Raw genomic sequence first — 71,882 nt, forward strand, 5'->3', positions numbered from 1 at the left:
GATATCGATAAATGTTTGACAAATAATCGAGATGCCATTGCTTCTTTGGTTGATGATATATGATGTGTCTCCTTCTATTCCACAATACATTGGTGGTTACCTAGAACAATAATACACCTTTATATAATTATATCCAAAGTACGTGAGTGCATAATTTATGGCTGGAACTCTGAATTGAAGAGGGGATGTTTTTCGATGGCCTCTGCAAAAATTATTTGTATTGCAATGCTTCTTGTTGAATCAAGTGAAAGGTCTTGTGTTCATAACAAAAATGCTTTTGCTTGCTTGCTTGTTTGTTTGTTTGTTTGTTTGGCTATGTGTGATTGTTCTATAAAAAGATTAGAATTAGACCAAGGGTAAGCTAAAGTGGAATTTGATCCAGGATTAAGCAATACACAAAAGGAATTGGTGCCACTTGAGTGCAAAAAAAATTTATTATTTTTTTAATAAAAAATTATGGAAACGTAGTCGTTTTAAATGTATATATAAATCTATAGCGCACTCAAACATGTCCTACTCTGTAATTTCTTAATAAAAAAATAATATATATTTTTTTTTTGCCAATTCCTAAGTCCCAAACCTGGGGTGCCTAATGACAAGGGCCGAAGAGTTGTTGAGCTTCAAAGCATGACAGTGAGGGATAATCTAAAACAGTGTAGCATAATTTGAGGTTAAGAAAAGGCCTTCTATATATACTTTTTCTGGTATGGGATCATGTAAGACTATCATTTCAATATCATCTTGTGCATTCAGTTTTATGATTTTTGTCTTTATTTCCTATTCCGAAATTCTTTTTGACACAAGACATAATAATGGTAAGGTTATTTCTGTGATGAATTGTAAAACATTTGTTGTTTGCTGGATATATTTGGTGTATTCTGAGATTTAACGTTCTTATTAAGGATCATAGTTGGCTACATGATCGACTTGAGTTTATATAGCCGCTGGGGTTACCGTCTTCAATTCTTCGGTCTATCAAATGGGGACGTAATTCACTTGGGGTTTTTTTTATCAAAAGAAGATAATGTGAAATGAACCAAGGCAGCTTATCCATTCGATCGTTAACTAAAACAAGCAGGGACACACACAACCTTTCATGAAAAATATTGAGGTTTCAATATTTTGTAATTAAATTTTTTACAAATTAAATTAGATGGCAAGTATTCAGTTTGATCTTGGTGTAGTTCTCTGAGACGAATTACGTCAGTTAGTCATTGGTTCAATTTGTCCGAATTTTTTAGCACTTATCGCTCTATAAATTTTTTTCTCCCCTGTTGTTTTATCTATCCAATTCATTTCTTAACACCTTCAGAAAATAATTTAAGCCGTCTATTTTAACCCCCTTTTTTTTTAATAAAACACTTTAATTTTTTAGTTCCATGATGGTGAAACATTTCGGATCGTGGGAACATATTGCTACAATTTATTTATCATTGAGACACATATTTCGTATTTTTGTAGAGCATTTTATAATATTTCGTTGGTTTCACTGGGTTTTAGGTGCAGTAGTTTTTCCAAAATAAACAGAAAGAGTCATGGGCTGAAGATGCTTGTCCCCGACTCGCTGAAACTATTTGTTGATCTTTCAGATACATCTAGTTTATGAAATGGACATAAAAGCTCTCCAACCATCAAAAGGTTGTTCTTTTTTTCCCTTAGATTTTATTGTGGCTATAAATTTCGAAATGGAAAAAAAATTCCCTGTATGGTGTTTCCCGTGGTTTAAACTTTTTATTTTATATAACTAAACCGTTGGAATACATTCTCAATTAAGGAGTCTCAGCCTTAATTAGAGGTCTTAAGTTCGAGTCCTAGGAATAGAAAAAAAAAAGATTTAGAAGAGCTGCCCTACCCCAGAAGGGTACAAGAGTACTCAATGGAGATTAGTCTTCGGTTACAGTTGGAGATTAGTCCTCGGTTACAGTTGGAGATACTCTTGATATTACTCAAAAAAAAAAAAAAAATTAAACCATTAGAATACGTTCTCATTTAAATTCACCATTATCTTAAAGTCATTCGCTTGTAGCTTACAAAGTTTTATCGTGTTGCTATTTCCTTAGGTGTGTTTGGTTGGAGGATTTTGATGAGATAGATAGAAAAATGGAGAAGTGGGATTGTATGATCACCTTGTTTGATTGAAGGGTTTCACAAATTTGTCTACCTAAATGATTGTTCCAGCTAACCCATTTGCATGTGATTCTGATTGATATAGCAGGCCAAATAATCCCAATTGAGAGGTGGTATTGCAAGTTATCTACATAAGTGGTATTGCAAGATGACGAGCGTACCCTCCAAAAAGAGCGCGCGAAAGTGAAAATGTTGATGCATCTATTGGCATCAGGATATCGAGATGAATAACAGAAAGGTTAAAGTGCATCGTGGAGAAGGTGTTTTTGACTATTCTAAATGGAAAGATTTGAAAGTTGGAGACACAGTAAAGGTTGAAAAAGATGAATTTTTCCCTGCTGATCTCTTCTTACTTTCATCAAGCTATGACGATGCAATTTGCTACGTTGAGACCTTGAATCTTGTTGGAGAAACAAATCTTAAGCTGAAACAAGCACCGGAAGAAACTTCAAAGTTGCAAGAAGACTCAAGCTTCCAAAATTTTGAGGCTATCATCAAATGTGAAGATCCAAATGCAAATTTGTACTCATTTATAAGCAGCCTTGATCTCCAAGATCAACTGTATCCTCTTGCACCTCAGCAGCTACTGCTTAGGGACTCAAAGCTGAGGAACACAGATTTTATCTATGCTGTGGTAATCTTTACAGGCCATGATACAAAGGTTATGCAGAATTCTACTGAGCCTCCATCAAAGAGAAGCAAAGTTGAGAAACGGATGGATAAGATCATCTACTTTCTGTTCTCTGTCTTATTTTTTATTTCTTTTATTGGTTCTATTTTCTTTGGGATTGCAACAAGGGAGGACCTTGAAAATGGTGTAATGAAGAGATGGTACCTTAGACCAGATGATACCACAATTTACTTTGATCCAAAGAAAGCACCAGTTGCAGCAATTCTGCATTTCTTGACTGCACTTATGTTGTATAGTTACTTGATTCCGATATCATTGTATGTCTCCATTGAAATTGTGAAAGTTCTTCCAAGCATTTTCATCAACCAGGATGTTCACATGTATTATGAGGAAACTGACCAGCCATCACATGCTCGTACCTCAAATTTGAATGAAGAACTTGGCCAAGTTGATACTATACATTCAGATAAAACAGGAACTTTGACTTGCAATTCTATGGAATTTGTCAAGTGTTCGCTGAGTGTCTGGAACACGGTCTCGACGTCCTTCTTGTGATGGTTGCTGAGCCAAAAACCTCGACAGCTCAATTCCAAAGACGCAGATTTTTTCATTTTTTGAAAATATGCTCGTTGCCAACACTAACTTTTTTACGTATGGACGTTGGGGCTGACAACCCGATTTAATTAGTAAAGGGTAGAATGTTTGTATCATTTCAACTTTTAAAACAGGGTTATTTTTGTAATATCAACTTTTTTTTCCATCTATATTTTACCTACAGTCAAACATAAACTTTATAAATGTTACCTAATTTCTCCGGTAATTTTTTTTCCAACCAAACAACTTTTTTTTTACATTTTCCTACCAAACTCACTTCCTCCCATTTTCCTATCAATAACATTTCCCTATTATTCATAAAATTTCTCCTCAACCAAACGCCCCCTTAAAGAATAAAAGTTTTATCGTGTTGCTATTTCCTTAGGGAATAAAAGGTTCACCTAATTTGGGTTAAATGCTCTTACCTCCAATAACAGTAGCTTAATATTAGGAACAAAATGCTGCTATTCTCATGTGGCATGCTGAGTTACTGCAATCAGATAGAAATAGGTTATCTATTTGTTATCTTATCCAAATTTTAGTTATTTTATCTTATCTAGGCTTTAGTCATCTTATCTAGGTTATCTTTCCAGAATACTTATCCAAGTTTATCTTATCCAGCATTTGAATTACTTCAGCATTATATTAGATTATTATAGATTCTACCCTTATCAGTGTTAATAACAACATTCATACTTTGCTGAAAGATTTTCCATTTCTTTTGATATCAATAAGGGCATAGATGGATATGAGTGTGTGCCTAGTCTAGTGGAAGGGAAAATTATATTTATATAGAAGGAATGCAATCCCAATCAGTTTGAAACTGTCATGCTGTAATCTCCAGCTCGCCACGTACTTTCCTTTCTCCAATCAAAGTTATAACTCACAAGGATTAGACTTGTGAAAGATCAAGCTTTTAGACTTGGAGAGCTTTTATGTGCATTTCTTAACTAGGTGTATGTATCTGAAAGATCAGCAAATAGTTTCAACGGGTCAGGAATGAAACATCTTTAGCCCGTTACTCTTTCTGTTTATTTTGGAAGTACAACTGCACCTAAAATCCAGTGAACCAAAGCAGCATTATAACATACTCTCTGCATAAATACTAAAAATGCGTCTAAGTGATAAAGGAATTGTAGCAACCTGTTCCCATGATCCGAAAGTTTTACCAGCATGGATTGATGAGGAACTATAAAATTAAGTGTTTTTTTTAAATAAAAAAAAAAAAAAAAAAAGAGTAAAGTGGACGACTTAACTTATTTTTTAACAGTGTTAAAGTGGTCGATGAAATTGAAAAAACCACATGGAAATGGAAACTAATTCATTAAAAAAAATGGAGGTTGAAATCTCTATTCTGTGATCAAACTCCATCATAAATTATCTGCATTCCGCAAAGGATGGAGGTCGTTGTGGTTGGCTGTTTGTTCTATCGTTGAAAATAGGGACAACTGTCCTAAACCGAAATATAGTAGCAACCTTAAGCGCACAACATTGAAAAGTGGCTAAGGGTGAGGTATCAAAATTGGAATCCCAACTTATTCCCCGTATTGGGAACAGACCATGACGAAAGCTACATTTTGCACTTTGCAGACAGCACAAGTATAGAACCAATATCACGCTGTTTTGATGTGGCAAATTTGTATAAGAATATAGTGTTGTGTAATGCAAGATCAAGAGTAGAACAGGAGGCGTTAAAGTGATACCAGAATAATCCATATTTTACCACCAAACATGTGAATCAACTAATAAGAGGTTATTTCAACTTATCCAGTGACTTCGAGTTTTGAGTCCCCGAAACGTAATTGTGTTTAAACTTAATAGAAAAAACTGTCACCCATGGGATCCTACTGGCTCAAAAAGACTAATTGAATAATCGATGAACCAATGGATATAAAAAAAACATATTTGTAGATTCCTGTCTTTAAGGGAGAGGCCTGGTTAACAATGTTTAAGACTCTTGCTATGCCTCTACCTTGGTTCAAGCGGCCTAAATTTTGAATGAATTTCGGCTCAAGTCTAAATTCTTGTTGGTAACTCGAACCCAGTTAGGACCATCCTGCTTGAAAACATCAATGGAAAGAAAAATGAAAACCATACCTATTTTCTGTCTTCATATACAAAGAAAACGTCTTGAAATGCTTGAGAGCATGAAAAACATAAATCACTACAAACCCATATCATTTCCCATCTGATTTGTTAAACCAGAAATGAACATTGTCGTTACTACATCAACACCTAAGGCCAGCAGATTCCCAGGCCATTGCTGTACCATACAAGCAAAATCAAGCAATTGCAGTCGGGCATGGATGAAATGCAGTACCATACCATTGCCATTTTCTTCTAAGTAGCACCACGCACCCAGGAACCTTGACCCATTCCTTACTTGCTATGTTGTAAGTAACCCACGAATTCATTTGTCTTGACATCAAGGACAACATGAGTAAACCTTTGTTTCCCAGACAAGTCATTCTAACGTGCTTCCCATAGAAGTCCAAGCACCATACATTTGGCATTCTGTCAACCTCCTTCCACAAAAGCGTCATCTTCTGCAGCTCCCATATGCATACACACGTGGCAGCATTGTTTGTGAGCAACCCCACAAGCATAATCCGGCCATCACACTCGGCCAATGTGTGATCGGTCAGATGCAATGGCGCTGGGATTATGTACTGTTTCCAAACCCCAGTTTCCATATCATAGGAAACAATCCCTTCTGCATCTGAATGCATAAAATAAAGGGTACTGTCAATAGAAACAGCTTGTGACCTAAAGTTGAGTGGAAACGGAAGCTTAATACCTGCAGGCATGTTTTTTGGACAGCTCCAAGATTTTCTTACTGAGTCAAAAAATTTATATTCTCCATCACAATCCACCCATAGGATCTTGTAGCCTGCACCAGCTGAGTTCCCATTTAGTGTCATCCCTACAGCAACACAAGGATTAACTGATGCAGCTGGCAACTCCTTGAAGGATTTTGTCAGTGGGTTACAGACATAGAAGTTTCGATGACCTATGTCAAGGAAGCAAACTAGACCCCCAGCAGAAGCCACTGGTAAAACAGTCCGCTTTGTGGGCAGTGTTGATCCAATGGGATGATACCATTTTTTCATAGAAGGGTCGTACATGGCTCCTGAATTCACTTCTTCATCAGTTATGGTGTAAAACCATGGTTTTGCTTGAGGGACTTGCGCACAATGCCAAGAGAAACTTTGAGAAGTCAGCAAGGAATTCCATTGCCGGCATACAGAGCGGAAGCGGAAAAATGTGGCAATGGGAAGTCGTACAATCACAGCTTCAAATAGATCTTCAGGAAAATCTTTCCAAATTTGTCGCTCCATAACTTCAGTCATAGAGGAATTTCCAGATGATTTTGACATGCTCCTATCTCCTCGAGACTTCTTAGTACACGGATGCTTTAGAGGCTCCATCATCCTGAAACTTCCAGACTTTCTAGCTGCCATTACAAGGCCACAGAAGTCATCCGCGGAGTTATCATCAGTGTCAAAAAAGGACCATCTGTGAGAAGGATGACCAAAGAAATTCATATACTTCCTACCGTGAAGTAATAGAACATACATGCATACAAAGACCAGCATGATTCACAGGAAAAATGTATAATCAGACCATAAAATTAATACACAAATTGATATTCCAGTTAGACCGAGCCCACCACATATTTCAAGGATCAAGAAGATATTCAATTATATCAACTTGAACACATAAGGAATGTAAGTAAGGTGCTAAGTTGTTACTTGTTAATACAAACATCTTCCTTTGCATAACAACTATGACACAGAAACAATGCACCAAATCCAGAAAAAGTGTTGTTTATCCAAAAGCGACTGTCAGGACACACTTCAAAACACAAATGTTTAAATATGAATATATGTGATAGCAAAACCAAACAATTATAAGCTAGAGATTCTGAGTAGCCAGTAAATAATAAACGGACATATCACATATTGGACTGTGATCTTAGCAAGGATTGCTAAGTGCCATGTTTGATGTACAGTCCATAATGTCACTGTTCCTAGCTCTTACAGTGCAAGAGCAAGCATAATTTGTAACAAATAGAGAACCAAGGTGAATCATCCTTTCTTAACAATTATCCTTCAGAAAGCTTAAGAGTCAATCCAGTATTATCAACATTTTACCCTGTGATTAACATACATGCCCTGGCAGCTTTGAAAGTGGACCTAGTGATGATCTGACTGGCCTCTTTGTTGTTATTAAAGCAAAGAAAGCACCCTTAACCGCAAGAGAAGATGGTTGTAATGTTCTTATTTGCGTGTTTCTCTACATGTTTCTAAATCATTGTACGTGAAATTTTTTAATTTGTATCTGAGCCCATGTCAAACTCTTCATGTTTCTCTTTTTTATGCGAACATTTGCTTTAAACCCACTCAAGCTACCCTGAGAACATTGAGACTTACAAGTTCAAACTAACAGAAGACAAGGAACAAAGTATAACAAAATTAAAAATAAACAAAACAAAAAGAACAAAGAGAGAATGGGATTATACAGGGGAAAAAAGCCACGTGCACCAATTGCTACAGTGGAGAGAAGAAGTACATGGCAATCAAGGGCTAAGTCATTCACATAAGTTTCACAATATATGCTCTAATTACAGAGAATTATGCAGCAACAAAACACACTCAAGACAAACAACAGAAAATCTAACAGAGTCTGCGATTTTTTTTATTTTTATTTTTTGCATTTTAGGTTATGCTTCCTGGAAGCATGTTTTTATTGATTACATATTACAGGGCCGAAAGAAGCAAACTAACCGAACTCGTTTTAATAATAATAATAAAAAAAACCTTATTTAGGATTTATGAACGAATGGTACGAGAAAAAGGTTCACAAAAACATAAAAGAAAACAAATATGAAGCGTAGATAAAAAAGGAACAGTAACCTGACCAAAAACAGAAGGGAAAGTGATTAACATATATAAACTGCATTGAAAATAGATCTAGGAGAAAGAAGGGGACCTGGGGCGTTGCTGCAAGGGTAGAGGATGATGAGTGTGATTTGGTGGAAGAGAAGACTGAAGGATGGAAGAAGGAGAAAGGTCCAACAGAAACTGAAGCTGAGCGATGAGGTTCCTCAGCATTCGAACCCCTTCTTCCATGCCACTATTTCGATTCTTCACTGTGTAAAAACATGTCCCCTTCTCACCCCGAAAACCCCAACCTCAACCTCTCTCTGTGTCTTCTCTTATGTTTCTCCCTTTAAATGTCTCTCTCACTCACTCACAGTGGATAGAACTGGGTTGTACTCACTAACCCGATATCGCTCCTTAACTAACTCCTTTTTGTTTGCATATTACTTTTTTTCATTTCCAAATAAGATCGATTATGTTATTTCCATCTTTTGTATACTTATAAATTATAATTCTCATATTTAATGCGAAAGAAATCATAATCAAATAAATATTAAATATAAAAAATCATAATCATACAAAGATATAAATAAATATAATTATTGGATCAACATAATCAATCTAACGGTAAAATTAATTGGTAGTAACATTGATAATAACACTAATTAATTATTACAATAGCATTTCCTTTCAAATAAATATAGTAACATAAACCAGTATATCGCCGGAGAAAAAAAAAATGGGTTTGTTTGTGTTGTAAAAATTAATTTAAATTTATGAATAAAATTTTGTATAACATAAACATCTAATTGCATCACCTAGGAACAAATAACGATTTTAATATCAATAAAGCCTTGGCGTCAGTAAATAGTTGGGTCTTTTAAGCATGTTAATAAGGATTCGATTCCTGGTCATGTGTTAAAATATACTTTGTTGGTAGAAACAAAATCTACTTCGGTGATCTCTATATTTCGAAGAGATTAGTTTTCGGCTGTTGGTTGAAGAATACCTGAGTTATACTCAATAATAATTTTAATGTCTTTATTCTATTTCAAATTAAATAGTTGATGTTAAACAGTACTTTAAAATAATATATATATATAACCTTTTAAAGTTATATATATAACTTGAGTTATTTATCTGAGCTTTATGTTAATATTTTAGCATGTATGATTATAGGATGAGAAATAAAAGTCTTGATAACTTCTTCAGCTGTTGCAGTAAGTCCCATGAGAAAGGCAGTAAGTTAAATTTGTCGATGTTGGACATTTTTTTTATTAATTTTCGAAAAATAATCTAGAGAGAGACTGTAAGATACTTCTGAGTTTTTTCTTCTCTTAATTTATGTCTTTCTTTCAATATGTAACATAAATTACCTCAGCGTTAACCTTAAATTTAATTTAATGCTTTTACTTTCTATTATTTAATCACCTGTTGTTTATATATATATATGTAGTAGTTCATCTACTTTCGTACTTTCCATTACTGCTCTAACTATTTAATTTTGAACGGGTGAGTGAAAAAAACTTGAAAAATTATTTGTTTACATTTGATAATGTATTTGTTAAATTATTTAATAAATTTGATAGTTTATATAATTATTGATGAGAAAAATATTTCTCCAATCACTGGAGATAAAATTATTTTCAGTGAGCTCAAAACAACGTCGTTTTAGGATTATAAGATTAAAAATTTATAATAATAAATATTAATATAATCTTGCAATATATTAGAATTACAAAAATATCTTGATTTTCGCTCCAAAACGATATTATTTTGGGCTCACTAGAGATAACTTATTTCGATTGACCAGAGAAATCCTTTATCAATTATTAATATAATTTAATTTATTAAATAATGACATAAAAATTATATTGAAAACATTCAAAAATAAGGCTGAATCTTCCGTCACGAAATTGTTTTTAATTTCTTCATAAATTTATTGATTATTTAATTAATTCAATCGGGAAGAACCATAAGTACAATATAATTATTTTTATTAAATTTTTAACATAACTATGTGCTTAAAACTTGAATCCAAAATTATTAATTGAGTTGAAATAACTCGTGTCAGTCGTATATATATGAGGGTCTTCCGATCCATTTCATGGTAACGTCTTCTATACCAAATTATATTTTAATTAACAATGCACCCAAAAGTTTTGCTTAATGAATTTAAATCAATATTAATCTAAGTAAAACAAGTTAAATCGTGCTTGTCACAAGTATCAATAACCTACCCTACCCTATAGGAGTAAATTTTGAGTATTTTGTAGAACATATTCTCTAACTAAGATTAAAAATAAGTGCACTCATGTAGTATTAAAATTAAAAAAGTGAATGGAGTAAAAATAGTTAAATTTCTCATATTTTTAAAAAATTTGTGGGTGCAACACAGTGACTACATGTATTACTGAAAATTTATCCCTATGATATGAATAGGACTTCATGGCGCATGTAACCTGTATGATGATTTTGCTATGCATCCTTGAGTTTTTCGGGTACAAGCATGACACATACCTTGTGCTTGTGGCATGTAATTTGTATGATGATTTTGTTAGATTTACGGAAATAGCCCTCCGAAGGTACTTAATGCTAATCTCCACTTATTCTTCGTAAGTGGCATGCAATGAGTGACATTTTGGCAAGGACTAGTAATTATGCTTCCCCACGCTTTAGAAAATTAATATTCATATAATAACAAAATTTTATTATTAATTTTCTATTTTGAATTATTTCGGTTAGAAAAATTTGAAAATCCTATTATACACAAGGAGAAAATGGACTAAACTATAGTCAAAGTAATGTAAACAGGAGAATGTAGCCAACCGAATATAGGTAAAGTTTTCTGAAATTTTCGCATGTTTTTTCATTCCCATGGGATAATTATATAACAAATTTGTAATGAACAAAAACAGCATAATAAATCAATAATAACAAAAGAAGAAAGCATTAAAAATATAATAATAGTTTGAGAGACATGTGAGGCTATTTCCTGCACAACAGGCCTTCTGAGGGGGAAACTTCATTACACCGAGATCACCAAACTCGATGCTCCTTTTTATTAGTTAATTATGTTTGTAAATTTCTAAGGGAAAAATATAATAATAATTGCATACACTGAAAGAATTCTCAAATATTAGCTAGTTACGTTGAAACAGAAATAATTTTTTCTACACCAATTGATGGACTTACTTAGTGTGCAATTTATGTTATAGCAACAAATTTTACACGAATTATATTAACAGTTAGATGAATTTTATGCAATAATGGTAATATTAGCATGCATGTACAGTAAGCAAGAGTATTATTGCAGTTGGCCAGTCAATTTGGTAACAAAATCGTTACTTAGAAGTAGGGTATTTGTAGGTAGGACACTCTTCACCAAATAATAAGCTCCATCTATAAGCTATAACAAACGCATACAATTGTGAGCCTGCATTTCTGAACCGAATTGAAGCATTTCAACAACCTAGAAAATTGAAAGTTGAAACCTCTCAAAAGTCACAGCAATTGCATTTCCTACCATTTTTTTAAATTTTAATTGATAGGCGAAAATTTAGGGATGACTTTAAGTTTTATCTTTTACATGAAAAATAAAAAAAGAGAACGAATTATAGGGTATGCAATTTAAGAGAAAAAGAGAGTTAGGAGACTTTGATAAGGAGTGTCATGATGAAAGAGAGACTTATAAGTTATAAAGGAGGAGGTAATGATAGAGAATAATAGAGTGGAGTTTTTTGAAATTTGAATAGAATGATTAGGTTTGGGAAAACCAAAGGGATAATTGTTGTAGGTAATGATTTCATTTGCCATAGGGAAACCCTTTGGTGGGTTGGAATATAATGTGTGATAGCTCATGATGACAATCATAATGAATTCCATTCTTTTACGTGTGCTTAAAGTGCTGATCCATTCCCTCTCCGTGTGGGTTTCAGATTGCTTTTTCTTCTTATCCCATAATCGCACCGCGTTGCTGTTGGACCAACTCTCTTTCTTGTCTTCACACTGTTTTCCCTTCCTTCTAATGATTCTATGGACTTGATAGTCCACAACTTTTTTAGATAATAAATTTTTGGGTGCGAGTGTGTGTGAGAGAGAGATAGTTTCATTTGAATAAATTTGCTTTTTTTTATTTGACAAACATATCGAAATTGCATTTTATTAAAGGGGAAGAATATTGTAACAACCAATTAGTATTACTACCAATCAATTTTACCTTTAGATCAATTATGTTGATCTAACAATTATATTTATTTTCATCTTTGTATGATTATGATTTCTCATATTTAATATTTTATATTTATTTTTACCTTTGTATGATTACGATTTCTCATATTTAATGCTTTCACATTAAATATGGGGAATCATAACCATACAAAGATAGAAATAAATATAACCGTTGGATCAACATAATCGATCTAACAGTGAAATTAATTAGTAGTAATATTGATAATTGTTACAATATCCTACCTTTTTATTAAATTATGTGACACAGCGAAACTTATGGACTCTATTCTTTCCTTTGCTTTTGGGTCATCTTCTTAATTCAGGAAGGCCTACAGTACCACTCTCAATTCTCATGCGCCCTTCCTAGCAGTAAGAATGGGCTCAACAGTTTATAACGGGCCGCAAATGAAGCTTATTACAAAAACAAATGCGTTATACGGTTATAGCAAATAATAATAAAGGGGGAAAAATGACACACCTTACATATTTTTACTTTCATAAAAAGGTAGGACTCTAATCTTTAAAACTTTTTCTCCCCACTCTTTCTTCCATGATTTATTTTTTTCTCTTACTTAAAATGACACAACTTTATATCCTTTAAAATGATACATATTTTTTTTAAATAAAAAACAAAAAATCTTTGTCGATCACTGTTTCCCGCCTTTTAATGTGGAGTTGGGTTATTCCTTGAATATAATAAATGGCCAATTTCCCACCCAATGTGAGAATTGTGAGTATGTAAGCATTCTAAAATTTAGAAATGATTCCGTGGCCATCTTATAATTATTCTTAGAGGATATAAATCACGGTGATCGAACCAAAAAATCAAAAATAGAATAAATCAAAAATAAAAAAATCAAAAATCAAAATTTCAAATTTTAATTGGATTTGATCGATTTTTGATTTGGTTGGTGAAAACTAATTTAATATATTAATTTTTCACTACCTACTTGAGCATTTCCCCAATTATAGCCTTAAAAATTCTAAATCCAAGACTCATTAATTAAACCCAAGAGAAACCTAATCATACCCATTAGCAAAATTTTATTTGTGTAGAGCTTTATATCTTATTGCCAAAAAAAAAAAAATAGATTATCGTTTACCGATGTTTCTGTATTTCAAAAAAAAAATATTTACAAAGGCAATACATACAAAAGATGTGTTATTTGCACAATAATCATACAATAAATTTTAGGCTTTTAAAAAAATCAAAAATGGTTCCAATCCAAATCGAAAAAATTGGATTGAATTGGATCGGATTTGAAAAAAATTCCAAATCGAATAGATATTACATGATCAAACTGAAGGGATTGGATCGGATGATTTTTGCTTCCAAAATCGATCCAATCCAAACCACGAACACCCATAATCCTTATCAAGAATGTGATAAAAAAATTTAAGAAAAACTTTAAGGATAAAAGTTGTTACATTCTAAAATTAAAAAAGTATAAATCAATGTTATTAAATCTGAACTAGTCATTGACTCGATCGGGATATCAGATCACTATTGAACTAGAGAGGATTATAGTAACTTTGATTATATTTTATACTAAAAATTCCTTTGTAGTAACTTTTTTATTGTCTAGTAAAATGCAAAATTATATTTATTCAGAATTATCCAAAGTTATGTCTAGCAACAAATGCAAATATTAGATTGCGAAATAAGGTCTTATGAAAAAGGATATTATCATTTCTAACCAACCTCCTCCTCAAATTATCAGTTTACAAGATAAAAATTTACTTGTTTTTCATAACTATAAACTTTTATATCTTTATATTTTATTTTTTCGAGCTTAGCCCCTCCCTAATTATGAAAAGAAAAAACAATTATCCATAAGGTCGATATTAAAGAAAAATTAATATCACTTTTCAAATTTGTTTTCTCGATTATCTTCTATATTTTCAAATTTCAATCCAACTTACATAGAGTTTTTATTTTCATTATTCTTAACTTTCAAAGTTTAATCGTGTTTTTTTTTTTTTGTGATTCTTATGTGTATTTGTGAATTTAAGATTGTGCATTGCAACTTAGAGATTTTGCATATGGATGTTGCTTTAAAAAAGTTGTCTTGTTTCAATTTTAAAAAAAATACATGACCTAATCGGGTTAACAAAAAATGATCGGGTTACTGATTTTGATAAAAAACAGTCGGGTTAAACCGGTTTCCTATGTAGCACCGATACTGACACGATAGGACACTCTGACACGTTAACTCTAAAAAATGTTAAATTTCAACACGTTAGGACACGTTTTGATATGAAATAATATTTTTAATTTATGTAGTGTATATTATATTTATAATTCAATAACTTAACAAAAAAATGAAGCTAAACTTATAATAGCTATCAATTTTGCAAAGAAAGATAAGATAACCCAAATATTTATATTAAACTCAATAAAATAGTAATTGTAATCCAACAAATTTAATAGTTGGAGCTAAAAACGCAACGCAACGCATCCTTTGAACATTTTTTTCGAGTTTCTACAATGCGTGTTGAAGTGTTAGGAAGTGTCGGACACGACATGTTAAAATTTTTGAAGTGTCGGTACTTCATAGCCGGTTTTCACCGGATCCATCCATTGCACGACGATTCATTGGCTAACTCAAACCAGTCAAGTCCGAGTTCATTGATTTTCGGATCAAAGTTTAACATCATTGGTATAAATTACTTATTAATATTATTGTTTGGCAAATGTGGTTGTTATAATCATTGTTTTTAACATTCAATTATGATCTATTAAAAAAAATAAATTAGACCGTTGATTTGATTGAAAAATCAATAAATTGGTCAGGTTATATTGATTAAGATAATTTAGAAAATTAGACGATCATAAAATTGATAACAAAACTGTTAAATCGGTCCAAAATTGAAGATAAGAATTTAGTTTGAACCAATTTTTTTATTTAACCAAATATATTATTTAAACAAATAAAAATTTAAAAGTATAAATTGTTATTATTTAACTTTTTATTATTTCTTTTCATCTTACACAATATATAACATGATTATTATATACTAATTTACAATTTATTTCGGTTCAAATAAATTGTTTTTGTTTTTTATTTTGATTTTTAACTTTAAAAACAAAAAAAAAATAAAAACAACTGTTTTCATAAAATCCGAAACAAACAAACGAAGCATAAATAAAAACAAACAAAACCCTATGATGTCCACCGAAACATTAACCCCTAAAACCCCAATCTGTTAACTCACTGTGTTTCTCTCTCTGTATCCAACACCAACAGGTATGTCTTCCGCAACTTGAATCAACATAGGATCTCTGTAGTGCTCTTTACCCTCTTTGTACTTTTGTTTTTTATGGGTTCAGCGCATCCTTTTTTTAAATGAAAACAATCTAAACGTTTGAGATTTTAGATAAATTAGAATGTTCAACACAAAATATAGCCCCTTTAACAATGATGGACAAGTCAAGCTTGAATTATTACCCATTTTTTTAGTAATACGTTATCATAGAAAGCGTTATGAATTTCGATTTGTCTCTGTTATGTTTGGTATTTTGAGTTTGAACTAAGGTGTTAAACGATTCCTTTCGTGTAATTCATTATCTTCTCTCAGTTTTCTCAACTCTGAACTAATTGGAGATGACTCGCGGCATAAAACATCATAAGAAAGTCAAGAGCAAGAGCAAGGTTCAATCTTTGTGGCCTAGTCAACCCCTTCTATAACCTCACTTCGTTATGATTATTTGTCGGCATCTCTCATATTTATTTTTATCTTTGTTTTTATGATAAATAAATAATAAATTCAGGGCTTGAAGAAAGGGGATGGGTCTTCTTCATCTTTGGCGCCACAACTTCCAGTGAAGGTGTGGCAACCCGGTGTGGACAAGTTGGAGGAAGGTGAAGAGCTTCAGTGTGACCCTTCTGCTTACAACTCTCTTCATGCCTTTCACATTGGATGGCCCTGTCTGAGGTAGGTTACATGCGTTTTTTCTTTTCCCTTTATTTATTTTTTCCTGTTTTGCACCCAGAAAGAGTAAAAGAACAAAACTTGAGTTTGTTTTTAATAAAAATAAAGCCAATTTGTTTTGGTTGGATTTATTGTTAATAATAGGATCATAATTCATACAGTTTTTAAGTAAAGTTACTTTGGCATCAGCATTGCAATTCAAAAGGAGAATCTTGGCCTGTTTTTTGGGGTACTTGCTTTAATTTCTGATTAGTATCAGCAATCTTTAAGTTCTGAATATGTTTTGGGACTTCTGACAGCTTTGATATTGTACGTGACACTCTGGGCTTAGTTCGAACAGAATTTCCCCACACAGTATATTTCGTGACAGGGACTCAGGTTAGCTTTATTTTTTATATTTGTTTTTGTTTTTTTGGGATGTTTTATTAAACAACTTGGGGATTGTTACTATTCATTAGCAATAGCAAATGGGGTGAAAGGGAAGTTGATATTAGGCTTCACAGGACAAATATTTGGGAGAGAAATTTCCCTTTAAAAGAATTTTGAGTTTGAGTCTGGAATGCAGATTACTATTATTATTATAACTAGTAATTATCAGTATCACAATGAAAGTTAATGCGTAGCAGCTTCTAGTTTTGTTATTCACTTGCTTTGTTTCTTTTGCCTTTTACTTGGTTGACAATGTCATATTGTTATATGATCGTGCATGTGCTACAGGCAGAGAAAGCTTCTTGGAATTCTATTGGAATTTTCAAAGTATCAAATATTTCTGGGAAGAGACGTGAGCTGGTGCCCGAAATTGAAGCTGATAACTCTGGAATGGATGGTGAGGATAGTGATAGTGAGGATGATAGTGAAGATGAAGATGGTGCTCGGGGTCCTACTTTGCAGGCAACATCCTCTTCATTTGAGTTTTTATTATGTCACTTCTTGTCTGTTTTGAATTTGATCTTACTCACATTTTTGTTCTTTTCACATCTACAGTTGCGGAAGGTAACTCACGAAGGATGTGTCAACCGTATACGCTCCATGACACAAAATCCCCATATATGTGCAGCTTGGGCAGATACTGGTCATGTACAGGTCAGATTTTTCAGCCATATGATCTAGTTTTTCAGTTTGAGGTGAAATTCAAGAAAATATTCCCTTGTTTTTAGAATAAAACTAGTGCAAATTTGTGTGGTACGGCATTGTTCCTCATGTTATGATAAACTAAATTGAAGTAAAACTGGATACATGATGGAAAAAGTTGGCTAATATCGAGTTTGTTTTGAGAGAAGACGTATGATAAATGTTAATGTGATCATGTATGCCTGAGGCTAACATTGATGCGTATAATATGTCCTAGCTTATTATGGTTTTGGATGCATGTTTAGAGTTCCATTACACAACTAATTCGGTTTAAGTTTTTTCAGATGTATGGACTGGACCTTGACTAAGTAAATATTTTGTTGAATTAATCTAAAGAGTTATTTTCTGAATTGGCTCATTAGAAGTTATTGAATTAATTAGAAATAAATTCAGATTGCGTGAAATGAGCCATGATTTTGCGCTTTTAAACACTTCTGTGGTTGCAAATCTTTGCTATATGCTATTGGCTTGGGATAAAAGTGATGTTGATGTTGAGAGTTTATAATATCTGTTGTACCAAAAAAGAAGTTTGTGGTTTCTGTTGGGGCAGTGTGTTATTTTAAGTTGGCAATGCTGTTGCCAAATGCCACAGAGTTCATAATGGGAATGGAGAGAGATTATTATTTTTATCGGTAAAGTTCTTCTTTTCAGCCAATTGTGTTGCTTGGTTTTGTTTTAAGTGCTGTTACTTTACTGTAGGTTGATGCCCCATATTTTGTTGATTCTAGTTGAGTCATTCCCCAAGTTCAGCCTTTTCATAAATGTACTATCAAGCAGAAAAGAGTGCACAGTAAACCCCAAAATTACTGTTTGAATGATTGAAGTAAGCTTCAAAAGGGAGTAATATAAGTGCTTGGAAGTTGGGACTAAGGACTCACACTAGATTTATTTTGGTGAGAAAAATGAATATCATGAACCTAGTTGTAGGTAATGAGAAAACTCCTAAAAAGGTGATTGTTTTGGCTCAGTGGGAGCTTTAAGGTATTGTATTTTGAGGGAATAAATAGTTCTTATGTGGTTAGACATATACAGATTCTCATAGTTATGCTCTCTGTTTGGGGGATGAAAAATTTATTGGTTACTGTCTATACATTTTCTAGAAATGTTCTGTTTGGTGGTTTGACAGTTGATTCTTGTATGGTGTAAAAATGAACCAAATGATGTCATTTTGACATGAAATTCAAACATGATGGGTTAATGTATTAAGTCATTTAAACAGATCAAGTGTTCCCTTTCAGGGGGAACTCTAGGATTGGGAAGTTATAATTGATAAGACAAAAGGCGCAAAGATCTTTTCATTTTGACTCTAAATGAGTGGAGGTTGGTGGATGCCAGAATGCATAAGATCGAAGTCTCAATAGAGAAAAGACGTTAATATGTGATTGTAGTTGTACTTTACTGGTTTAGTTACCACTTACACAAACCTAGCAGACATAATTTTGAAACATATGGAATCATAAAACTTTGTCTTGACTTCATACATTAATCTCTGAAATAAGGCCCCATGTTTGTTTCATATTTGCTGGAGAAATCAAATAGGACCACAGGCCGTCTTCTGTGGCTCTATAACTGTTTAGATTCTAATACTTCTGACAAATTTCAAAGCATAGTAGGATCAAATAAGATAAGTTCTAGCTCCGGATATAGATTACTGTTAAATACTGTAAAGAACCTTAGGATACATCACCCCAAAAGCTAGCTTAAGGGGTGGGAGTGCCCAAGGCCTTATAAACTCCACATTAGTTACTCATACAACCAATGTGGGACTATATATCTCAACACGCCCCCTCACACGAGAGCCCATTGGGCTTGAAGAGTGGACAATGCAACAGGCCCAGCCTACCTGTGCTAAGAAACGCCACAAGAGAAAGTGGGGGGCGGCGAGGCTCTGATACCATGTAAAGAACCTTAGGATACACCACCCCAAAAGCTAGCTTAAGGGGTGGGAGTGCCCAAGGCCTTATAAACTCCACATTAGTTACTCATACAACCAATGTGGGACTATATATCTCAACAGTATATGGTTTAATAGTATGGATTATGCAATGATGGAAGGGACATTGGCAAAGAAGCTTAGCATGTTTCAACCCTTATATGATTGCATACCATGTAAAGAACCAATTCAACCCAAAAGCTTAAGCTATTGGGTGAGGCTACATTAATGGTTTTATATATCTCAACACGCCCCCTCACACGAGAGCCCATTGGGCTTGAAGAGTGGACAATGCACAGGCCCATCTACCTGTGCGAAGAAAGAAATTCCACTTGAAAGAAAGTGGGGGGCGGCGAGAATCGAACTCGGGACACAAGGCTTTGATACCATGTAAAGAACCTTGGGATACACCACCCCAAAAGCTAGCTCAAGGGGTGGGAGTGCCCAAGGCCTTATAAACTCCACATTAGTTACTCATACAACCAATGTGGGACTATATATCTCAACAAATACAAATGTGGTCACTTGGTCCTAACTGTTGTATCATATTCAAATTTCCGAAAATTCTTAAATTATTAACGGCAGCTAAGGTTATAAGATTGCAGTTTATATTTTTCTGCATCATCGCTTTCAATCAGAAAAGTTAAATCATTTCATTCGTACTGAGTCATGCCTTCTATTTAGTATATAGTCTAATACTTGAGTAATCGATGTGTAGGTCTGGGACTTGAGCTCTCATCTCAATGCTCTAGCAGAGACAGAAACAGAAGGTGTCCAGGGAGTTGCTGCAGTTTTTAATCAGGACCCACTATATAAATATAAGCACAAAGATGAAGGCTATGCTATAGACTGGAGTCCTCTTACTCCTGGAAGGCTTGTATCTGGTAATCTTTGGGTATACTTTTTTTAGTTTAGCTTTATTTTTCTAGCATGTTTTCATGTTTAGTTACCACAGAGATATGAGGCTTGATGATGATCTTCATGTTTGAAGGGGATTGCAAGAATTGTATTTATCTGTGGGAGCCCACATCTGCTGCAACATGGAATATTGACAATACTCCATTTATTGGACATTCTGCTAGTGTTGAAGATCTGCAAGTATGTACTAATGCACAAAGGAATTGTTGCTCTTCTTGTGGTTTGAGTATATATTTTGTGCAGTCCAATCTCTAATATAAGTATTTTTCCTTCATTTATAAATCTAATGAGAGTTGTATTAATCAATGAATACCTACAGTGGAGCCCCACGGAACCTCATGTTTTTGCTTCTTGTTCTGTGGATGGAAGCATTGCAATATGGGACACACGTTTGGGGAAGTCAGCAGCTGCATCTTTTAAAGCACATAACGCGGATGTGAATGTAATATCATGGAACAGGTATTAACGCATTAATTTTATGATGTTCCATCAATTTGATTGCCATTCTTTATCTCCTTATTACTTTGTACTTCTTGTTGCACTGAATAGGTTGGCTAGTTGTATGTTGGCCTCGGGGAGTGATGATGGGACTATTTCTATTCGTGATCTCAGATTGCTCAAGGTATGATAGCCTGTCTATAGTAATGAAGACCCCCCTTCTCCCCATGGAGGAAAAAAATAAATAAATAAATTGTTTAACATGCTTCATTTATAACGGGAAGGTTACTGTGTGCATTTGGTGTGCCCTCATGTCAAAGGTGTTTCAAGTTATGTCATATCTGGCTTCAATTTCCTGATCATTTTTTTTTCCTAATGCCCCAGTTTATATCATTATTTGTAAATCTATCTGAGATGATTTTCTTTACCCGTAGTTTCATTTATCTTATCCTTCTTGCACCTTTCATGTCATACCTGCAAAACAAGTGCCTATAAATTCATCTGTGAGGGAACTTCTATGAAGAACTTACTGTGATTTAGAAAGAAACTTTCTCATTTTCTGATTTCTTTCCGGTGATTATTTTGCTTTTGCTATATGTGCTGATGTGAAAAGTGCATTGATTTGTGGGTAGGAAGGAGATTCTGTGGTAGCACATTTTGAATACCATAAGCACCCAATCACATCCATTGAGTGGAGTCCACATGAAGCCTCTTCTTTGGCTGTTTCCTCGTCTGATAATCAACTTACGTAAGTAAAATATGATATTTGTTGTACTATATGTAGAATGTCGATAGTCAAATTCCAAACAAATTTCAGGATTATTTTTTGCTTTTACACATATCGCGAGCTTTATAGTGCGAGACTGCTCCTTTTTTTTTTTTAATCATTATCTTTAGGATTTTAAAAGTTTTGTGATCTTCCACGGCAGAATATGGGACCTTTCTTTAGAAAAGGATGAGGAAGAGGAAGCTGAATTTAAAGCTAAAACCAAAGAGCAAGTAAATACCCCAGAAAATCTACCTCCCCAACTATTGTTTATTCACCAGGTAGGTCGAACTCCATATTTATTATCTGAATGGTAGAACTCCCTGATTAGTTGTGTTTATTGATTCATGTATTTTCTTTTTTAACTTAAAAACAGGGACAGAAAGACCTGAAAGAACTGCATTGGCACGCACAGATTCCTGGAATGATTGTGTCTACAGCAGCAGATGGATTCAACATGCTTATGCCTTCAAATATTCAGACCACTCTGCCATCAGATGGTGCTTGATACATACATGGCATCAGTGTTCAGTTTTCGTAGGCAGATATTTCTTATTGGTATTGCTACCAAAGTTTGGATAAGCTGCTTGCTCCTGGTGCATACATCCTGAATCTACTCCTTTTGTTGAAGAAATTTTCCTTTTTTCCTTTTTGTTTTTTGTTTTTTGTTTTTTTGTTCTTGGTTGTTTTCATTTCTTTCTGCAAGTTTTGTCATATGAGTAGACGCTGTTGGGAGCTTGGCAGTAATGTTATTATTATATTATATACAATTGCATGAAATTTTTGGACCTTAAGGTCCAATATTTTGCGTTATTCCCCATTACATATAAAATGAATCGTGCAATGCATTGTCCATATGAATGTTTTAAAACTACGATTTTCTTTAACATTCTTGGTTGTAGTAGGCATCGATCTGAGCCGTCTACATTGACTGGCACATTCCACTATAAACAGGAAAAATAAAACCATTTAAAATTGGACTAACTCTAATTAACAGTTGCTAATTAGGGTCTTCTTATGCCATTAGATATGATCATACTTGGATGATTAAACTTGAAGAACGAGGGGGTTTCTTATTTATCTTTCATAATAGAGTTCCTTTAGGGCAATAATTGTTTAAAAAGATAACAATGTTACTCATGAGACCTTCAAGAAGTGCAATTAGTTTACCGCCCCAAAGCATTTAATAATTAATATTCTTTATTAATGTCAATTAATAAATAAAATTTGTTATTTATTTTAAAATACTCAATTCTTTTTAAGTCATCAGAATATTAATTTTTAATGTAATATTTTATTTTTATTTAATAATTATCGTCTTTTTGTACTCATTAACAATACCCTAATAATAATTTAAGCTTATGAGAAGAAGATGGCAACCTTCATTTACACATTCTTGTTTTAATAAAAACAAGTTGGTTTTTCTCGACCAAAAAAGAAAAAAAAAGTTGGTTTCAAAAAGTTGTTAACGCACAAAAGTCATACATTATCTATCATAATAATACTACTGATCAGTGTTATTAAATCTGACCCGAGCATTGATCCGGTCGGGGTAATGGGTTACTAGGTCACTGGTCGAATTGCGGGTTACTGGTCGGACCGGTTGACCCGGATATATATACATATATAAAAAAATATATAGATATGAACATATAAAGTCAAGTATATTTTTCATATCTAAAATGAATTAAATAAGGTTCACTAAATAAGCTAAAAAACATGAAGCATAAATAAATAAAAATGCACGTTATTATTATGTCAATTTAAATTGTAACTCAGAATCTCCATAAACATACCTCTCAATTACGTTGAACTCATATTTTTCAAATTCAACTACATTAAAATAACATGTCACATTCTCTTAATTTATTATTCCGCAAACTGCTTCAATATTAAAAATTGAAATTTGAGGTCATTGTAGAAGAGTATACTAGCAAATAAAATTATAAAAAAAAATTACAATGAGTTCTACATTTTTTTTTGATAAGATGAAACAATTTTAATTTTTTAGTTTTTTTTTTTTAAAAAAAATACATGACCCGACCGGGTCAACAAGTCACCAGGTCACCGGTTTTGACTGGGTTTGGCCGAGTTTTGACTGGGTCGATGCATGACCAGTCCAATACTTGACCCAGACCGGTCCAATGATTGGGTCGCCGGGTTCCGGGTCGACCCGGTCGGGTCGGGCCGGGTTTTACAACAATGCTACTGCCTAATAATGATAATATATGTAAAAAGAAGATTTACTTTTTTTTTTTTGGAGTTACCGAGCTTCGACTCTTTGAGCCGACTATGGGACTAATCCGGAGTGCGGGGGAGAAGATTTACTGTTTTGGTAATCATATTCCATTTATCATTTAAGTGCATATTTAGTTTTTACATTTTGTAAAGTCTCAAATTATGATTTGAAAAAAAATAAAATTGTTTCTTATAATTTTTACTCAAATATTAATTTTAAGACTTTAGGTAAAAAAAATATAGAATTTAATGTTTCAAATATTAATGGGATCCACTCACTTTTTATTTATGAGTGACAGAAAAAAAAAATCTGCAGCAAAAATATAGTATAACTCAATAAGAAAATGCTATAAGATAATATTAATGGTAGATCACCTAATGGAAGACAGTGAGTCTTTCTGGAATAATATTTATATATCATTTTTGTAATATTATTTAAAATAATAAAAAGACACGTTCCAAATTTTCAATGCACGATGTTTTAATATTTTTCAAAGAAGCAACATATAAAAAGAATGAGTATATTTTGATATAAAAATATCATTTTCCACTTATCTTTTTTAGTTTATAATACTAATAAAGAAAATAAATAACTAAAATTCGGACCATCACTTCCAGACATAGGTCTTTTTCTTCGAACAAATTTAAATAAATAAAAAGTACACATTTTTTCATATTTTTTTTCAAATAAGCAGCATATTTATATATAGTTTGAATATTTTAATATACAAATATCATTTTTCATTTGAAATTTATCCTTTTTAGTTTGGAGGTAGTAATAAAGAAAATAAATAATTAAATCTTGGACTATCACTACGAGCCATAAATCTTTTTTTTTTTTTCATTACATAGAATTGAACACATACCACTACACTACACACACTCCACACCACTAGGCTAACCCTAGTGGATAAAATAAAATATTTAAACAAGAGATTAATATTTCTTATGTTGTATGAGATATATTTTTTTTTCATACACATACATAAAAGTGTGTGAGATTCATATTTTATTTTTTATTTTTTCTATTCACATGCCTCATATGAGCTTTATACATTTTTATGTTTATATAAGAGATAAAATTATCCCCAACAACATGAGAAATATTAATCTCGTTAAACAAACATGACTAACAAAAGATTAGAATAAAATTAAAACTGCTAAATATAGTTTGACAAAAGTATGCAGTCAATTCGACTAAGACCGATCCAGTATGTTAGCTAGTGAAGAAATGTCATCAAATCAGTTATAAGAAAAGATTTTTCTTGTTTATAACTTTTAATGACAAATTAACTGTTAATAATTAAGTACTTAAGTTGACTATTTTTCCTTCTCAAGTCGTTCTTGCTCGAGTAGCCTATCTTTAATAAGAGATAAAAAGATCCATTTTATACAACAATATCTACATGTAAGAAAATTTAGAAGAAAAAAATTATAAGTATATTTTTTAATTTTAAGTGCTAGTTTAAGTGCTAGAACTAGAACCCAACACTCAAAATCCGATTACCACCTACCTTAGTTAGTGGAGGAATATCTCATTTCAACATCCCCATATTGTGTGAGAAGACTTTTTTTATTTATTTATAATTTTTAATGACAAATCAACATATACTAATTAAATATGATAGCCCATACTTATAACCCAACCATTGTAAAATAAAAAAATAAAATAAAAAAATCATCACGTAGTTACTACGTTTCTGTTCATCAAATCGCAAGCCGCCGTGTTAGAAGCCACCTTCTCCTGAAACTCACGTCCTCTCGTCTCTCGAAGAGCCACCCACATTGTAATAAGACAAAAAAAGATCAATTCCCTGAAGCAATATACACGTGAGAAAAATAAATTCAAAAAATTTAGTATGATTTTTCTTAAAATCACTTATTCTTTTATGGTTTATTTTTATCATTTACTCGCAATGATTTTTTTCATCCATTCCATTTTCTAATACTGTTAAAAATTAAATTAGATTATCCATTTTGCCCATATAAAAAAAATCAATACCAGACTATCTATTATTTTGTTACTATTCACTTTTTTCAATTTTTTAGCATGAAAATTTCAGTGTAATACTTTTTTTTTTTATCTAACTCCACTATAAATCATATATTATTAATTTATTATAATACTAAGACAAATCATCAAACATATGTTACATGTTCAAACTCTTAACTCTATCAGAATGTAAAATTTAACTTAAATTGAACTCTTTTTATTTTAACTCAATTGGCTCCTTTCATGTTTTATTTGTGATTATTTCACTTCTCCTCGTGCATATTTGTTCACAACTTTGAGCGTAATATTTGTGTGTATTGTACATCAGTTAACCAATTTACACTAAAATTTATTAATATTTTTCTAACATTTTTGTTTCCTTTGTTACCTATCTTTGGCTCATTTTTTTCAACCCATAATAAAAATATATTTACATATAAATTGATTACTTAAATAATCTTTAATTTTATTTATAAAATTTAAGATATTAATACATTTATTAAACTCAAGTCAAGTTAGTTTTATTAAAGAAATATAAATTTGTAAAAAGAAAAATAATAATTCTAAATTAATAATTAATTCTTGCTAACTATGTTATGAATATTGTTTTATTGGAGTATCGAAATTAGTTGCTAACTTGCAACTTTCATTATATTTTTTCTCTCTCAATATTATTGGGACGAAAGGTTTTTTTGACAGTTTAGTGTAAATTTTAGAAAACAATTGGAGTTGGATGAAAAAAAGTATTATAATATAAAATTATTATCTTTACAATGATTGTTTTTACAAGGGTAAAATGAATTATTTTATTTTATTTTTAACAAAATTAGAAGGTGGATCAGATGAAAAAATTCACAAGAGAATAAAAATAATAAGGGAAAAGTGTCTATACATTTAAATTACACAACTTACATCCTTTCACTCTCACAAAGAGGTGGGACCCACAACTTTATTTTTTTTGTCAACTCTCTCTCCTCCTTTATCTATCTCTTTCTCTCTCTTAAAATGACACAATTTTACATCCTTCAAAATTATACACACTTTTCCCAAATAATAATAATAAAATAATTATAAGAGAATAAATGATTCTAAAAATATAATAAGGTTTTTATTTCTTTGTTTTGTCTTTTATTTATGGGAAAAATGTTAATGCAGATAATTTATCTGCATTTATTTTGAAAACGACATCGTTTTGGTATTGAAATCTTAAAAAATTATAAATATAAAGACTATTATATCTCTAAAATAAATTACAATTACAAAAATACCATGATTTCAGCTCCAAAACAACGTCATATTGAGCATACTGCAGATAACTTATCTGCAGTAACTGCAGATAAAGCGAACCCTTTATTTATTTTCATCTATAAAAAAATAAAAAAATCATAAGGGAAATTTTTAACTTTTCCGAAAAAAATAATTTTTTTTTTTTTAATTTTAAATGTTACAACCCAACACGACACCCATAATGTGTGGGACAAGAAGTGCACATATTAAGTGTGTGTGAAAGAGAGAGAGAAAAGTAGAGAAAAAGAAAGGGAGGGTTCAGTGCAGCAGACTTGCATTTGTGTTGTGTTGCTACGTGCTACTACGTCCACCTGTCCCCTGACAATGTTAGTGCCTGCCTCCTCCTCCTCCTCTTTTTACCATTTCATTCTTTGTTCTTTTTTTTTTTTTAATTCAATTTTTCAAAATCAGGAGAAGGGATCCACTTTTCAATGGATTAGAAAACTCTTTTTATCTCCCACTTTTATTTTCATATCCTTGTATGCTGTCTTTTTCTAACCTTTGTAAAATGATGATGGTTGTTGTTATTTATATTTTTGGCACAGTTTATTTATAGAGATACTATTAAGTAATATTATTACATGTGATGATTACTATGGGTACCTGTCTGCTCTGCTGGTGTTACTTTTGCACTGATTGTTTCCCTTTGTGGTAGAGTCAGATTGCAACTTCCTTTTTCCTAATACTGGGACAATAATGTAAGTAAAGCCTGTACTTTTATGCTTGTAGGGAGAAAAAGTGTTTTTTTTTTTCCTTTTTTTAATTTATTTGTTCATCCACTTTTTCTTCCTCTATCTGTTTAACCCTTTTTGGGTTTATCATCTTAAAGCATCTTGCTAGGTTTTCATGAAAGTTTTTTCTCCTTCTATCTACATCTGTGTATGTGCTTAGCAAATATTAACCTAATTCATTGTCTTCCATTACATCTTACAACTTTATCACCAAAAGTCTGAAATCTAGTTTTCTTTTTTTAAATTAAGTTCATGTGTTTGTTTGTTTGTTTTTTTTTTTTTTGGTACAACATGTGTTTGTTTTTAGTGTATTAAGAATTTGATTGGAATAATTACCCTCTCTGCTTTCTTAGTTAATAGTTTTAGAATAGTTGAATGACGGATACGGGTCATACTCAGTTACTCACAGCAAACGCAAACTATGATAGGTCATTTTCCTGGGACCCATCATGCAGCATTCGATGTAAATCATGTTATTATTGTATTTGTTTTTGGGATCTAGATTGATTGGTTTCCGGTATTTATGACTATGGAGGGTTTTTGCCCTTAATTCTGAAAGAAAACCAAGGCCTAACATTGGCTCTGATGCTAATGTTTTTGTAGTTGGAAATTATGGTATGTCTATATTTTATCATATATTGGGTTGTTTGTTGTGGGGTCTCATTCAATGACCGACTACTTCTGACATTGCTGTGATTAATATGAATTATTGGAATTCAAGCTTCCAATGTTGAAAGGGAAGTTTTGGTAACTTGCAGGAAGAAATAAAACACATCACATCTATAGGAGAATCCCTTGCAGGTATAGTTTAAGGAATGAGATGAATGAATTGCAAAATGCTGCCCTTGTAAATGGTAGTGGAGTCTAGATTTTGAAAATACTAGTAGTGCAGATTGACTGGGTGGGAAGTTGGGGTGCAATTAAAATTTACCAGTACGATAGATAAATGACTAAATTTGTGGTAAATGGTGGGGACTGAATGATATAACCTAGGGAACTTTTACCACTAAACACAGCCGCCTATCTGCCTGTCAACTCATGGATGGGATTTGCAGAACAATGTTGATTTGTTATGGTCTTTGTAAGATTAATCGAATTTGCCTTTAGCAATAAGTAATATACGTTGATTATTTTGAAATTTGTGGCAGTTTCACACTTTATAGATGTCACTAGTATTCTTAATATGTGTGTCTTTTTATGGTTTCTCTACTGAATACATACAGATATTCTTGGTGCCTTTTGGTTTTTGCGAATCATTAATCCAGTTTTCTGTGTGGTTTCTTTGGCTTGGTAAATGTCTATAAGAGCTTGTTTTACTTATCTTGCTTCTAGAGAAACTAAAACAGTGGCAATTTCATTTGAATTGTAGTTTGCAGATTATTGAATATCTGAGCTCCTCTGATGGAGTGGAATGCAAAGTCTTCCTCCCAGTGGGACTGGGAGCACCTATTCTTCTTAAACTCAAGAGCAACAGAAAATCCCAAATTACAACCACCAAACTGGAGTGGTGAAGCAAACCAAGAAATCAAAATGGGGTTGTTCGATACATCTGGTGGCAGTGGTTGTTCTGAGTCTGAGCTAGTACACGCTTCTTCATCAAGGAGCTCGAAATCAGCTTCCATCAATTCGTCATCAAATAGGGATAGTAAAACATCTATGTTCACTTTTGAAAGTTCCCAAGATGATTCCAGTGGCAAAAAAGAATTATCTAAAGAAGAACCAGTTGAAGCTTCTCATGCTCTAGAACCCTTTTCTGTCACTGGTGAACCATTGCTCACTCTAAAGCTAGGTAAACGGTTTTACTTTGAGGATATTTGCCCCGGAAGTGGTTCCAAGAACCTATCTTTCTCTGGGGCTCCCATGTCATCTTTAAGTTCAGGAAAGAAATGTAAGTCCAAAGGTCAGAACTTACCATATCCATGCTGCCAGGTTGAAGGCTGCGGCCTTGACCTTTCATCAGCTAAAGATTACCATCGCAGACATAGAGTTTGTGAAAGTCATTCCAAATCCCCTAAGGTGGTTATAGCTGGTTTGGAACTTCGATTTTGCCAGCAATGTAGCAGGTAAATCTTTTTAACAAATGACATTGATACGTAATAATGTTTTTCAAGTATTTGATCAATTCTCAATAACAAATCATTGAGAACTAAGATTATTCAATCTGATTCAGCTTCATGTCTTTTTGGCTCGTATTGAACAAGTTGGTTAAAAATTTTCATTTTGCTTATAATGTTGAAGGTTCCATGGTCTGTCAGAGTTTGATGAAAAAAAGAGAAGCTGCAGACGACGTCTTTCAGATCACAATGCAAGGCGCCGTAAACCTCACCCTGAAGCCATCCAATTAAGTCAATCAGCTTTGTCTTCCTCACCCTCTGGTATAACTCTTCAAGCTCTGTAATGTCCCTTTCCCATGGAAAATCTATTTGTGTTGTCTTGGTCTTCAACTTAGTTTGCAGTTTACTTTTAATATATTAGTCTAAATGTTTTAGTTGTTCAATCATTTAATATTGTCACAAGGGATGTTACGAACCCAATGGGTGTAGCTCAGTTGGCAACACAGGCTGAGTAGATGGGGGAGAATCTAAATTCGATTCCCGCCAAATACATCTTTGGAGAGGGGCGAAGAACTTTAATTGTGATTAAGCGCCAACTAGGGATTAATCTCATAGTCAGTTCAAAAAGTTAAAATTTGTGGGGATACCTGAGGGGCCTACTTGCTTTAAAGAGATAATTATGATCTATATACAAAAAAAAAAAAAAAAAGAGAGGAAGGGATGTTACTATTATAGGTGTGGATGTAGTTAAAGGTACAAGACACGGTTAACTGCCAAAGTCTTGAGGAAAGGGTAGCCCTTGAGTGAAACAAGGCATGTGCTATATGAATAGAGAGTAAAGTTTGTAGCAACTGTAATAATAGCCATATACAAGCAAGTATCATGGTTGGTTGGACTTGAGGGTTGACATTGTACTAACGTGATTTAATCTTGTATGAGTATGAGACTCCTGAACAAACCTGATTTAATAGAAACACAACTTCAAATTTTGCTGCGTGTCAAAACTTAAACATAAGTAAATCCAATCTTGGATTTTCTAGTTAATTGGTAGAGTGTAGCTAATCCTCAGTCATTCATTTCATCATGATGATGCGAGTTTTACTATTCCCTTCTATCTTCTAATATATCTTTATTCTGCAGATGGGAGGCAACAAATGAGTCCATTCGCTTATCCAAGGACTGCTACTAATTTAACCTGGCAAGACATACACAGCAACAACCTCCCCCAGACAAAAGATTTTCTCAGGAATCCTGCAAAAGCCAATAATGAGATACCAAATATTGTCACTATGTTTTCTGATGACTCCAATGCCCATTTTACATCCAAAGGCCTTGCAACCAAGATTGTTAATCCAGCAGGTTGTTTAACATCTTTTTAATAATTGAGCCTCATGATTTTGCATTAAATTTAGGTAGACATAATATGATTGATTTGGCCACATTCATTTCTAACTCCATCTCAAAACTGCTAATCATTGCCACTTTTTTGCCACAATATTATTCATTTGGTAGAATACCTCTTTTGCAGGTGTGGAAGATTCCATTACCTTCACTGATCCAAATGCTACACAAGATTTTCACCGTGCTCTCTCTCTTCTGTCAACCAATTCATGGGGTTCATATGAGACTAAGTCCATTTCAATAGAACACTCCAATCACACAACTAGTACCGCTCAGACCATAACACATGCAATGAGTCAGCGTTTACCTCTTGCTTCATCCGACTGTTGGCATGCAGATCCACAAGACAATTCCAGCATGTGGATCTCGTACTCAAACTGTGATGACAACAATCGCTTTCACGAATTTCAACTGTTCAGAGAACCTTATGAATCTGGTTTTCCTTACGACCAGTTGGATTAAACATGAATGCTCTCATACTTAATAGTTTCAACCTGATGAATTTACATATAAGGTTAGTTCCATCTCGTGATTTCTTGATTTGTAGTGCCTAATTTATTGTTGCAATGGCTTTGTTTATTTTCCATGTTTTCTTCCTTTTGTTATCATATAGAAATGGAAATCAGGTCTAGAAATATTTTTGCATCCTATTTGGCTAACAACATTTTCGGGATGAAGGTTAATTAACGACCGTGTAATTTTTTTTTTTTAATGAAAACTCAATAAAAAGAAGTTCTCAAAAGAACAATTGAACTTAAAACAAAAAATGTTGTCGGATATGACAGAGAAATGCAATAACTAACGACTTTCCATCTGCTTAATTACCCTTCTGAGCAACCTCCCATATTTTTATTATTGAAATATTGCTATCAAACCCACAAAATTCCTTACAATTTAAATTTAATAATTATTTTGTTTTAAGTAATTAATTTTAACTTTAATATTTGTTTGTCATATATAGGTACATTTTTTATTTATTACTCGTAATTCTTTCGTGATAAAATGTACTGACTGTAATTGTCTTTAACTTCGCAGGTTTATAGTTTGCAACCATCCGAATATGCTACAAGCACGAGACTATTCTGAGAATATGTTGTGTAGACAGAATGGTAAGTGACAAATTAATATGGTAAAATTTTATGGATGGGTTAATTTTCACTCTATGTTTATTGCGGATTTGTAACTTATTTACTTAACTTTTTGAAAAGATCTTTAATTAAATAATTTCTTGTTTATAATCAAATTAGTTACCTAACCGTATTATTATGTGCTCAGAAGAACTAGTTTTAAATTTAAAATGTGTGAAGATATCTTGGAAAAAAAAATTAGTTGTCCACTATTCTTATAATTATTATATGAAATATGTTATACTTGCAATTTTTTTCCTTATTACTTCTTATAATCATTTTGTAATTATTAGATCAAAATCAATTTAACAGCTTTTATTCGATTTAATTTTACAATCATTAATTTAATTTTGATTCAACAAGAAAAAAGAATTATAGATATAATCTTCCTTTATTTATATATAAAAAACCATCATTATAATTGCCTAATTTTACAATAAAACTTGAGCGTGTTCCTTAATAGTTTACTTTTGTATATTTTTTATCATCAATTTAGATTATTTAACAAAATGAAATACTTAAAACCGGATTCCGACCAAAAGATTAATCAACTACAAAAATTCCCAGCAGTCAATATTTATAATCTGCGATTTTGATTTTGTCAATCACTAAAACAATATATGTGAGAACATCAGATTTAAGTATCCGAAGACGCAAATCTAATTTAATATTTTTACTGCTGATAAGCTAGGATTAAAGTGTTACTTTATTGAAAAAGGAATAAATATAACCCAAGTGATAGTAATGATGCAAATTGAGAGTATAGAAATACCAAAAGAAATTTAAATTAATCTTGAAAATGAAACTTATAAATCAAATTTAAAGATACAACTAATTCGAACAGAAATAAAGTTTAAATCGTAGTGCAAAATTCTTTTAATGAAGTACATTTTTATTGAACTATAATTACACCTAGATTTCATCATTTGAAATGATGAAATCTTAAATACATCGGTAAAACGTAGATATTATTGTAGAAGTAAGTTCAAATTAGCATGGAGCTGTGCTCTGGAGGACATGCACTTGCCACTCCGTTTGACGTCCACATGCACGTATTCCAACAAATCAAATTTTGGACGGAATTTCTGATAGTAATTTGTTGAAAGGGGATAGACATTGAAACAAAAAATGAGATCGACAAAACTGGTTTAATCGTTGTTTTCAAACATGTTCCAATCGTCTTCTCCATATTAAGCATCGTTTTATTTCCTCAATGGTGGCAAATCCCTTACACATATCTCGATGCATGAAACCCAACATCTAACATAAGAAAATTTTTAATATACACCGGGACTATCAAATTTTTTATGCTCCTTTTTCTTTTTTGGTAAAAAACTTCTCTTTTGTTATATTTTCCTCTCAATCCCCTTTTATTTTTCACTTTTGGGAGGGAGCATCATGCTCCAAACGCTCCATAAATCGTCACATGGTTGTGATCTATATGCATAAATGGGCACAAACAAAAAATAAAAGACTTCACCAAAAAAAATAAAAGACTAAGATGATATAAACATAGCATCCGCAGCGCAAAATTTTCCTACAAAAGTAAATCCTATAATAAGGAAACACTAGTCAAGTGTTTTAAGACAAAATCCTTTACGTTCTAATAACATCTTAAACTACTATATTACCAACGACCGTCATTGGTTATGATGGCCATATGCTAGACCTGGTCCACAAGAATGAGAATGCCACTTGGCTTTTAAAGCAAGAAGCAATCAGGCTCCAGTAGATGACTCCGAAGACTAATGTTATCAGCAGGGGGTGCTATTTTAAATAATCCTAAAAACAAATCTATGATCGAACAAAAACAATCTATTTCAACATCAAACCCAATGACCTGACATGAACCATCCACCCTGCCACAAGCACTGACACGAAGGAAAATGGCCTTTACGTCCTTGAGGATAGTAGGCTAGCTAGCAGACAGAAGACACCATAACTACCCAATACTAAAAATGTGACAACCTCAATTATCTAAAAACTTGAAATCTTTACATACTTTTGAGTCATCTAATCATCCAAAGATACTTGAACAGACAGTTAATAGCCAAAAGAAAGCTAGAAACGAAAACATACAATTCCTGCCACTGGTACCTCATCTAAATTCATATGAATCTATGATAGTATACCACTGGAATAATTGAGTTGATTCTGAGAATATAGGGTACCCAGTAAAATCTTCGCCAGGGTAAGCTGGCTGACACATGCATCATAACGATTCACAAAGACCATTACCATCTCAGTACAATTGACACAGATAATGAGAAGGGGAGTGACTTGACAACTGCTGCAACATAGAGGACGACAAGACTGACTGTCAGACACCCAAATTGAGCAATGCTGAACGACAACTCTGGACCTTCTCAACCCTCAAACATGTCCTAGTACTCACTGGAACAGTAAATAATTGCAAATCAAAGGATGCAATGGAGAAATATGAGGGAAATTAAAAATGTATAGCTGTAAGTTGTATTAGGATCCAAATGAAAGGAAGCGTAAGTGAAACTTTTCCAATGAATCCACTTTAGACAACTCTGCAGCATCTTGGCTTTTATGAGGTCTACTACGTATACAAAGAGCTGAAAAATCAACAACAGTTGCAACGAGCAATGCGTGCAATCAAAACAGAAACATTTTACCCAACAACAAACCTGATCATTTTGATCTGAAGCAGATGAAGGAGATGTACTTGAATCTGACGGCTTTTCCGCACCACAGTTCTGTCTGTTGCACTTGGTTCTGAATGGATAGTTTATATTATTACATTTTTCACACTTCCAGCTTCCCTCAGGAGTCTTTTGCTCTGAATGACAAGTAGGAAGAAAGAAGCATAATTACCAACTGATGCTCTGTACTAGATCAGATAATTGCTTCAAATAAGCAAAGAAAGTCAGAAGATATGCAATGCCACTTACTAGAATTTTTGTCAGATTTTGAGACCTGCAGCATAATATTCATATCAAGCAATGCTAAATATAAATTATTATCAATGTACACAAAGATATAAAGGCATCAAACCTGGGATCCAGGCTTTGGTGTGTTGCACTTTCTCATGTTGCAGACAGTTCTGAATGAGAAGTTGATATTGCCACATTTGGGACATGTCCAGTCATTGTCACGAGCTGTATCTATATGGAAAAGTAGGAGTCGGGGGTAAACAAGACTAGGTTAATAAAATCCATTTCAATCAAAACATACAATAGCTAAATATGACAAACCTATGTCCTTTTTCTGAGACATGTCTTCAGGAAAAAATCCTGGCGTTGGGCCCTGCTCAAATAAATATTAACTATTAACTTCAACCTCAGAATAAATCAAGTACATTACACAATTTTGACGAATTGTAGCTTCTTCAACTCATTAAGGGATTGTATCCAAATGCAACTTTGAACGAGGTGAAAATGTGCATATCAATGCCTAATTAATGTCCTGTAATGATGCAAAATTTAAATGCAGTTTGACAAGTCTGTAGTTACACAAAAAAGAAAGTATCTCGCATATACTATATCATTTTAGTTAATATGAACAAAACAAACCGCAAAACATATCAATTGAGGATTCATCATGTGAAAATGTCAAGAAACAACAATGCAGTAAAAAAATAAAGCATGTATCATAAAAATACAAATAAAAAATGCAGCATGTATCATCCAGGAATTACACAATTTTGGAACAGTTGAGTTTAATATTTTAGATCATACCATAGTTCCAGGTCCAATAGGCATACCCAGGCCATACCGGTCCACTACTGGATGCAATGCATACATCCCACCTATAAAAGTATTCGCAGCAACGGAAGTTACATGAACTGTATAAGAGTATATCAACAAAAAAATAATATTACATAAGGATAAAACTTCTCTAGAGTAAGCTTGTATGTAAAGTGCACAAGGTATATCCAGTATCCACCCTCAAATTATTTTTAAGTGCATTGTGATCTTAACCCACTAAAATTCAAAGGTGAATACAACCTTGTGCACTTTACAACAAGCTCACTTTAAAGTAGCTTTTTCCATACAGAAATGACAACGATAATAGCACTGGATAAAAAATAATGAATACAAGCAGGCATTTTTAATTGCTAATTTATTTTCCCCCAATACTCGTTTCCTTATTTAATTTGTAAAAAAGGCCAATTTTTAGATAAGACGATAAATGCATAACATACCATTTCCCATCATCGATCCACTTGTGTATGGCATTTGTCCAGATAAATGCAGTGGTCTATAAGGACTGCCAACAGAGAGGCGACTTCCATAATCATAATGATATGCTGATCTTCCAGAAAAAGGAATATCATAAGGAGGGATAGATGACCCATTGAATACGGCAGAACCATATGGTGGTACAGCAAGATAAATAGAAGAGGGGGTATTAGATCCTAGTCCTACTACATAAGGTGCTGAGGAAGAATAACCCTGCGCCTGCGGAGCTTGTAGAGGCTTGATAGCAGACTTCTGGAAAGAGATTGACAAATACTTTGATATTTCACAATAAGAATAGCTTTATAGTAAAGCACACTTACCCAGTAAAATTGCATTAATCAATACTCATTGAGTATACAATACCAAATTCATCAGGAAATGCAAAATATTTATCATATGTTCAGCCTCCGTTATGCATACTTTGATGTTTCACGATAAGAATAGCTTTAAAGCAGAGTTATCAATAGCACGCTTTCGAGGCGCTATTGCGCTAAAATAGCATGTTGCGGGTCCTCGCGGCTATAGGATGCGATGCGACACGTCTCCTCGTGTTTGCGGTCATTTTGCAGCAAATCAAGGCAATTACAGAAAAAAGGGGAGAAGATTTCATATTTGCCTACAATTTAAATTCGTAACAGACATATTTTAAGGGTTTTTTAGTTTATTAACCCTTAAGTATTCTGAACCAATTCAGACACCCTCTCTCTCTCTCTCTCTCTTGTAGCTTTCTCTCTCATCTGAGACCTGAACCTGCGACCAGAGGCCTCAATGGCCACGGTGATTTTTTGTTCTGTTCTCTGTTCTCCCTTTGTCTCTCATCTCTCTGTTCTGTTCTTTTTTATTTTTAGTTTTTTTGTTTGTGGTTACACTAACACCCTTAACTTATTAATCTTAACCAGAAACAGTGTGTTAGGTTTTTAACCAAAAACACCCTTTAACTTGTTAACACTATGTTACATTCACTTCTTTGAGAAACATGTTTCTTTACTATCTTTTATTTTTTTATGGTACTGTTTTTTTTTTCATTTTTCTTGTTCTGTGGTTTAAGGTTGTGATCCCTGTGACACATAAAATCAGTGTGTTGGACTCCGCTATTGCGCTCTACCGCTATAGCACTATAGAGTTTTTGGGGTCGGCCGCTACCATCATTTGATAACCATGCTTTAAAGGAAAGCACATACTTACCCAGTTAAATTGCATTAATTAAGACTCATTGAGTATAAAATACCAAATGCATCAGGAAATGCACAAAATTTATCATATGTCCAGCCTCTGTTATGCATACATAAAAATTTCATTTCCACATCCTCTATTTCCCCCTCCATTTTAAAAGGACTGTGAGGAAACAGGAATGAATAGAAGCTAGGCATTTAAATAACACAGAACAAGAACAATAAAAAAATTATTAAAGAAATACTGGGAGATAACAAGGCTATTGATAACACCTTTTAAAAATCATTTGCAAAATGCAAATCATATTTTAAGCAACAGAATACGACATTTTCATATAATATCTTACCGAATTATGATCTGCCGGCCTCGGTTGAGTGCAATTACGCATATTGCAGGTTGTCCTGAAAGAGAAATTGACATTGCCACAGCTAGGGCATGTCCAGTCATCATCCCTTCGACTACCTACAAGCAAAAACAAATACAATTGAAATGCACCTCAGAATCATGTGAGAACCCCCAGAGTTTTAGGGATCAGTGCATGGTAATTAAGAGTAAGAGCAATCATCAAGTATCCGCAAACATCAGAAAATTAAGAAAATAGCGACGGTTACCATCGGTTCTAGCACGCTTGGACGCTGAAGAGTTTCTGTTATGAACCTGCAGAACAAAAATGGACAAAATAAAACGTTATCCTTGCATTCTGGTAATTGAATGGGTGGCTAAGATTAGCCTAATTCGTTCCATTTCAAAATCAGAATAACAATTGCATCAAAGCTAATCAAATAGCTTCAACACTAATCAAATCGGTTTAATACAAATCACAAATTGTAACCAAAAACTCATTCGTTGGAAAGGGAAAGCGACCGAGATTACAAAAGAGAAAGTATCGGGGGGAAAAAAAACCTAAACCTTGAAGAATTGAGATCAATGAAGATCAAATAGGTGATTAAATTAGGGTTAAATGAGGAATGCGAATGCGTTTACCTGCGACATAAGGACGTGCAGTGATTGTAATGGTTATGGAATGCCCAAAATCTTCGGTGACTTTGACGTTTCAGTAGAACGGGAAAACCCACTAACCTTTACAATTAATAGTCTTCTTTAAGCATATGCAGAGTCCAACATTCCAAGTTTCCAACCCAACCCTTTCAAAAGTCTTTTTTTTTAAGAGAAACAGAAAAACACTCATTTTTATAAATATTAGTAATAAGTTTGGTTTTTCTTAAATAAATAATGTTTTGGATTTGAATCTCGTGAAAAAAAATTAAAAGTTTTGACTATCTAGTAGATCCCACATAACTCGACTCTGAATTTGCCATAACTTAGTAGTTAGGGAGATTTTTTTTTCATTTTCTCTTCTTATAAACAAAAGTTAAGCTAAATACATTATTACACAAAAGTTTATAATAATAATAAAAAGTGAAAAGCATCTAGAATGAGTATTTTTAAAATTGTATCAATTTATTTTTAATTTAAGTTTTTAAGCTAAAAAATTTATATAATTATTTTTAAATTTTTGTTTTTAGTTTTATCTTAAAAATAACTTTTAACTTTTAGGGCTCCTTTGATAGACAGAATAAGATAAAAACAAGGAATAAGATATTGTGACACCCAAGTTATATTACACCCATGTGACACCCAGTCAATCTCACCGTTAGATCGCTTATGTTGATCCAACGGTTATATTTATTTCCATCTTTGTATGGTCATGATTTCCCAAATTTAATATTTTATATTTATTTCTACCTTTGTATGGTTATGATTTCTCATATTTAATGCTTTCACTTTAAATTTGGGAAATCGTGACCATACAAAGATGGAAATAAATATAACCGTTGGATTAACATAAGCGATCTAACGGTGAGATTGGCTGGGTGTCACATGGGTGTAACATAACTTGGGTGTCACAATATCCTATCTCATATTTTATTTCTCTTAGTGCACCAAACGGACCCGATTTAGCTTTTAACTCTATACTATTAAAATTAGTTTAGTGATAAGGAATTCAAACAATTTATAACATAAGTTTAGCTTCAATTGTAATGGTAATTTGTAATAAAATAGCAACAAGTATACAGCATAAGTGGTAAAGGACAATCAAACTGGTTATAGTTGAACTACAAGTTTTCATTCTCACGTTATATACATTGGTATCACCATCAACAAGTGTCCAATTCACATACTCTGCTCCTTCCCTTGGGTTCACACTTTATCTATATGAATTTTAACAAAACCTTTTGTTAATTTCCTCAACTCGGTTTTGAAGTTGTTAAAGATAAATTTACCTCGTGTTATATCACTCCCAAATTCCTTTTTTCTGTGAAGAATTTGCACAGCCTTTCTTTGTGCATCTATTTTAACCAATTAATAGTATATAACCTATACAATCTTTTCCACATAGATATTAAAATCTAAGGCTAAGGGTCCATTTCGATGAGTTTTTTTTTTAAAAAAAAAAAAAACCTTATTTTTCTTAGAATAATTTTTTAAAAAACTTCAAATTATTTTGAATTTAAATGTAGTAAGTGAAAAAAAAAATAACTAAAAAAATTGTTTAAATATTAAAATCAAAAAAATATTCTTTATGAAAATAAATTATGAAAGCAAGATTTAATTTGGTGATGGATAAGAAAAGATGGCAGCATGGTAATGATGACAACGACAGCAGTAGAATTGGGACAAATTTAAATTTTGAGAAAAATATTTTATTTTAATTTTAACTCTTATTTTTATTTTAGAAATAAAAAAAATCAGCTTAAAAAAATAAAATTGTAACTTTTTTTTTTAAAAAAAAAAACACGATATGCAACAGTCATTTATAAGGAAATTTTTTTTATAAAAAAACACTTGAGGAAAAAATCTCATCCAAACATTGCTATAGCCTATAAGAAACTATTTGTAGGTAAGGGACTTTGAACCTCAAGACTAGTCATCAATCCGACAGTTCTAAAGGCACAACGAAAAAGGAAATCGTTTACATACATAGGAAGTCACGAAAGAGGGTAGCAGGTTATCAAAGAAAATCCTTCTGTAAGGTTGGTGTAACCCTTGATGGGCCATTAAAAACAACATGAAGCAATGTCCCAATACTCGAGACAACATGACAGGTCAAATCAATTCACTGATGCAATCTGCAAAGTTCAACACAGTACATAGATATTACAGCAAAACAACAACCCCCCACTAACTTCATTAATTGCTATTGTTATGTGGAGTCATTCAACACATCCATCATGAGTAAATGCTGACAAGCCCAGTTGGAATCATGACTAGAAGAATAGACCAAGCCACTGCAATGAGAGGAGGTCTAAGCTTGCTTCCGAAAGAGTCCTTAGAATTCGGTGTTGTAGTTCCCACGGTTGAAGCCGTAGCAGTTCCCAACGAAGCATTCATAAAGATTGCAGCGTCTGGGGAGTTTGGAGATAGACCCAGAAGCTCTGTTCACATTCAAATCATATGTCGTTTGTTAGTTTTAATAAATTGTAAAACAAAATTCAAAAAATATTATTTTTTTATTATAAGTTCATTTAAATTCAAAATTAAATATATTAAACATGCATTAATAAATTTTGTAAATGTTATAGTACATTGAATTTCATATTTCTAGTATGTTTATAGGGAAATATTACTCTCCTTTTACATGGGGTAACTTATCTCATTTTCTCTCACTTCGATTTTCGCACCTCACTTTTTTTTTCTTTTTCTTTTTTCTTGTAATTGTGGGACCCACCCAGTTTCTCTCTACAACATAAGATACCCATCTTATGCAAAAGGAGATTAATAAAACCCATGTTTATATATATTCCTTTTGTAAATGTATAACTTATATGAAAAATCACTTAAAATAATAATTAATTATTATAATTAATAAAAAGCCACATGCTCTTTACTCTTTCTATTGATGCGTAGAAAAATTCTTTTATTATCTTTTATCGGTTTTTTAACCATTTTCCCCCTAATTAATTATTTAATAACTATTTTGTCCCTGATTGAAAACTATCTACCAATCTGCCCCTCTTTAATCGACTAAGCCAAAAATTTAATCGACTAAATGATCGAACGAAGATTTAGTCGATTAAATCTCCCTATTTAATCGACTAAATCTCCCATACACAAGGTTGTTCTTCTGATAAAGAAGTAGATTTAGTCGATTAAGTTGAAGATTTAATCGACTAAATCTTCGTTCGATCATTTAGTTGATTAAATTTTTGGCTTAGTCGATTAAAGAGGGACAGATTGATAAATAGTTTCCGATCAGGGACAAAATGATTATTAAATAATTAATGAAGGGCAAAATGGTTAAAATGTCATCTTTTATCTCTACCTAATGAATCATTTCATATTAAAATTTTACAGGATCACTTAATAATTACCCTTCACAAAAAAATTTCTCATTTATTTATCCGAATAAGTTATTGTTTACTAAATGTTAAATAGCTAATAGTTTTTTCAATGGTAAATTTTACCTTAAAAATTAACTTTCTTAATCAATAACACACACTCTCTCTCTCTCTCTCTCCCTCCCTCCCTCCCTCCTTAAATTTTTACCTCCATTGTTAATAACTTCTTATTTTACAATTTGGCTTTAGACATCCAATAGGTTTCAGCCGCTCCTGCCAAGTAGGAATACCTGTTTTTCTTTCTTTTCCATGAACATGCACTTTTTAGCAATTCATATCAAGAAAAATCTCATTTGACTCGAATAAATCAGCCTTGACCAAAAAAAACACAAAAAAGAAGAAGAAATAATTACATTAAGACAATTTTCATATTCAAACTAATCATGTAACATACAAATATTCATATTTACACTTGAAGTTTATTTTTATAAAGATTTGAACCAAATCATGACTAATAATTCACAATAGGTGATTTTACAATTAGTTTTCAATTGAACATATACAAGGGTTGTCACTGATCATCATAACATAAAAGCAAACAAATAAAGCACATATAAAACACGCGTTCTTATTTAATTAGAAAATATTAGCAAGCGTTAGCAGGAGCATCCTCGTACCAAAGTAGATAAACGTTCTAATGTTTGGTTTTTTAATTGAAAATTGATATTTTTACATATTTTTAATGGGTGAGGTTATATTTACAAATTTTTTTGTTGACAAATTTTTACAAATTACACCAAGAACGATTGGTCATACTTTAATCATGAAGTATACGACCGGTTGCACTTAATGTAATTTGCAAAAAAAAAGTTTGTAAACGGATCCTATCTCATTTTTAATACATCACTCTTACCTAATTATGTAGTATAGAAATTTTGAATAATGATAAATGTACTTACTAGGACAGTGGGTGGTGCTGGCATTCTTCATGTTACAAGCAGTAGGGAGTTGAAGGAGCCTAGTTTCTTGAATACCCATGCTTTTCACCTCTGGGCTACCCTTATGGGTCTGCTGGATTAAGTAGCACAAGCACTCAGGATCTCTGTCCTTTATTTTCGACGAAGCGTCGCAACAATCTTTTGTCGGAACCGCCGCATTGCCCGTCGCAAAGTTCAAACAGGGAATCACATTCTGAACCAATTGGTTGCACTTAGCCGCCAAATCTCCTGTTCCGTTGACCGTGCCAGCTTCGGAGCCACCGAGCACCAACATAAAGAGGCACAAACACAAGGACTGAACTTTCATTTTCTGATGCTTCAAATTTTTCTTAGGTTTTTTTTCACTCGGACACAGTGGCTTTGGTTGGGTTTGAATTCTACAAGTTGATAATATGTGGAGAAGTGCCAAAACTGGCTGGTACTTCCGTATTTAAAGTTGAGATGGTTGTCATTAAAGCTAGGATGGTAGCTAGACGGATTTGAATCTTTTGTATCTATTTTCATAAAGGGAAATGTACTTCATCAAAATTTGATGGGAGAAATTTTTTTGCAACAACTAATTAACATTATATCTTATGGATAAAATATAATTATAATTTTATAAACTATTTTTTTTTCAAGAAAATTGTTGGCTAAGGTGACAAAGAAATTTTTTTTTAAGATTATAACTATATCTTACTAATATAATATAATATTAATTAATTGCTGCAATGCCACAAAAAAATCTCTAGTACGATAAAAGGAGAAGTTGGAGGAACAGTGATAAAAATGTTACTGTTCACCAATTTTTTTACCTAAATGTTACGCGAACAGTGTTATTTTCCAATCTGTCACGGGGGCAAGTTCGCTACCCGGTGTAGCGAACTCGGTTTGCTGACGTGTCACGTTTCTAGTGGACACCAACTTGATTTTAACCAAGTTCGCCTACATGGTAGGCGACCTTCATTTTTTTTTTATTATTATTTTTTTAAATTTGATACTTGTTATCCATTAAAAATGTGACACGTCAGCAAACTGAGTTCGCTACACAAGGTAGCGAACTTGCCCCCGTGATATATTAGGAAATAACACTGTTCGCGTGACATTTAGATAAAAATATTGGTGAACAGTGACATTTTGATCAGTGTTCTGAAGTTGGAACCCTTTCATAAATCTACAACAGAACTTTATCTACTTAAATTTATCAAGGTTAGTAAAAGATAAAACATATTATTTCTTTGTCGTAATAATGTCTTGGACAAGATATTATATATATATATATATATATATATATATATATATATATATATATATATTCATATTTATTTTATTTCCTTCTTTCAAATATTATTACGTTATAAACTCAAAAAGTGAGAGAAAAGATAAAAATTGATTGAAATTATAATCTAACAATATTGAGAAAAAAAACATAAAAAAGAAAATATTTTGCCATTTGAGTTAAAGAGAAGTATTAGGCCTGTACAGGATGAGTAGGTAAACAATTATATATCCTAATAAATAAAATTAGGGCAGGTTTGGGTAGGTCTTATAAAACATGCAGAAGCTCCCAACATGATTTGGAATGTGTATTAATATATGGCATACGATATTATGTGTATTAATTCTATCTATTTTTTTTAATATCATTATATCACAATCTAAAGAAGACAAAAAAGAGATAAATAATAAGGGTAAGTTGAGATTATGATCTAACATATTAATAAGTAAAATATATACATGAAAAAATATATGCATAATATCATATCCCATTAACTTATTCGGTAATTTAAAAGAGAATTAATTTTGTATCAAAATTATGGTTTAATTGATCAACCCTAGCTAAAAATACTACTTTATTACTTTTACAATAAAGAAAAAATTATTTTTAAGTCTATTCATAAAAATATTTTTATAACAATAACCTTTATTTAAGTAATAAAGAATTTGTTTCCTTTAACCTAAAATATAAAATTTAATGTTATTATATTGCTCTTTAACAGAATCTGTATATATTTATATCAATGACATCTTTATTTTTTACCAACTTATTTAAGGGTAAGCATCCGTTTATAAATTTTTTTTACAAATTACATTAAATCTGATCAGTCATATACTCTTGATTGAATGATGACTGGTCAGACATAGTATAGTTTGTAAGAATTTGTAAATATAACATTCCTCCATATTTAAACATTGGTTTTTTTTAATTATCAAAATCAGGTTTATGATAAAAAAAATTCCACGCACAAATCACTACCTATAAACTTACTTCTTGAGAAAGGCAAGTTTAAAAAACTAAGTTGCAAAATCTAGTAATCCAAACGTATTTAATTAGAATAAATCAGGTGACATGTCAAAGGATTACAGCCTAACCCTATGAGACTGGATATGTTTGTCAAATAATTTTTTTTTCCAAAACATATCAAGCTAAAAGGGATAAACTTTAAGCTATCTAAGAAAAATTTTCAAACCCAATTGTCTGTGCTATTTAAGTATATTATTATTATTATTATTATTAATTTTGTACAATAATGTTTTGCAATCGTATATTTATTGTTTAATTTGATGAATTAAACTATTGATCAACATAAAAGTTTGAGTTCGTTAACATGTTTAACAGTAAATTTGACAGTTTCTGACTACCAAAAAAAAAATGACAGATTTTATAGTTGGTCTGAAGATTTAAATAGACTTTCACATTAGACTAAATTATAAAAATGGTCTGATCGTACCCTTGAAAAAAAAACCTAAATTAGATAAATAAGTTAGGTTTAAATTTTATAGTTGAAAAACAACTAATGCATATTAATACGGGAGTTATTAATCTCATGTTATTTGAGATAATTATCTCATGTGTGTGAGATAGATATCTGTAATCCACACTTAAAAAAAAAAAAAAAACTAGCACAAAATTCGAAAAATATATAAAATGATATAGTAAATTACCACCTTTGATATGCCTTGTATGTTTCAAAGATTTATTCCTAGATTTAAGAGCTGGAACAGAAAGTTTTTTGGTGACATCAATCTGAAAAAAGATAGAATCTTGAAAATAATTAGTTCTATTCAGGATTAGTTGTTTACTAGGAACTCTCTTCATCTTAAAAACCTTGAAGCTGATTTACAAAGGCAGTTGCAACGGGTGACAAAGGAATTTCAGCCATCTAGGGGTATCCGTTAAGGTGACCCTATGTCTCCTTATTTATTTGTTCTGGGTATGGAGAAATTATCTCATATTATTGAGATTGCTGTTAGAGGTAATATTTGGAAGCCAATGAGAGCTGGTAAAGGGGTCCTCCTATATCAAATCTGATGTTTGCTGATGATCTCATGTTGTTTGCTGAAGCTAGTGAGGATCAAATTCAAATTTTGATGAGATGTTTGCATTTATTTGAAGAGGCATCTGGTCAGAAAATCAATGTGCAGAAGAGCTGTATTTATTTCTCCAAGAATATTGATGATGGGCTGGCTTCTAAAATTGCTGATCTGAGTGGTTTTAAAAGAGTTAGGAACATGGGTAGATATCTTGGAGCTTGGATGAAACATGGGCGGGTAACAAAGAAACACTATGAAGAAATTATTGGAAGAGTCAATCATAGGCTATCAGGGTGGCAAGCCAACTGTCTGTCCCAAGCTGGCCGAATTACTTTAACAAAGTCAGTTTTGGCATCCATTCCTTCTTTCCAAATGCAGTGTGGGAGATTTCCTGAGGGTATTTGTGCCGAGTTGGAGAAAATCCAAAGAAAATTCATTTGGGGAGATACGGAGGGGCGTAGGAATATGCATCTAATTAACTGGGAGATGCTGACTAAACCAAAGTATGAAGGGGGTCTGGGTCTCAGGAAAATGGATGTTGTAAATGATGCTTTTATGGAAAAAGATTGCTTGGAGTATTTTTCTGATCCCCAAGCATTATGGGTTAAAGTGTTACTGGCTAAATATTCTTCTAACAGGTCAGGCATGGAGATTTTTTCGTGCAGGATTGATGATTCTGTTTTTTGGAAGCATATATGTCATATGTGGAGGAAGATGGAAGCCCATTCCTTTTGGGAGTTAGTTGATGGTTCTGCTGTGAAGTTTTGGAAAGACAGGTGGACTAGTCGGTCTGAAAGGCTCCTGGATGTGTCTCTTGTTCCAATCCCTTGGGATGAGGTTTCTAAATCAGTGGCTGATTACTTGGATGACTCGGGTAATTAGAATGTCCAAGATCTAGCAAATTGGCTTCCTGCCAAGGATATTCAAATTATCCGTAGCATCCTTCCTCCCCATCCTCAGGATGGTTGTGATCAATTTAGATGGAATGTGTCTGGCCATGGACAGGTTTCGGTTAAGGCCATCTATAATTTGTTAGCTAGTCATGCAAGTGGGGTGTCATTGTATTCTGATATCTGGAAGTCCATTTGGGATTGGATGGGTCCCCATAAAATTCAAGTCTTCATGTGGAAGGTGGCTCATGGTAGATTGCTAACGAATTTGAGATTGAATCATCTTCATACGAGGGAGGCTCTTTGTTGTATGTGTCGTGTGGAGGATGAGTCAGCCATTCATGCTCTAAGAGACTGTTTATGTGTTAGTGGTCTACGGATCCAGTTGGGTGCTAACAGGTATTGTCCGAATTTCTTTAGTTTGGATATAAATTCTTGGCTGTTATCCAATCTTCAAGTTACTTTGGTAGATGTTAGTGGTGTTCCTTGGAATATCATTTTTGTAGTTACCATTTGGCTAGTTTGGAGGTGGAGAAATGATAAGTATCGTGGTAAGCAGTGCCTTCCTTATGCCTATAATAAGCAATTGGTTGATTCCCGAACGATGGAAATCTGGAATGTGTCCAGAAAAAATAAGTATATTATTTCTTGCTCTAGAAAGGAGGAGATCCCCATCGCCTGGAAGTTTCCGGACGAAGGATGGGTGAAGTTAAATACTGATGGAGCTGCCAATGGTAACCCAGGATCGGCTGCGTGTGGAGGAATTTTTAGAGTTAGTACTGGTCTTTGGCTTTCTGGTTTTTCCTATAGAATCGGCCATTGTACTGCTATTATGGCAGAATTATAGGGTATCTTAAAAGGAGTACAACTGGCTTGGGATAATGGTTGGAGGAAATTAGTAATTGAAAGTGACTCTTCAACAGCGGTCACGTGGCTTACTACTAGGAGTAAGTCAGCCTGTGAGTCTCATATTGTTACTCGTATACGGGCTTGGATGAATAAAGAGTGGTATGTGGTAATCAAGCACACGTATAGAGAAGGAAACTGCTGTGCGGATTGGTTGTCTAATTTTCCTTTATTAAATCTGGATGTAGAGGATTTTAGTATTTTTCCATCTCTCCCCTTTGGGATTTGTTTTTTGTATTTAGCTGATTTCGGTGAAACTCGGTGTATTTGGCCTAATTAGTTTTGTTCCTGTTGGGGTTTTTTTCCCCTTCAGGTTACAAAATAAAAAATAAAAAAATATTTTCCTAAAATAAAATCTGATTTAATATGATCGATTTTACTTTAAATAAAATTTGTATGTCACTTTCGCATTTTTTAAGAAAATGATAGGATTTAATTCTTTTGGTTTGCGTGATAATGGTACCGTTGACTGTGTTTTGGCGTCAAGTGCTAGCAAGTCTCGTAATTGCCTTAACTGCATTCAAGAACAATCATGTATTTTATCAACCATCTTCACTTATTATAAATGTTTTAAACGTTCTGTGTCTCAAGATCGAGATATAACTGTCATATATTTTAGGAAAACATTTTCTCATGTTACATGAGAATTCAACTCTCATGTTAGTGACCTTTCGATTTGCGTGCAATTTTTTTTTTTTTTTCTTTTTTTAATAAATATGGGACCCACCACTAGTTGAGTCACAACATGAGAATATGAGAATTGAATTCTCATGTAACATGAGAAAATCAAACCCCTATATTTTAATATAAAAGTGTTTGTACTTTTAGATGATACAATTTTTGTCATTTCACTCTCCAAAGGAGGTGAGACTCATACCTTTATATTTTTTTGTCCACTCTCTCTTCCTTTATCTATCTCTTCCTCTCACTTAAAATGACGCATACAACTTTACATCATTTAAAATGATACACATTTTTTCCATACTTTAATTTAGAAAACCCAATTTTTTAATATAAAATTAGGAAAAAAATATTGTACTTTTAAAAGATACAGAATCATATCATTTTAATCAAAATTACTGTATTTTATCGTGAGAAAAATAATTACACAATAAAAATTATAGTGGGAAAGAATGAGAGGTTATTGATACTTTTTTAATTTAAATATTAAGTAAAACACATTAGTTTTAACTAAAATAACAAAATTCTATGTTATTTAAAAAGACAAATATTTTTTTCATAAAATTACAGGAAAATTTAATTATAAATTTATTTTAATGACATGTATAACTTAAATAGTATTAAATTAGGCTACTAATAGTTTGTTGTTTTAATTGTTTCGTATTTTATTTCTTAAAATATATAATGAAATATTATATAAATAAAAAAGTTTGAAAACTTTAGTTCTGTATAAATTCTTCTCTAATATTATAAATTAGTAGGATAAGAGCTTCAACGAAAATTTTAGAGAATGGATAGTGGGATATATCTCCATGGGCTGGATGGCATCAAAATAAAATTTACATTGAAACAATGAAATGGAGCTGCAGCCTGTAAGTTTAGGCACATCAAGCGCCTTCTTTTTGAACACAGGCCCAAATAAATGAAAGTGATAAGGGTAGTTGGGAATGTAGTTAAGAGCTCCCTTGTAATAGGTTAATTATTTGCAGTTTGGGAAGGTAGATCAACTATATAGAGGGGGAGTGATTCTTCCGTACACTGAGAGAAAGACCTTTTACTTTCTTTTATTTTTCTCTCTTCAGGGTAAATATCATCAATTAAATGTGTGTAGGTCTTCCTATATATGTGCGTTTGTCATGGATTATGTGTACGGAGAAAGTGTGCGACTTGAGCGTTTGTGAGAGTAATGTACAACGGGCGTATAGAGGAAAGAATTTGTCACGTTGCAGGACAATTTTAAAATTTGTTGTTTTATATATAGAAAGAGTCATACAACCATTTTTGTTTTTTTCTTTAAGAAAAAAATGATGGGTCCATGTCAGTTTGTGTCTATAATATTAAGAAAAAATTTTCCTGCAATATAATATCTTTAAATCCCCGGACGTATATTGGTTTTTCATATAGGTGATATGTGATTTTAGCACTTATTATCAAAATGTATATATATTTTATATTAAATTGATAAATTATTTGTAAAAAAAATTAAATCAATGAATAGTTACATATTTTATTTTACATGGCTCTAAAGCCTATAAAAAGGGATAAATTTGGGGTTCTGAAAATCATATCAGATTACTGGAAATTGAATCTCCATGATTGATGTATGCAATATTTATTATTAAAATAACTCTGTTTGCATGTCATAATTTTTTATTTTATAACTACTACGTATGATTGTATAAATTTAATTAAAACGATTCTCGTTAGTTGAACTATTGACCCATTATACCTATTGAGTTGAAGGATTTGAATTTAATAATAACATTGGATAAACTCCCACATGCAAAACACTCCAAGCCAGTTGAAAACTTATATATTCACATGCAACTTATATATTCACATGCTCTTGACTCGAGTGTGAGATTTTTTTATTTTTTTGGAACATCAAATTGTTAAAAAAGAAGAAGCATAGATGAAACAGTTCATTCAAAACATAATCCAACCAGAACCCATATGCATCTATTAATTAATTTCTGCATCCTGTAGATAGAGTCAAAGCGCCCATCTCCATTGAAGATTCCTAAGGTTTAACTATTCTTTCAATCGTTATAATATAAGTTGTGACGCACTTGAACTCTTGAAGAGACGATTTTTGAAATTTCAACGCAAATAACTAATTTCTTTTGAAATTTCTTCTCACTCAGAAATCTGTTTTATCTTTTCAACGTTGTATTTGAATTAGTTTATTTCAATCTAAAATAATTTATCGATCTTAATTTTATAGGAAAAATGTTTTTGCCTTTACTGTAACTTATTTAAACAAACTCTCGATTAGAGACAGAACTTGCTATTATAGTGAAGGTGATCAACTTTGTCCTTCTTGCCACAACTTTACACTCATCCACACCCATCGTGAGTGCAGTTTTGCTATAAATATTTGGGATAGATGGTTTGGTGGAAACATTTCCATTATTTTCTTCTCCTCGGATGGTCAAACTTGGTTCAAATTCAATCTCCATCTTCTCTTGTTGGCCTTCTTGGAAAGAAGTTTTTTTTATGCGACACATGTTAGTTTCTTTGGAAATGGAGAAACTCTACTATCCATGATGGAAATTTTTCTATACCCGAAGATCTTAATCACCACATTCTCCTTTATCTGGCTTATATGAAGAAGTGCAATCGAGCTGCTCCCTTCTTTGTTAAATGTGATCTGCCTAACTCTTTTTGCTTTTCAGGGCAGATTACCCACCAAATTAATGTCAGGCTGTTTGTTGATGGAGCTTTTAGTTCTACTAGCAACAAAGGGGCTTGTGGTGGTTTTATTTATTCGTCTTATGGAGGTTGGATAGGTGACTTTGCCTTAAATATTGGCCCTTGCATAGTCTTAGGAGCGGAACTGTGGGGGTTACTTGAAGGTTTAATTCTTGATAATAATCTGAATTGCTCCGATATATGGATTGGCTGTGATTCAAAGTATGCTTTACTGTGTTTAGAGACTCAACCAGCTCACTGGGTTACTCTTCACTGCTGAATCGAATCAGAAGTGGTGCTCAAGTGCTTGGTTGCAGTCATCCGGAATTCATTCTTAGAGATCTTAATGCTTGTGCAGATAGTTTAGTCAAATTAGGTTTTTCTCCTCCTGTAAGTATTTTTTCTTTTTTGAATGTAACTAGATCTAAAATGATAATGGAACATGTTGTTTCTGACATGCAACATCACACATAGTAGTTTTTTCTTTTTATGGGTCGTGCCCTCCACTGTTATAAAAAAAATGAGTGAGTTATGACAAAGAAATTTTTTCTACGTTGAGCATAAACATTAAACCCTAATTTTATTATAAAATTTCAAAAATAATATCTTTTATAAGTAATTAAAATCAAAAACACCCTCCGACCTAAAAGGACAAGATCAATGTCGATGACTCACGTCAAATTCGTATAAAAAAATAGAACCCCCTTCTACGCCTACACAATCATCTTCATTAGCTTATTCTTCCTTTGCATGGAAAAATGCTTCTTATAAAAATTGTGTTACCTTGTTATCAAAAAAAAAAAAAAAATTGTGTTACCTTACAAAGTATATATGTGACAAAATTTTTAAAGATATAATGTTGTGTCATTTTAGATCCTAACCGTTGACTTTCGTCAATCAACGATTATAATTTATTAGGTCAAACTTATTATTAATTAATTTGACCCAATAAATTTGATCAAACAAATTGTAACCATTGATTGACGGAAATCAACGATTATGATCTAAAATAACACAATGTCATATCCTTTACAAGGACAATGATAAAAAATAACACAACGTCATATCCTTTACAAGGACAAACGTTTTTTCCATACATCATTTGAAAGGACAAATATTTTTTCCATAAAAATTGTGTTACCTTACAAAGTATATATGTGATAAAATTATATATATATATATATGGGCTTATCATTTCTCAAGCTGCCGGAGATAAAGTTATCTCCGGCTATTAAATCATAATCGTACGAAGTTAAATCAACGGTAATAAAGGAAGAGAGAGAAAAAAAGAATCATAACCATTCAAAAGTGAATCAATTAATATAAGGAAATAAATAAACAAAACGACGTAGTTTTTGGATGGCCGGAGATAAACTTATCTCAAGTTGCCGGAGAAATATTTTTCCTTATATATATATATATATATATATATATATATATATATATATATATATATATATGGGGCAGGATATTCTTACACTTGTGTAAGAGTTAGAAGTCTTACACTCAATCTTGATCATTAATCCACTTGTATCCAATGGCTCACATTAATAAAAAATTTGAGCCGTTAGATATAAGTGAGATCAACGGATAAGAATGAGAGTGTAATTTACACTAGTGTAAAATGATCCTGACCCTATATATATATATATATATATATATATATATATATATATATATATATATATTGAGAGTGTAACTTACATTTCTGCAACTGCTGTAGGTGCAGCAATCAAATAGTTGTCATATATATGTGAAAGCATTAAACGCGGGGAATCATAACCATATAAAAGATGAAAGCATTAAATATGAGGAATCATAATCATGCACTTGTCGTTGCTGTACGTAAAGCGATTGCAGAAATAATTTTATCTATATATATATATATTTATATAAAAGTAGATGTGTTCCTCTTATATATATTAGTAACATTTAATTTGTAATTAATTTTATAGATAGTTACTTTTATTATATTCTCAAACTTAATTTGTGAGATTAATCTCTATTTGAATAACTGCAATTTTCTCATGATTTCTTACTAACCCTTAACAATAGTTATTGTTAAGCTGTTATAATGTATAAAATCAAATTAATGTTGTAAATTATTAATTTATGGATGATTTGAATTTTAAACTTTCTAACCGTTAACATTAATGATACAATTATTCCCTATTTATGATTTATAATCACCACATTAACGGAGAATCTTATAGTAATGAGTAGGGGTGAAAGTGGGCTGGACTGGGTCAAGTTTTACCCCGAAAAGCCTAAACCTACGCCAAAAATTTTTAATTTGGCCTGGTCTAAGCCTAGTACGAGTCTAATTGTTAGCCTGACTTGACCCGTTTATAAAAAAAAACAAATGGCCTGGTCTAGCCCGTTAGCCTGTTATTTTTTAACTTCCAAACAGAATCATGAATCAATTTTACAAAATACTAAAATTCTATTGCTAAACCAAAAATCATAATTTCAATGTCAAAACAGAATCATGAATCACTACAAAACTTATACAATCTGCATTTAAGTCACTTTCAAAATCAAAATGCTCAAACTAAATAACATATATTTCATCAGATCCAACAATTAAATCCATACTATGTAAATTATAATAACTACATAAATCCAACAAACACATCATGATGCTTGTAGTAAGTATAATCTCTCCCAAAAACTTTTTAATTAATATATTAATATACACAATCTAACATGCTGAGATGTTGATTCCTCCTACATAAGAAATAGTTGAATTATTTACCCGGGTACATAGGGGTGTACCCGGGTAAATCTCCACCAGAAACCCCAAAACCCCTCCTAGATCTCTGCAGCAGCCAACAGACATACAATTTACAAAATTGGTTTCTCCTCCTTATCTTCATCTTATGTTAATTTCTTTATCCCATCTTCCCACGGTATTGTCACCTACCATTTGCTATGGTTTTTTCAAATCTTGGGTTGGTTGAAAGTTCTAAACTTTTTTTTGATTTCTTTGCAAGTTTGGTTTTGAATGAATGCTTCTGAGAAAAGGGTACCTTTCAACTTTACTGCTCTTGTACTTGTTCCTCATACAATTTTTTCCTAATCTAGTTTGTTGCAGTTTTTGAACAGGTATCGCTTCTTGTCATTGGATGTGTGAATTTCTGAACCTATTCGACAGAGGCCATGCATTATTCTGCCTCCTCCTGCTTCATTTTGCATCCAAGGCCTGGTGTCAGTTTCCGAGTTCTGTTAGAATTCCTGGTGATGACTGTTAATGTAAGTAAACTTACAAGTGCTATAGGAGTTGCTATGTAGCAGTCTCTTGAGTTCAATGAGATTTCATTTTAGTCTCTTGAGTTTTATTTCATTTTGGGGTTTTTGACAGAGATTTACCCGGGTACACCCCTCCCTACCCGGGTAAATAATTCAAACATTTTCCCAGATTGAAGAACTCTACCCGGGTACACCCCTCCCTACCCGGGTAGACAAAAAATTTCAAAAAATACCCGGGTAGGGAGGGGTGTACCCGGGTAGGCTTGGTGGTCAACGGTCAAACAGGAGCAGATCGGTGTTATGTTTGTTGGGGAGGTTAAATTTTTGAAATAGTTTATAATGAGGGTCAATTTGGTAATTAATTATTAATAAAAGGTTATAAGGGTCAAAAAGCCATATCCTACCCCTTAAATAAATATCATTAGTAAAAATAAGCACATATTAATTTAAATATTTGGAAGGATGTTAGTAGAATCGCAGTGAAAGGTACCTGATTACATTGCAAGAGTTAAGATTCGATATTGAGTGAAAAAAAAATAAAAAAAATCATCCTTTTGGTAAAATATAGCTTAGAATCGAAGGACAGACAGGGCTGGTTTTCAAACTACTACTAGTTTTAGAAGATAAATTGAATCGGTCAAAGAATCAAACTGAGTACCTGGACTGGAACTCGTATAGGATCAAATAAACTGTCTTTGTTTTTCAATTACAAAAATAAATATTGAATTAGTGAATTGCTGATAAGGGATGATTATGATTACCCTGGTTCAGGAACACTGTAGGACCACGTGGTGCTTAAATATTTGCTGACCAAAACATTTTGTCAATCACGAGTCACGACATCACTTTTTAAATTTCAAAAAATCTACAGTTCTCCCACCCAATGCCAACGCAACACGTGCCCATACGCGTATACTATGTGCTGTGCACTAGGCAAACGTGAAGGCCTAATTGCCTTAAAAATAATCGCCAACTCTATCCCATTCTCTCACCCCTCAAATTATTCATCACCAACACACAGTATACACTATATAGAAATAGCAAAAGCGAGAGAATATGCAAGTCAATGAAAGAATGAAGAATCGTTCTCAGCTACGATGGTTCGTGGGGGTGATGGTTATTGTGGGCATCATCGGAGCATCACTTTTCATAGCGAGTGTGGTTCAAACCCCTGATAACTCTTCCTTCTTATGCTCTCTCACAAGCCCCAAAACCATGATAAAAAATGGTTACAGTCCCACATCGATGCAGCTTCGTGCAATACTCCACTATGCAACCTCGCACATTGTTCCTCAACAATCATTCTCCGAGATTAGCATCACCTTCAACGTCCTCAAATCCCTTAACCGACCCTTCAACTTCCTCGTATTCGGTCTCGGACACGATTCTCTTATGTGGGCCAGCTTTAATCCACGTGGCACCACGCTATTCCTCGAGGAGGACCCCAAGTGGGTCCAGACCGTCCTCAAGGACGCGCCGGAGCTCCGAGCAACCACCGTGCGCTACCGCACCCAGCTCCGCGAAGCCGATGAGCTCCTCTCCTCGTACCGCTCCGAGCCGGCGTGTTCGCCGTCGAGCGCTGCCCTGCGCGGCAACGAGCGGTGTAAGTTAGCGCTCCACAACCTCCCCGACGAGGTGTATGAGACAGAGTGGGACCTGATTATGATCGATGCGCCTAGAGGGTATTTTCCGGAGGCTCCCGGTCGCATGGCGGCGATATTTTCCATGGCGGTGATGGCGAGGAACAGAAAGGGTTCCGGCGTGACGCACGTGTTCTTGCACGATGTGGATCGGAAGGTGGAGAAGGTTTATGCGGAGGAGTTCCTTTGTAGGAAGAACATGGTGAAGGGCGTTGGTAGGCTTTGGCACTTCGAGATTCCTCCGTCAAATGTTAACGACACTCGTTACGATGGTCGTTTCTGTTAGGGGGTGTTTTAGGGTTTCAGATTTTTCAACTTCACTCGCAGGCACTGCGTTATGTTTTTCTCCTTTATGTCTTGTTTACCGAAAGAGACACTTTACAGTTTTACTATTTTTGTTTTTTATTTTATTTTAAATTTTACTTTTGCCTTTTTTTTCGTGTATGAATAGAAAGAGAGGGGCAAATGAATTGTCGGTGCATTGAGGTTACAGTTGGACGGTAATGATGAAATCCCATTGCACTATTCTTTGCCGACACGAACCGGTTGCGTGTTATCTTATCTTTTTCGTCATTTATTTTTAGGAAAAATATTTCTTTTATACGACGTAAAATTGTATTATTTTAAATAAAAAAATATAAATTAATATTTTTCATTTAATTTTTTAATTTTTTTCATAAATTTTATTATTTGTATTTTTCTCATATTTAAAATAACAAATATCATACCATCCTTATTTTTATGAGAAATTATTTTTTAATGTTGGTGAAGATTGTTTTCTTATATTCTGAAGTATCAAAATTCATGTTATTTTATTTTTAATTTTTTTTTTTTAACAAGTGATGAGATCTATCATTTGTTGTGTCTATAGCATAAGAGATGTTATCTCGTGTGACATGATAAAAGAGAAACTCTATTTTTATTTGTAGGCTGCGAACAGGTTTGCCTTTTCTGTCTCGCTTATTTTATTTTTCTCACCGTTTTTGTCTAAATTTTTTTTTGCTGCTTTAACTTTCTTGACTTTAATTTGAATTGGAAACCATATTATTTATTGTTTACGTTAAACATTATTCTCTATTGTGATTTAATGTTTTTTCAACTTATTTTTTAGAATTTGCTTTTTTTAATCCATTATTGTTAAAGTTAATGAAAAGGTTAATGTTTTCAATTCAAATAAAAGTTAAAGATGTTATGAGACTTGTTATCAAAAAAGAAAAAGAAAAAGATGTTATGAGACTTAATTAAAAGAAGTTGAAAGAGTCATTTGGAAAAAAATAAAAATAAAGGGAACAAAGTGTATTTGTAGCAAGTGAAATATTTCATTCTTTTATTTTGTAAAAATTCTCTGAATTGATAAACCAAAATGGTAATAAAATTGTGGTAAAAAAATCAGAAAATCATTTACAAAAAACCGTAAATTCATTAGAACATATTGAAAACAAATTCATTAAAATTAACCTAAACAAAAAAAATTAAAATGAATTATCAGTCCAATAATATATGTCTAAATTAAAGAAAGAAAATTAAATTTGGTTCTACATATAATAGAAAAGTTTTAAAATAAATATGGATAGTATAAACAGATTAAAAAAATATTATTTTAATAGTAGATGAATTTACAATTCAGGTTTGTATTTGTTTATATTTTAATAAAAAATCAAATTTAAATTTTTTTATTTTTAAATTTTGTTTTTGCAGGCATTTTTTTAAAAATTTATTGAATTAACTCGATCTTCAAATATTTCATCCGACGTACGCTAGCTCTTTGACCAAATAGGGATTTTCACCTCTTTAATTTTTCTATTTGTTATTCACTTCCAATATTTATCAAAGGGGGTCCTTTAGTGCCGCGACCCCTAGTGAGGCACTCACACTATTGTGTGAAGTGGCACAATTCCCTTACTATAAACAGTTTTATTATCGTAAAATTTTGAAAGACTATAATTTTTTACTTGGATATCTAAATCAGATTTTTTATTTCACATAATTTTTTGAGATTTATGCAATGACATTTCATTTGGCATATTTTATCTCTCACAAGCATAGTTCAAATTTGTAACAATGATATCACAACCACAAACATATTTTAGAATTGTACTTTAAGTATTTTGATGACTTTGATGAGTATATATATATACACACACATTAGCTTCCTCGATTTCCAAACAATTTTGTTGAGATTTCAATTAATTGAATTTTTGTCTGTTAAAGTTGCAGCAACACGTGCGAGACAATAGTTAATTTCAAAATTTAGTTTTGTAAAGAAAATAAAATGAAGAAAATGTAGGAGAAAAAATGGAGAATCCTAGCAATAGCAATAGGGAAAGAAGGAACAAAGCAGGAATAGACGATAACATGCTGGCTATGCTTGATGCCTCTGAAGTTATCGTCTATCCCTATGTTAGGATAATAACATATGATGTTTGCCAAATTTTGGTGGGAAGAGGTAGAATTGCAGGCTTGCAGCAGCACCTATGCAAGACAATAGTTAAGAGTTGTCCAACATGTTATCATTTATCCTTACTATGTGGGTTCTCCATTTTTGCTCGCACATTTTTTCATAATATTTTTCTTGTGATTGTGATACCATTGTTATAAATTCGAATTATGTTTGTGAGAGATAAAATATGTCAAGGGTTTCTACCATCTCAAAAAATTATTTGAAATAAAAAATATTCTAATTTTGATTCCCAAGTTAAAAATTATGACCTTTCGAAATTTAACATTAACGAAATTATTTAAGATAACAAAATTATGTCACTTGACACACTCGTATGAGTTCTCTAAACGGTCGCGACACTCACTTAAAAAAAATATGAATGTACAAATACCAAAAATCAAATATCAAATAAGAAAATTAAAGGGGTATAAAAAAAACCCCTTTGGTTAAAGAGCCGACATACACTTGTTCCTTTGTGCGATTTGCCTCTTACAGCGTGGTACGGTTCGTGATTAATGCGCGTGGCAACGACTAATACCTCGTGAATATTTAATTAAAAGCACGCTATATGTTGTTTTCGCGAGTGGCTCGTTGGTTTGGTATATTTCTTACCATCCACGTGTTCTCGTTGGTTTGGTATATGAATGGGCATGTTAAAGAGGTCTTTCCCTTAATTAAAAATAATAATAATAATACAAATTCAAAGTATAGCCATCCAAAGCTGATAATTGCAGAGATTAGTATTTGTTTTTAATTTATAAGACCACAATTTTCTCAAAGAATCTTACAAAATATTGAGAAAACTCCTCCTGGAACCATTTTTTTAGTCACATTTATATTTTAAAATGAAAATTTTACAAAGTTATTTTATAATAAATATAACATTTATATAATAACCATATTTTTTTAAGAAAATTATAAGAGTAACTAAGATCAACCATTTTGTTTTAAAGGATATATGAAAAATTAAATACTTATTGGGTAACAAATTTGTCATCTTAAACAATTTTATACCATTTTAAGCGAAATTACTGTATTATGGTGATTTTTTACATTTTTTTTCCTTCATCATACTTTCTCTTTCTCTCTTCTCCTATTTTGGTGGAGGAAAAAAGAATTTAAAAAATTATCAAATATACACCAAAATATAATAATTTCATTTAAAATATTACAAAATTTGATCCTTTAAAATAACCAATATTTTGTTATCAAAAAAATAAAATAAAATAACCAATATTTTTTCCATTCTTAATAGTGGGAAAAGCTTCTCATGTTGCAGAAGAACTATTCCCACTTCCTACATACACATATTTTAAGTGGGGATTATAGTGGATCCAAAAAATTTTATTTATATCTATATATTTATTGTTGAGCTGCCCTCCAATTTTTTTTTAAAAGAAAGTTTTAAATTTTTTTTTGAGAAAAGAGTTGCAATATATGGCTTTTCATTCACAGTTTGTGAATGAATAAAACGGAAAAAAGTATAGGTTTTGTATTCATTCATCCACAAAAAGTTGCAATGTGTCCACCTCTTATTCATTCGCACAAAGCAATGAAAACAAAGTTGTCATGTGACCACCTATTATTGATTCACATAAAGTTGAACAATTTTATTCATTCTCTCCCCTACTCTTTTTCCTGTTTTATTCACTCACAGACCACCCAAAGTTTTAAATGCAATTTTTCTGTAATGACAAATAAAATAAAAAAAACTTACACTTGAGGTCAGTGGCAACTGAGTAGGTCCGTCGCTGGGCCCAATCACTATATTTTAAAAATAATAATAATAATAAATGGGGGGATTTTTTTGAGTCTATTGGAAGGATAATAACTTCTCATGCCTTCTTAATATCACTTACTGCTCAAATATCAAATGATACCCAAAAGCGCATAGAAAAGTGGCTAAACAAAAAGTTAGGATTTCATAAAAGAGTAACCCTCTGGTTCTCAATTCTAATTATCAAAATAAAAAAATATTCAACTCCTAGAGGTCATAAGCACCCTTTTATAGACTAATTATAAATTGATTCAAAATTCTGAATTTAAAATTCTAAAAATAATAAAACTTTCTAAAATAAATATAACAGTAATTAACATTTAAAAATAAATAAAAAATTACAAATAAAAAATTCAAAATACATCCCAAATCTTTAATCTCAAATTACGCCAAATATGTTGCTTTTCTTTTCTTCCCAAACGAATCACAATCACATCTGTCGCTTTTTTGGGACTTGGATTCGATTGTAATTTGTTATATTTCAAATCATTGTCTCTTTCAACAATTGGGCCATACTTATTAGGCCACAATTCTAATTGACTACGAGTTTCTTGAATCAATGGGTCATCTATAAGTGCATCATTCTCCCTTGCTTGGAAAAAATTCGTCCTCGAATCTTGTTTATCTCCACTGATCTCAATTTCTTTAGACAAAAATTCAAACGATAAATCTTCCTCTATTAGATCTTCATAATCTGATTCACCATTAGATTTATTATAGACTGGATTATCGTAATAAACTGAATCTTCATCATAAGATGGATAATCATCATAAATGAGATAATTATCAACAATCGGATAATCATCATAAATTGGATTATCATCATAGATCGGATCATCATCACAAACTGGATTATGATCATAGACATCAAAGTCAGGAATGCTGATTTGCGTCTCAATATCTTGAAAAGTGGACTGATTTCCAGGTCGTACTTCCCAATTCCGTCCCTGGTTTAGAATCCCCAAGGGATTGACGTCCTCTTCTTCATCATCAGATGCATCATCTAATTTCATTCCTTCTTCGGATTGAATGTCCAACTTTGTCCACGCAAGTCGCCGCTCCAAATATTGGATTTCCATGCTCTGCACCTCCACAAGAGTTTGCTTCAAAATTTGAATTTTCATGCATACCCGCACTGGTCGTCGCTCCAAATCTTGAATTACCTTTCTCTGTGCGTGCACACATAGTCGCTCCAAAACTTGGATTTTTTTATCCAACGCTTGCTCAGGTTGTCGCTTCAAATCCTGGATCCGCCTTCCGAGCTCTTCATTTTCTATATCTCACGGGTCAATCTGACGCAGTTGTCTATATTCTTCAGGAACGAATCCACGTTCCCTACCCTCATGACTCCGCCGTCGTCGACCTCCACGATTCTGTTCAGCCATTGGTTGAAGGCAACCTAGTGCTCTGATACCAAATGATGCCGAAAGCGCATAGAAAATTGGCTAAACAGAAAGTTAGGATTTCATAAGAGAGTAACCCTCCGTTTCTCAATTTCTATTAATAAAATAACAAAATTCAACTCCCTAAAATAAGGGTCATAAGCACCTTTTTATATACTAATTACAACTTGATTCAAAATTCAAAATCTAAAATTCTAAAAATAATATAATAGTAATTAACATCTAAAAATAAATCAAAAGTTACAAATAAATAATTCAAAATACATCCCAAATCTTTAATCTCAAATCACGCCAAATATGTTGCTTTCCTTTTCTTCTCAAACAAATCACAATCGCATCTGTTGCTTTACTGTGATTTGGATTTAATTGTATTTTGTTATATTTCAAATCATTGTTTTTTTCAATAGTTGGGTCATGCTTATTGGGTCATAATTATAGTTGACTACGAACTTCTTGAATCAATGGTTGAGCCATGTACAATGTGACAACTGTAAGTGCATAGACTAAGAAGATTTCATATTACAAAACAGCTCGAATCAATAGTGAGAACGAAAAAAATGATATTTTAATATAACTTTTTTTTGGTAAGCAGTATAACAGTTTTATTATTGTGCTGGATATTATTAAAAGAGTTTGATTATAAAAACAGTTATTTAAAAAGTAATGTCTGTTTATATTAAAAAATAAAAAGTAAATTTTAATGTAGTAATAAATGATTTGATGATAATGATGTGTAAAATAAGGAGGTAGGGGGTGTATTGGATTAGGATTTTGAAAGACTTTTTTGAGATAAAAAATTCTATAGATTTTAAAATACCATTTAGAATGGGACGGACTTTAAAGAGTTTTTTAAAAGATAATTTTTACAATCAAGATTTCATAAGATTTGATTTTGAAAGATTTTAATAGAATTTTTAAGATTTGAAAGGACAATATGGATTTATAAGATTTTAAAAAATATATGAATTTTTAACAAACATTCAAAATTATAAGATTCAATTAAAAAATAACAAAGAAATGCAATGATATTAATAAAAAAATTAAAACCTAATATAATTTTCTCAATCAATAAAACATAATATAATTTTTAACAAACATTCAAAATTACTTAGCAATAACTTTCCACATATCTAAAATTATACTAGTCCTCCATGTATTAGCATTTTTTTGTTCATGCTTTTGGGTTTGACCAATAAGTTAAAAATTATCTTCTTCATTTGATATCAGAGCTATGCATATATTATTATAAGATCCAATATTTATTTACTTATTAAAATAATTCTAAATTTACATATAGAACCTAAAGTTCATTATAAAATGTTGTTTGGAATATTTTGCAATTGATCTTGAAAACCTTGGGGTTTTTGTTCAACGTGATGATAGTTTTCTAACAATATATCATATACATGTTTTCATTAAGTATTCTAAGAAAATTTCAAATCTGAATTTATGAATTTTATTACATGAAAGTTTAGAAAATCTCTTAAATTATTTTCAACCGATACATTAAAACCAGAATTTTTGAGTATTCATTAAATTGTTTTGAGGCTTTTGAAAAACAAGTTTTTAGTTATCTATTGATACAAAAATTGTGTGAAATCATTTTGTATAGTGAAGAAATTTCGTTCTTGAATGTATTGTTACGAAATATAAGGTTTATATTATGAAAGTTTCAATCTTTCTTTAAATTGATCTTGTTTCAATGATGTAAAATAAAAATTGGTTTGAGGGATTTATGTTATTTTTAATACAAAAATCATACATTTTTATGCCAAGAAAAATCGCGACCCATAACTTGAAAAATCATTTTTTAAACTTTCAAAAGCTCTCAAAAATATGTTGTTTTTGAGATAGATTATATTAGAATCTTGTTGGTTTGTTTTTTCTGTGTTTTGTGATGAAAATCGCTCAAAAATATGCAAATTTTGAGCTTTGACAAAGCTCCCTTGGCGGAACTTGATTTTGAGCAGATCAACCCATCAAAGGAAGAAGAAAACACTGCAATAGAGAAATCTCAAGAAATCATAGGGTTTAGGGTGAGATTGTGAGAGATGCATCTTATTTATATTTCTCACTAAAAAGTCTCACAATATCCACAACAATAGAAAATTCATTAAAATCATCAGATTTTTGAATACCACAATATTGTTTTTCCTTTGTTTAAAATACTGATTGAATGAATACCAACGGATTTGGATGAACTCTAAAATATATTTTAAAATCATAATCGAATACCACATGACTTTTTTTCAGTCCTTTAAAATCCTAATCGAATACTAATGAATTTTTTTGTCCGAAAATAATCCATTAAAATACTTCGAAATCCCAATCCAATACACCCCTAAGTTAAAAAAAGAGAGAAAGAAATTCCACTAATGAACAATGGGTGAAATTGAACTCCTAATTTGTGATAGAAAAGAATGATACATAACAAAAGCTTTGGCAAAATTTCGATTAACTTGTTTTTTTTACAAAGAAGCATGACTAATAATAATATCGACATACATATTGCCCTTAGAAAGCATACTGCAATATTATACAAGTAAAAGCAGTTGAGTTACTGACTTTAATTAATTTCTATCCAAAAATATCTTTTCAATCAATAACTTTATTTATAACATTTTGATCTAATACTTTTAAAATACAAAATAAATTCAAACATATTCACTATCAATCCATGAAATAATCTGTTATATACTTTCGAATTTCAACTGTCAATAACTAATTTTTAAGCAGTTAATAATCAGCTTTAGAAAATTCCAGGTGATTGAAATGTATATCAATGGAATGTTGGGTAAGTAGAGAATTAGAACTAGAAACAAAGAAAAAAAGCCCAATCACACTTGAGCTGAGTCCAAATCCATCATCATTGCACTAGTTTTCCTTTTTCCAACATTAAAAAGAAGACTATTACATTTGCAATACCAATAAAAAAATTAAGATGGAACAAAAATTACGCAGTTTAGATGGTGTCCAGCCGGAGATTGCGGTGTAGTTTGTCTCAACAAAAAAAATTGTTTTCCAAGGAAGTGAGAGAAAAGAAAAGGGAAGGTAGCACAAAAAAAAGTTGGTTCAAATGATACATATTTAATTCTGTTGAAACAAGGTCTTAAATTCAAGTCTTTCTGAATACAAAAAATTTACCTTTAAAGAATTAGTGCTCGTTTGGATGAGTTTTTTCTCTCCTTAAAAGCTGTTTTTTTAAAGAAAAAAAGCACTTCTCGAAATAAGTATGTTTGGATATCTGCTTTTTAAAAAAACAGAAATCATAAAAAAAAAGTCAAAAACCTATTTTTTCGGAAGTTAAAAATTTTAGCTTATCAAAAAAGCAGAAGTCAAAAGCGAAATATTTTTTTCAAAAATCAAATAATTTTTTAAAAATATAAACAGCTGTAACTTTTATAAAAAGTACTTTTAAAATAAGAAAATTATAAAAAAAAAAACTTTTTTGATAAGTCAATACAAACAGGCTCTTTGTCCCATCATGATATAAAAATTTCCCACTTAAACATAATTGCTTCTCATAGAAAATACTTGTAATTTACCCGCACAAAAAAAGAGAAAGAGAGAAAGTTTAGGTAGCAACGAAATTTTGTTGGTAGAAGATTTAAGGAAAGTCAGATAAAAAGCAATTGTGGCATAAGAGGAAGGTATTATGATTTAGAGTTAAAAGTTGAAACAACTCCCTCCCGATTTTCTTCCCCATCTATTTCATCTTTATTGCCGTAAAGGGTTTTTTTTTTTTTTTTTTTATAATGTGTGAGAAAAAGGAAAAATAATGATATATTACCTAAAAAACTTAGCGAACATCAACTTATTTATTTATTTTTGTAACTATCTGTTAGGATAAGATCACCTTTGATCTTATTCTTCAACTAATGAAGACCAAGTCTTTAGGAAGAGTTTGTTAATATCTTGTATCTGTATAGTTTGGTTAAGATAGTTTGTTTGTTCTCCATATAGTATTGTTACGATAGTATTAGTATTGTTACGATAGTTTGTTATCGTTTGTTTCAGTTTGCTGTCATTTGTATATATAATTGGCTATCTGCCACAAAGCAATACAACACTTATCATTCAATCCTTTCATACTTTTCTATATGGTATCAGTTTAACAGTAACGATCCAATTTCCCATGGCTGATTCAGATTCTTCCGCTGCCAATGACAATACCAATGCAAAACTCACATCAGAAGCAGCCATCGAACCTACCCTTAAACCTTCTGATCCTCGTTCCCCATTTTTCATGCCCACATCTGATAGCCCTGGCTTATTCCTTACAAATGTGGTGTTGAAAGGAGAATCTAACTATGATGTCTGGGCCAAAGCATTTAAAAATGCTCTCCTTTCCAAAAATAAGGTTGGCTTCATCGACAGTTCTATCACCAAACCTGCCAATGATGCGTTTGATGAAACCCACGCTTGGACTCTTTGCAATTCCATGATCAACAGTTGGATACACAACACTATTGATCCTCTACTCAAGCCATATATTCATTATTTCCCCACAGCCAAGGCCCTTTGGGATGATCTACGGGAACGCTACTCCATTCAAAATGCTCCCAAAATTTATCAACTGAAAGCAAACCTTTTCCAGTTGCGACAACAGGGCATTTCGGTCAGTCAATATTATACCAAACTACGGGGAGCTTGGGATGAACTTGATGCTGCACGCGCACTACCTGATTGCCCTTATGGTGCTCATTGTCCTGTTACTCAACATATCACAAAAGAAATGGCTGATGATCGGGTCTATCAATTCCTCCTAGGCCTGGACAACGCTATGTTTGGCACAATCCGCACACAACTGCTGAACCAACCAAATCTACCATCTCTGAACAAAGCGTATTCCACGTTAGTTCAAGAAGAGACTCAATTCCATATGGCTCAGACTCATGAAACCCGAACTGATGTGCTCAGCTATGCTACAAGAGATATTCAAAAACTCCCTTCCTCCAATGCTGATCCTGTTCGATGCAGCCACTGTGGTAAGCTATACCATGATGTCTATAATGACCCTAACTGGTAAATCTTAGTTAGAGATTTAATTTAAGGATTTAAATGCCATAATTAGATTCAGTGAGCGATTTCGAGTATTTTGACTGTAATCATGACTATGTTATGAACAGTGCGTTCTGCCGGAGAATTTACAGTTTTGTGAATTAACCGGTAGAGCTTAAAATGAGCAAAATAATTTTAGGAACATAATTTGAAAATTCTGATGACAAATATGAGTTCAGAACGAAAAATTGTATAGTCTGGCACTTTCCGTGAAAATCTCGTGAATAGTGTTTCTACCGGGTATTTTGTACTGCTGTTTAAGCAACCGGTAGAGTCCAGAAATAAATAATTGATGAAATAAGAATAAGAAAGTCCAATATATGCCAAGCAAGTCAATATAGGCCCAAGAAAATGATAAGTTTATAAGTGTTAAGTTTTAAAAGTAAATAAAGTACAATTAGTGATTCACAGTGCATTTCGTCAAAAACGGTGCAGAAACCATACTGTGAATTATGAATATTGTTTTGTAATAGATAAAAATTAATGTAAATGATTTTAGAAAAATAAAAATATGTTCGTAGTTTTAAGTTAGTTCTGGGTCAATTTAAGTTAAAATACGCGATAAAAAAACATCCGATGAAAATGGCCACATGTGCCTATATAGCCTTGTCACTTAAATGAAACACTATTCATTTCAGATTTTCTTCTTCTCTCTCTTGCATGGCCGAGCTGCACATGGAGGGGAAGGGGCTAGGGTTTCAAATTTTCCTTCTTTGATTTCTTCATCATCCATCCACCAAATCCAATGACCCACCACATGAAATTGATTGGAAACCACTCAATGAATCCATTCCACCTATCCATTTGAGCTATAGTTGAGTGTGTGAAGAGTTATTCCTCCTCTCATTTTCGAGTTACTATTCATTGGAGGAGAAAAAGTGAGTTTTTGGATGGAGCTTGGCTTGGAGATTGCTCTCTAGGCTTTGTACAAGTGTTTAGAGGTAATAAACCTCTATTTCCATGATATTATTTTGATGATTTAAGTTATGAAATTGATGAGCATATTTTATTGGGAAATAATTGATGTTAGAATGTGAAATTTATGATGGATTATTGTTGTTTAGGAAGTTATAGTGTTGAGTAAGCATCCACATGTGATATAAAAATTTAAAAGTCCTATTGCATCTTCCTCCTAGGTTTCGGCCATCATGGAGTGAGTAGGAGTTATTGTGGAAAAAATTATATATGTATTGTGAAGGTATAGTGTGTTGGAAATGAGTGAAAATGGATGAGTTAGTAAGAATGCCTAAGTAAAAAGGACTTGGTGTCTAAACTCAAAATAGGAATTTAGTGGAAGCATTCCTAGGTGTTTGCAAGTTGTAATGAAGTAACGAAAATGTATTGTAAAAGAGAAGGATCTTTGGAAATTCCCCTTATAGGATTCGACCTATAGGGTATTTAGGGATATATCTTGTACATTTTATTTTAAATAAAATGTGTTGTAATAAATTGTATAAAAGTGATGAGTTTTGAAGAAAAGTAGCATGATTTATGTTGAAAATTCCTAAGGGAATGGTTGATTAAATTAAAGAACACCAACGGTTATAAAGAGGTCTAGACTTGTGTATTGGCATAGGATTGGCAAAAATGCAAAGAAAGGAAAATAAGCGATAAAATGTATGCTTATGAAATAATTATGGTATTGCATCATTTTATTGATGCATTGTAAATTATTCTCTAGGTGTGCCTAGGGATTGAGAAGGATCGGAAATCTCTTGAAGTGATAAAAGTAACTTGTTCCACAAGTAAGCGTATTGGTAAAGCTTCAAGAGGTAAGCTCTATGTTTAAGGAGTCTTTTCCTGCTTGAGTGCTCCACCATGGTTAGTGAACTATGGTTGGACTGTATGACTGTGATTTAGATGCTTTGTATAGATGCATTCATATAGAGTTATTTGATAACATGATATGTTTTGCTCTGATATGACTTCTGTAATATGATTTCTGTAACAATCTCTGGCCATTGATTGTATAGTACCCGGATGTCCGCTTTGGGGTCCTCCCTCGGGACTGATGGTGTACGCCTCTGATATGTCTGGTTCCGCTTTGGGGTCCTCCCTCGGGAACACGTGCGTTGATTTCCGCTTGGGGTCCTCCCTTGGGAATGACGGCGCACATCTCTGATATGATATGGATATATGCTCTGTTCTGTTATGATATCTGTTATATGTTGTATTTGTATACTCTGTATCTGACTTTCATGCAGGAGTGAGCCAGGGGTATGGAGAATTCTCTATAAACCTGGAGCTTACTGAGATTTGTAATCTCACCCCTCTTTGGGGACATATTTTCAGGTGCCCAGATTCCCAGTGAGTCCTCACTAGGCAGGGACACGACACGTGGCTGAGGCAGTTGACAGACCGGATTTTGAGTGGCTGTAGGCTACTACCTTTTTGGAGTGTTTGATGTATTTTAGTATTTTCGCATTTGATGGATCATGATATTGATCCTTTATTTTGTATATGGCATGTATATGTTTTGTACACGTCTGTCGCTTTGATGCATGTACATTTGGGTATTCAGGCACGTTATGTGATGAGGTAGTATTCAGATATGTTTACCTGTTGGATTGCATGCTGTTAGATATAGTGGCACTGAGCCAAGTTATGCATGCGCCCATGGATGGGCATTTGAGTATATTTGTATAAACTGTTTATCAGGAAATGCTTCTGTGTGGGATTGGAAAATCCCCAGTTGTCCGATTTATAGAGGAAACTCTGCCCGATTTTCGTTTACGACGAATGAGAATTTAAAAAGAAAAAGAAAAAAAGTTAGCTCGTATTTTCAGAAGTTAAGTCTTCCGCTGTTTTCTGTTTTATCATATGTATGTTAATTGAACCGGCTCGAGACGGGGATGTTACAATGTCTCTAAATGTTACCAACTTCATGGCAAACCACCCTATGGTCGGGGTAGAGGACGTGGCAAACCCTATGACAAAAGGAACTACACAATTAGTTCTCCTGCACCACAAACCGCAGCTGCCATACCTACGTTTTCCAACCCGAATTTCGTTCCAAATATGACTCCTGAGATTCTTCAGCAGATTGCCAACATGGTTGTCTCTCCCTCTACACCCTCTGCTAATACTACAACACTTTCTGGTAAGCACATTCCAAATTGCACCTGGTTAGTGGATAGTGGTGCTTCTCAACACATGACTGGGAATCTTCAATTAATCTCAAATGTTGAATCCATTCCACCTACTTCCATAGGCTTACCAGATGGTGATCAACTCGTATCAGTTCAACGAGGAATTTTTCAGTTGACATCCAATATTATTCTTTAGGATGTGTTATATGTTCCACAATTAAAATGCAATCTTATCTCAGTTGCTCAATTACTTGCTGATACAAATTGCATTATTTCTTTTACTCACACTGGATGTGAATTGCAGGACCCCACAACGAGGATCAAGATTGGACTGGGTAGATTGCAGGCTGGTGTTTATGTGCATGACTCCTTAAATAAAAGATCCTCCCTTACTGCATGTACTGCTCAAAAACAACAGACTGCAGATATTTGGCATCGTCGCTTGGGTCATCCGTCGTTTCAGTCCTTGCATTTTCTCCCTTTTGTTACAATGAATAATCATAAGGAAATTTCTTCTTCAGTATGCGATATTTGCCTTAGAGCACAACAAACTCGCACTGTATTTCCTGTTAGCATTAATAAAACTACTTCATGTTTTGATCTTATTCATTGTGACATATGGGGTCCATATCAAACTGCTTCTTTAACTGGTGCAAGATATTTTTTAACTATTGTGGATGATTTTAGCCGAAATGTCTGGGTTTATTTAATGAAGACTAAAACTGAAACGTTCCAATACTTATCTCAGTTTCTCTTGATGGTTCGTACTCAGTTCAATGCCAATGTCAAAATAATACGATCCGACAATGGTTCAGAGTTCTGTGCTACTAATCTTCGTAAGGTTTACTCAGACATGAGGATTATACACCAAACATCATGTGTGGACACACCACAACAAAATGGACGAGTCGAACGGAAACACAGACACATTTTGAATGTAGCACGGGCACTACGCTTTCAAGCTCATCTTCCCATTGAATTTTGGGGAGAATGTGTTCTCACTGCTGTTCATCTAATCAACAGGACCCCGACACCTCTTCTTCAAGGACAGACTCCATTTGAACGCCTTTTTAATCGTACACCAAACTACGATCACATTCGTGTCTTCGGATGCCTTTGTTATGCTCATCCACGTCCCAAATCGTCAGACAAGTTTGCTGCAAGGTCAGTCCGATGCCTGTTTCTGGGATACCCTTTTGGCAAGAAAGGATGGAGGCTTTATAACCTTGATACACAGACCATATTTGTCTCTAAAGATGTGGTATTTGAAGAAACCATCTTTCCCTATGAAACCCAAACAGAAACTCCTACCAACATTGAAGTTTCCCAACTGATGCAGTCTCATGTTGAAGCAGAACCAACACCGGCTGCACACGACACATCTTCTTCCACTCAATCAGTTGATTGCGAAATTGCACCACATCCTACAACTCCTGCAGATGTTGACCAACGCTCTTTACCTTTGGTTGCACACTATGAACAGTCCATACTACCAGGAACTGTTACATCAGATAATCTAGTCGACCAACATGAACAGTCTCAAATACCATCAACTACTGCATCAGAAACTTTGGGTCGTGGTCATCGTTCTCGCCATCCTCCCAAATATCTCAAGGATTATACATGC

The 71,882-nt window shown here is 32.7% G+C and overlaps 7 protein-coding genes across 11 annotated transcripts; 4 read left to right on the forward strand and 3 right to left on the reverse strand.

Moving 5' to 3' along the window:
* The first annotated feature begins 2,350 nt into the window (after positions 1 to 2,350).
* Positions 2,351 to 3,313, forward strand: LOC133284021 (putative phospholipid-transporting ATPase 9). Its single transcript, XM_061480973.1, has one exon. The coding sequence runs from the start codon at positions 2,351 to 2,353 to the stop codon at positions 3,311 to 3,313; it is 963 nt and encodes a 320-aa protein (XP_061336957.1).
* A 1,928-nt stretch (positions 3,314 to 5,241) lies between these two features.
* On the reverse strand, positions 5,242 to 8,610 carry LOC133284011 (F-box only protein 6-like). Of its 3 annotated transcripts, XM_061480958.1 has the most exons (3): positions 8,345 to 8,610; positions 6,150 to 6,868; positions 5,243 to 6,071 (listed from the first exon to the last, which is right to left on the reverse strand). In XM_061480958.1, exons 1-3 carry the CDS (start codon positions 8,482 to 8,484, stop codon positions 5,635 to 5,637), a joined length of 1,296 nt encoding a protein of 431 aa, XP_061336942.1. In that variant the 5' UTR covers positions 8,485 to 8,610; the 3' UTR covers positions 5,243 to 5,634. The 3 variants fall into 3 exon arrangements, with proteins under 3 accessions (XP_061336943.1, XP_061336942.1, XP_061336941.1); XM_061480959.1 differs by having other exon boundaries at positions 5,242 to 6,806; positions 8,345 to 8,484; XM_061480957.1 differs by having other exon boundaries at positions 5,244 to 6,868.
* Positions 8,611 to 15,654: 7,044 nt separating this feature from the next.
* Positions 15,655 to 22,393, forward strand: LOC133284036 (protein HEAT STRESS TOLERANT DWD 1). Of its 2 annotated transcripts, XM_061480987.1 has the most exons (13): positions 15,655 to 15,713; positions 16,045 to 16,118; positions 16,238 to 16,401; positions 16,698 to 16,776; positions 17,116 to 17,289; positions 17,383 to 17,481; positions 20,181 to 20,346; positions 20,454 to 20,560; positions 20,700 to 20,839; positions 20,930 to 21,002; positions 21,451 to 21,566; positions 21,748 to 21,865; positions 21,961 to 22,393. In XM_061480987.1, exons 2-13 carry the CDS (start codon positions 16,071 to 16,073, stop codon positions 22,090 to 22,092), a joined length of 1,416 nt encoding a protein of 471 aa, XP_061336971.1. In that variant the 5' UTR covers positions 15,655 to 15,713; positions 16,045 to 16,070; the 3' UTR covers positions 22,093 to 22,393. The 2 variants fall into 2 exon arrangements, with proteins under 2 accessions (XP_061336971.1, XP_061336973.1); XM_061480989.1 differs by lacking the exon at positions 15,655 to 15,713 and having other exon boundaries at positions 16,056 to 16,118; positions 16,247 to 16,401.
* A 5,824-nt stretch (positions 22,394 to 28,217) lies between these two features.
* LOC133284014 (squamosa promoter-binding-like protein 11) lies at positions 28,218 to 32,457 on the forward strand. The gene is made up of 5 exons (XM_061480964.1): positions 28,218 to 29,896; positions 30,072 to 30,208; positions 31,028 to 31,246; positions 31,416 to 31,802; positions 32,324 to 32,457. Exons 1-4 carry the CDS (start codon positions 29,235 to 29,237, stop codon positions 31,748 to 31,750), a joined length of 1,353 nt encoding a protein of 450 aa, XP_061336948.1. The 5' UTR covers positions 28,218 to 29,234; the 3' UTR covers positions 31,751 to 31,802; positions 32,324 to 32,457.
* A 913-nt stretch (positions 32,458 to 33,370) lies between these two features.
* Positions 33,371 to 38,933, reverse strand: LOC133284004 (ranBP2-type zinc finger protein At1g67325-like). 2 transcript variants are annotated; one of them, XM_061480944.1, is made up of 10 exons: positions 38,781 to 38,933; positions 38,408 to 38,453; positions 38,143 to 38,258; positions 36,587 to 36,875; positions 36,120 to 36,190; positions 35,637 to 35,688; positions 35,437 to 35,546; positions 35,334 to 35,358; positions 35,070 to 35,221; positions 33,371 to 34,809 (listed from the first exon to the last, which is right to left on the reverse strand). In XM_061480944.1, exons 1-10 carry the CDS (start codon positions 38,787 to 38,789, stop codon positions 34,807 to 34,809), a joined length of 873 nt encoding a protein of 290 aa, XP_061336928.1. In that variant the 5' UTR covers positions 38,790 to 38,933; the 3' UTR covers positions 33,371 to 34,806. The 2 variants fall into 2 exon arrangements, with proteins under 2 accessions (XP_061336928.1, XP_061336927.1); XM_061480943.1 differs by having other exon boundaries at positions 33,371 to 35,221.
* Positions 38,934 to 41,027: 2,094 nt separating this feature from the next.
* On the reverse strand, positions 41,028 to 43,441 carry LOC133284005 (non-specific lipid transfer protein GPI-anchored 1-like). Its single transcript, XM_061480945.1, has 2 exons — positions 43,096 to 43,441; positions 41,028 to 41,233 (listed from the first exon to the last, which is right to left on the reverse strand). Exons 1-2 carry the CDS (start codon positions 43,439 to 43,441, stop codon positions 41,028 to 41,030), a joined length of 552 nt encoding a protein of 183 aa, XP_061336929.1.
* A 12,348-nt stretch (positions 43,442 to 55,789) lies between these two features.
* LOC133284038 (arabinogalactan O-methyltransferase 1-like) lies at positions 55,790 to 57,088 on the forward strand. Its single transcript, XM_061480991.1, has one exon. It carries the CDS (start codon positions 55,902 to 55,904, stop codon positions 56,769 to 56,771), a length of 870 nt encoding a protein of 289 aa, XP_061336975.1. The 5' UTR covers positions 55,790 to 55,901; the 3' UTR covers positions 56,772 to 57,088.
* Positions 57,089 to 71,882: the final 14,794 nt, after the last annotated feature.

This window comes from Gastrolobium bilobum, unplaced genomic scaffold, assembly GCF_033153095.1.
Source record: "Gastrolobium bilobum isolate Gb01-03AN ecotype WA unplaced genomic scaffold, APGP_CSIRO_Gbil_v1 utg7102, whole genome shotgun sequence".
Lineage (NCBI taxonomy): Eukaryota > Viridiplantae > Streptophyta > Magnoliopsida > Fabales > Fabaceae > Gastrolobium > Gastrolobium bilobum.

Coding starts and splice junctions, on each gene's coding strand:
- LOC133284021 (XM_061480973.1), top strand. CDS start 2,351: ATGAATAACAGAAAGGTTAAAGTGCATCGTGGAGAAGGTGTTTTTGAC.
- LOC133284011 (XM_061480957.1), bottom strand. CDS start 8,484: ATGGAAGAAGGGGTTCGAATGCTGAGGAACCTCATCGCTCAGCTTCAG. Junction 6,869..8,344: donor CCCTTGCAGCAACGCCCCAG/GTCCCCTTCTTT, acceptor TCCTTCTCACAG/ATGGTCCTTTTTTGACACTG.
- LOC133284036 (XM_061480987.1), top strand. CDS start 16,071: ATGACTCGCGGCATAAAACATCATAAGAAAGTCAAGAGCAAGAGCAAG. Junction 17,290..17,382: donor CTCGGGGTCCTACTTTGCAG/GCAACATCCTCT, acceptor TCACATCTACAG/TTGCGGAAGGTAACTCACGA. Junction 20,840..20,929: donor AATGTAATATCATGGAACAG/GTATTAACGCAT, acceptor TGCACTGAATAG/GTTGGCTAGTTGTATGTTGG.
- LOC133284014 (XM_061480964.1), top strand. CDS start 29,235: ATGGAGTGGAATGCAAAGTCTTCCTCCCAGTGGGACTGGGAGCACCTA. Junction 30,209..31,027: donor TTTGTCTTCCTCACCCTCTG/GTATAACTCTTC, acceptor TTTATTCTGCAG/ATGGGAGGCAACAAATGAGT. Junction 31,247..31,415: donor CAAGATTGTTAATCCAGCAG/GTTGTTTAACAT, acceptor CCTCTTTTGCAG/GTGTGGAAGATTCCATTACC.
- LOC133284004 (XM_061480943.1), bottom strand. Junction 35,547..35,636: donor GTCTCAGAAAAAGGACATAG/GTTTGTCATATT, acceptor TTTTCCATATAG/ATACAGCTCGTGACAATGAC. Junction 35,222..35,333: donor AAAATCTGACAAAAATTCTA/GTAAGTGGCATT, acceptor CTTGTCATTCAG/AGCAAAAGACTCCTGAGGGA.
- LOC133284005 (XM_061480945.1), bottom strand. CDS start 43,441: ATGAAAGTTCAGTCCTTGTGTTTGTGCCTCTTTATGTTGGTGCTCGGT. Junction 41,234..43,095: donor CAGCACCACCCACTGTCCTA/GTAAGTACATTT, acceptor GAATGTGAACAG/AGCTTCTGGGTCTATCTCCA.
- LOC133284038 (XM_061480991.1), top strand. CDS start 55,902: ATGCAAGTCAATGAAAGAATGAAGAATCGTTCTCAGCTACGATGGTTC.